This window comes from Bacillus rossius, chromosome 5 (genome assembly GCF_032445375.1).
Source record: "Bacillus rossius redtenbacheri isolate Brsri chromosome 5, Brsri_v3, whole genome shotgun sequence".
Taxonomy (NCBI): domain Eukaryota; kingdom Metazoa; phylum Arthropoda; class Insecta; order Phasmatodea; family Bacillidae; genus Bacillus; species Bacillus rossius.
This window is the reverse complement of record NC_086333.1, coordinates 64,507,611-64,562,592: the sequence shown is the minus strand read 5'-3', so window position 1 is coordinate 64,562,592 and position 54,982 is coordinate 64,507,611. Positions and strand designations below refer to the sequence as shown.

General features: G+C 36.5%; 1 protein-coding gene across 2 annotated transcripts; it reads right to left on the bottom strand.

Moving 5' to 3' along the window:
• Positions 1-10,442: 10,442 nt before the first annotated feature.
• Positions 10,443-54,403, bottom strand: LOC134531902 (cytochrome P450 6k1-like). Of its 2 annotated transcripts, none has more exons than XM_063367932.1 (6): positions 54,313-54,403; positions 25,809-26,063; positions 23,495-24,168; positions 15,520-15,741; positions 14,024-14,275; positions 10,443-12,348 (listed from the first exon to the last, which is right to left on the bottom strand). In XM_063367932.1, exons 2-6 carry the CDS (start codon positions 26,051-26,053, stop codon positions 12,170-12,172), a joined length of 1,572 nt encoding a protein of 523 aa, XP_063224002.1. In that variant the 5' UTR covers positions 26,054-26,063; positions 54,313-54,403; the 3' UTR covers positions 10,443-12,169. The 2 variants fall into 2 exon arrangements, with proteins under 2 accessions (XP_063224002.1, XP_063224001.1); XM_063367931.1 differs by lacking the exon at positions 54,313-54,403 and adding an exon at positions 28,385-28,471.
• Positions 54,404-54,982: the final 579 nt, after the last annotated feature.

Below are 54,982 nucleotides of genomic sequence, written 5' to 3'. Positions count from 1 at the left end.
CCACGTCTATCCAAAAACAGTTTCTGTCGACAATTTGCAGTATTTTCTCCTAACTCCTAACAGTTAAGGAGTGTTGTGGATTCCATTGTCACCTCAGCAGCATGAAGTGATGATTCATAGGCCAAAAAACTGAATCATTAATAGATTTAATTTGATTTAAGAGCACAGTGTACATTCCTAAAATATTTCAGGATTTCCCTCGATTTCTTTACGATCCCCGCTTCAGATTAGGACTTGGTGGCAATGGAACTACCTCGAGAGTATACCCTTTGAAACAAAAAAAAAGAATTTTGAAAATCGGTCCACAATTGACGGGGAAATCGGCAAACATACAATAAAAAAAATTACATACAGTCGAACATAGAACCTCCTCCTTTTTTTAAGTCGGTTAATAAAAACCTATTTAAAAATTATACAGATTTATGGGGGAAAATAAATCTCCAGTGCCTAATTTTTTTTAGAAGTGAATTGTTTGAAACCAGAAAATATAATATTCTAGCTGCAGTACCTGGCATTGTCCGAGCTGAACACCGGGTGATATATTGTCCGCAAGTTAAAGCAAGATGGATAACGCTATATGAAAGTGTGGTGGACATAGAGACATAGACTGTTTGTATGTCTATGACCTATGATAGTGGAGAGTTACAAAAAAATATTGGATAACATAAAAACCTTCGCCATAAAAAAAAAAAACACTTCACTGTGCCAACTTTCTTGATGATCGGTCAAACGGTGTCGTACACACTAAAATCCATTTTTATACATAGAATTAATAATATAACGATTTATGTATAAAATATTTTTGTAGTCACACCTCTTGCCTCCAGGTTATTTTTCACACTATCGCCTGTATTGTTAGTATAGAGCTGTCCGGTAATAGAACCCAGTGTATTTGCTAACATTAACGCATCTACAGGGTTATTACGGGAACCATTGAAAACCGATATCAGGATGACCGGTCCCAGGTTTACTTCTTTGAGAGTCCCATGTCTTACCTCTTGCGCCACCTCGTTGCTATTGATGGCATACGGTACTCTGACAGACTCGCGTTCTTTTCAAATTTATCATGCTAAAATTTTTATTTACAATACCATTTATCACAAAATTATCTCCACAAAATAAGAACTAAAAAAAAATATACACACAAACTAACATAGTGTTCCAAGCTCACATTGAAAATTAAACTTCAGTACTGCAATGTCTTTGAGAAAATAACGTCACATTAATTTTAATGTCCATATACATTTCCTCTCTTCAAGGTTGTTTGTCCGTTCCCTCCACAAGTCATTCTCAACGTGATTAAATATGATCACATGCCTAAAAATAAAAAAATTAAAATGCTGTGACAACTGTCACGTCATTTCCAATTTGATTATTTTAAAAAAAAAGTTACATGCTGTCATCTGTTTATAAATAAGTCTACAGCCACGCAATAAAAATGGCAAATAATTTTAAAAATTAAAAATAACCAAAGCATGTGATGGCACGAAAAAAAAAACAATTAAGGTGGACGCCTTGTAGGGCGCACTGTTCTAAAAGCGTGGGGTCGCTAAGGGCGACACTCGCTCGAGCATCAATCACATGCCTATATGCCTCTACGCGCCAGGCACCGAACTGGCGCGCAGTCTTCTCTTTGGTAACACGCCTTCATGGAACTTGTAGCGGTGACCTTACCATTTTATAATGGAATATTAAAGATAAAGGCTTCCTGCACGTTCCTATACCACTCATAATACTGTGTGTTGAATTTTTATCTCAAGAAATTTCTGTGCAAACAACCGTTTTTTAGAAATTCTGAACTAATGTACGCTCCTTAAAATTTATAACTTGGCGTAGTAAAAAAAACTAATTTTAATTTTATATACAAATGAATAATAAAAATAAAATAATAAGAGGACTGGAGTGTTATTATAAATACTGTTGGTAAAGTATAAATTAAATTTTAATCAATAAATAAATACTCAGTATTCAAAATTAATATAAACACGTGTATAAAATTAATTATTTCATTTAATAAAATAAACGAGATAAATTTTAGTTAATAATTAAAACCAATAAATATACTGAATATTTATTCTCGTATATTACTTTTGATAATTCTTTTTAAATAATATTTAGTTATAATTTATAATGGAAATAAATTATACATACGGGAACATGACAAAACAAACACTCCCATGAAAACGACCAGGCGACTAATAAACTTTCCACAGCCACTCCCTACCAGCGACAATGGAAGCTTACAAGCAACCTGACATCGTCATAACTACAAGGGAACATAACCTCACATAAATACACTTTTAAAAAAAGCTTATAAACACAATATATATCACTAATATTCAAATAAAAAAAAATTTCATTTATTCGGTCAATGAAGTACACACGATCAAAGCGTATTTATATTTTTTATTTGCATGTAACCTTTATTAAATCGTGTCTATATTTGTTGCACGCTGTGCGCGCAACGCAGAAATTAACTTTTTTGACGCGATAACGTCTAATAAATCGATGAACGCCGGCTGCACGTACAAAAAAGTGTCCCGTTACGCAAATTGTCCCATTACGCTGTGTCCCGTTACGCTCATTGTACGCTTGCGCCGCTTGTACGCTTCCACTCGATTGGAACAACCATCGATTTGACTTTTTCGAGGCACATTAAACTTGAAACACTCCCAATCGTTTCCTACTTTTCCTATCATCATCCTAGAATAACACAGATTGGAAGAAGTTAAATAGCAAACTAGTATAAAAGTTATAGTTATAGTTAAAATAATCTCTTCGTTAAAGTAATAAACATATTTAATTAATGAGAGCAAATAAAAGTAAATTTATCAATTACATTGTAGATTTATTTTCACTCCTTTGTATTCATACAAAATAGTAATAATTCAATAAAAATGATTCAATTTTATTCATAAAAGTATGCAAACATTCCATCAATGTTTTGTTATGTCGTTGCCACGTTAAACTATCGTCCGTAAACCGACTTTACAGACAACCAATTTTTTTTTTAATAACACGCCTAAGGAATTATAACTTCTTAAAATACGCGTTAAGGACGAAACCACGGAGAAAAACTCGAACAGGAGCATGCACTGGATATCTAATGCTATGAGTAATCTGACACTATTAATAAATCTGGAGGGATTTTCAAAATGGCGCCTTGACACCCGGGGGTCTGCGGGAAGCCTACGATTCACTCGTCCTTCTGGACATACCCGAATACTCACGTTGGCAAGCCTTCTTTCAACAGACGAGAGAGCCAAACGCCCGATCGTTAATCCTCGTTTTTTTTTTGTTCATTGTAAATAAATATACAACTCATGATAACTAATAGTCAATTAGGTTAAGTTAGCTACATTATAAATACTTTAAAACATTGGGACGGTTGATTTGGTTAGGATAGCTACATTAAAGATACTGTGAAATCATGTAAACGGTTTCCCCCAAATAAATACACCTGTTGTGCTACGGGGGAAAAAGAAAGCGAGCATGGACTTCGGGGAACTTCAGGTTTTGGCTCTCTCGTCTGTGAAAAGAAGGCTTGCCAACGTGATATGTATGGTATGTCCAGAAGGACGAGTGAATCGTAGGCTTCCCGGGGGTCTGCACGCCGTCTGGCGGCCATCTTGGTGAAAACCTCTCCCGACACGATTGCGAGCCGTGTCACGTCCGCCGGGGCCCAACTCGCTGTCCGCGCCGGGCTCCTAACGCGCTGAATGACTTAAGTGCAGCGCCCCTGTCCGTCCGTCCACGCACCAGCCGTGCGTGCGCGCCCTTTGCGTGGCTCTGTCGCAGCCCTGCGACCAGGCTGTCTCCCCGCGGGCGAGTCCGAATACCGCCGACGGACACACGAGTAGGAAAAAAAAAATTGGTTGTCTGTAAAGTCGGTTTACGGACGATAGTTTAACGTGACAACGTCAAAACAAAACATTGATGAAATGATTGCATACTTTTATGAATAAAATTGAATCATTTTTATTGAATTATCACTATTTTGTATGGATACAAAGAAGGAGTGAAATGAAATCTACAATTTAATTGATAAATTTACTTTTATTTGCACCCATGAATTCCAATATGTTTATTAATTTTACGAAGAGATTATTTTAACTATAACTTTTATACATGTTTGCTATTTAACGTCTTCCAATCTGTGTTATTCTGTTAAGGATAGGACGATGATAGGAAAAATAGGAAACGAATGGGAGTGTTCCATGTTTAATGTGCCTCGAAAAAGTCAAATCGATGGTTGCTCCAATCGAGTGGAAGAGAGATAGATGCGGCGCAAGCGTACAATGAGCGTAACGAAACACAGCATAACGGGACAATGTGCGCCACGGGACACTTTTACGTGCGTGCAGCCGGCGTTCATCGATTTATTAGACGTTGTCACGTCAAAAAAATGGGGTGTGGCATTGTCGTGGACACGGCCGTGTGTTGTACGTGAAAACGTGTACGTAACAGATATTATTTTCTATACAAAATATAAAGTACGCTCTTTTATGTATGTTTTAATCATGTTTGAACACTAAGAAGTCCTTCGGGTTTTCATGTTTTGTTTATGATAGCAACTATTTCCGTTCGTCTTTTACGTTCCCGGCACTGCTTCACTCGGTCATATGGTGTTTATATTGGTATCATTCGATTGCTTTTGGGAAGCCCTTTCCAAACGTATACGATCTCTGTATTTGGATTTGGCATTTAGACGCGTAAAGGTCGACATTTGTTTTATTATTTTTATTTTATCACCATATTTATTCACTGTAACTATTTTACACGACTTTTTTATGTATGGATTCGACAGATTTTGATGAGAGCTGACGATTGAAACTCAAACGAACGTCGTAGCTTCTCCGAGTCTAAAGTTATACTAAATGGTAATCTCGAAACGCAGCAAAATGACCTCAAAATGGTGGCGCTTCCCCCTCCACCGCGCGATGCGTCACAGTCCTCACTTAGCGTAACGAATTTTTGATCCTTTAGCTATCCAGTTGTGTAATTAAATTTTGGATGGAGGTGATAGATATGTAGCTGCAACACCAAACTGTATCCCCCGATTTTGTTATCATTATTTGTTTGAATTGCCTCCCAATGTGGAAGCAATTTTAAAGACGTATTCACGTCAAAAGCACATCTACGACTTATGATATAAAGAGCTGTGAAGTGTATCCAAGAAACGTTTCTGATGAACATCTTCGCTCTCGATACACGGCATTTGGTAGGAGCAATTTCGTGAATGGAGCGGAAGTCACGTGGAACGGAAATGTGTAACCAATTATTTCATGTATTTTTTGTTCGCTTTTATCGGAGCTGTTTCATTTGTACAATTTAAAATTTCTGTCTGCTAGTCAAATGATTCGATAGTCGACACAGCTGCTCCGGCAGCGATTTCTAGTGGCGGGTGCGGAAACTACGTGTGATTAGCGTCCATACATTTAGTTTGAAAACATAATTTGCGTATACTTATCACGCTTAGCGTTATTTTAAAAGAATTGTACGTTAAATTTCGTGTACCGAGCTTCGTATAGTAAGTGTATTTGCAACATGAGAACACGTGGATTTGCTCGTTACCGAGGTTGGATGTTTGCACATCACTGGCCAGTACTGAAAGACTCGTTCACATTTATTTTGGTTCCAAATGACCGAGAAATTATTTAAGATGAAACTCTAAACATCTGAATAATGTTTCCTTTTTAATTTTTAAACATGTTAACACTTATTTTTTCAATGAATAATTTTACGACAGTGACATTTTTTGCGGTGGTTCAAAAACATTGTTCGATTAAACATAATGCAGTTCCTTAGAGTTCCATCTTAGAATTTTTCTCTATTATTTTCCGTAAGCCAGTTGCTCAGCTCCAAATTAAAAAAGGTGTATGCCAACCTTGGGAAACACATAATCACCTCAAATGTTTAACCTTATTATTTTTTCGCGATAAACCACCAGCCAAAGTAGTAGGTTGAATTCAGACTCACCCTGTAGACCTATTCTGTCTCATACGTGCGAGGCAACCATTGGTTTACGATTTGCAACCGAACGATTTAATTCAGCTTCTGTAAAACTTTGAATTTAAGTTGCTGACAATTTATTTTGACGTGAATACGTCTTATAATTCAAGATGACAGTTTAAAATGTTGGGTGTATCTCAAATAAAAGAATAGATTTTGAAACGTTATAAATTGTAAACCAGGCTTAGTATATTCGAGATATGAATAAATAAAAATACTTGTAAAGTATACAGGGAAAATTATTTTGCATGTCTTACTTTTATTAAGTGTTTGTCAAATTAAAATATAAAAAGAACCTTTACACGATGGAGACTTTTATTGAAGTATACATATAGGCATACTTCCCTTCCAGTTCAGACAGCCCTTGCGATGTTACTTTGAGAACAAAAGCTACATATGTGCATGCTCCAGTTGGATTTAGACACATACTGTATGTATCTTTAGGTACAGAACTCCCGGAGGTTCTGAACCCAGGGAATGTGGAATGGTCAAGGGACAGTGTGTGATATTCGGTGCCTTGAGGTAAAACAAAATGAAGTTTCGCATTTAGGTGTAGTTTTTTTTTGCCATTTTAAATAGTTTTAAGTCAAACAGTCTACTTATTGTCATTTAAATACATTTCCCAGAGATGAATTAAAAATATTGTTTAAAAAAGTTCTGTATCTATATGAATTACAAGCACGGCGAAAGTTTGCTAAATTTCATAAAGCCATCGTACTTAAAAGATTTTAGACCGAAAGTACATATAACGTCTTATTCTTTTTTCTGGTTACTATGCCTAGTGTTGCTTTTCTACGAAAAAATTAGTTTTTATTTTTTTGCTAATGCACCTGGATTGTTCCGGCAAAGTCTTTAAAATTTTAAATGCTGTCAACCTTATCCAACCAATTGTTCAGGCGATAATTTTCAGATAAAAAACTTGAAATAATCGCAATGCCATTTTGTAGAATCGTCAATAATAATGAGGGTAACTTAAAAGTGACATGCTCATATTGGTATTATAATTTTTATTACTTTTTGCAGAAGTCGCACTTAAACAGAATTACTATTTTGCCTCTGCCAAAATTAAAATGCAGAAATATCTTTTTGCTGCATGGGTAACAGCTATAGACTCCATTATATTAACACAGTAAAATACAGTGTAACCACATATGATGAGCAGAGTGGCGCAGTGGTCCGTGGATCGAAACCACGCTCTGCTATAAATTTTATTTCATTTTAAATTTTTTTAATATACTCATGAAAAAAGCTATAGAAATAAGTATTATGATTTGTAAAACGATGCTGTAAATGTTATAATTAACTGTAAATTTATTGCTCCACGAATTACAAAAGAATGAATTCCACACTTTGTCCATAACCAGTTTCTTACAAGCAAATGTTCTAAATTGGAACACTTTTCAAATTAAAATACAATTTTGAGGATCAAAAATAAATATCGTATACTTTCTTGTGCAGTCGGTGTTCAATGAGTATTTAATTAACATTGATTTGCTCTTACATATACTCATTATATATAAAATAAAATGTGTTTAAATCACTTTCATTATCGCATGTAAAACTATCCTTTGTAACAAAACTAAAAATATAACAATATCTCGCATGAGTTTGTTAATTAACTCTACTATCAATAGCTACATTTTCAGTCTACAATCTTTTGGTTAAGTGGCAGACAAGGTGGCACACCTTAACTTCAATACACAAAATAAGTTGATAAATTTATGCACAATTTATGCACCGGTAAATTCAATAAAAGAGTAATTTCCCTACCATAATGCAATGCTATAGAGATTTAAAAAAGGCGTCACCTGGCTGGATGCATTTCGGGAAGAAAGGGTTGATATTTAGTAAATATTACACGAAAGTCACGTTTGAAAACTTGAACACTTGATTTTGACTTCCTTAACGCAGTTACATGAAGCGATAGCTTCAATGCGAAAAGTTTCGAGGGGTTTTAACTGTATGATTATATTAATTTTAGCTTGTGGGCCGCCCACTTATTATTCACAATGAGTAAACTAGGCGGGAATACCAGCCAAATAAAATAAAATAAAAAATTTCACATAATAATTTTTAACAGTTATTGGTTAGGGAATTGTTTCATCTTAGTTTTGAAGAGGGAAGGGGGGGGGGGGGGGGGAAACAATGCAAGAACAGCATGGAGCACTTGAATAATCTTTTCTTTTTAAAGTGAGCATCATAGATTTTATCTCTCAATTATTGAAATCACAACTGGTACTCTTTGTGCCAATGTTACGTGCATGCGCCGAAGGCGAAAGGCCGTCTACCTATGTTTCAGTCCATGGTCGAGACATCGCCAGCACCCAGCACTCACACACCAGCTCCGTGATTGGGAAATTGGCTGGACGACCTGCTTTATCCCGCCAGAGGCTACACGGCGTCAGTGGACTGCAGCATTCACTTGCATACGAAGCGCGACGAACGTCTCAGTGAAACCAATGCGAGGGTCGCACGGCTCTACCGTTCCGTAATTCTTATGGAATTTAAAAAAAAAATGGATAGCGGTCTCAAACAATATTGACGTGCGTTAAAAGTTCATTATGTATTTTAAACTTATATGCTACTTTAAGCTCGTTATGAAAAAAAAAATGACGAGAGTGAATTTTTACGATGCGCGTGCACCACGCAACGAAATTTTCACAGGATAAAAAAAAGTCTAGATACAAAGTAATTGATAGTGAATATTAGTCCGTATCATTAAAAACATTTTTATTGTGAATATTAGTGATCGAAATTGTGTTTATAAACTTTTTCAAGTTTATTTATATAAGTGAGGTTATTTTCCTGTATGTACAGTATAATATATTTCCATTTAAAATTAAAAATAAATATTGCATTATTATTTAATAAAAAAATAAAATTAATAAATTATAATAAACATTCAGTGTATTATTGATTTTCGTAATTAATTATTATTAAAACATATTATTTTACTAAATATAACGTGTTTATATTGATATTGAATACTGAGTATTTATTTTAAATTATTATTTTTTAAATTTATATTACACCAACCGTATTTATACTACAATCTTATTTTTATAAATTTTTTGCACGTAAAATTAAAGTTAGTTTTTTAGTGCGCTAAGTAATTACGTATAACATCTAACGCGCGTACGTAAGTACACGCACACATTTCTTTTATTTGAATCTTTCCTGACGTGATTCCGAGGCCTCTGGGCACAACCGGACCCGCTCGGGGTAAAAGGCGGGGGGGGTCACTGGCCCCCAAAATTTTCGTGACTTTTAAAATTGATCTTGTGGTACATTTCAAGTAATTTATATAGAATTTGATTTATTATAGATTTTAAAAAAAAATTATTAAAAAACTAAATACACGCATTCTATGGTGTATGAACTAAAAAGTATAAAATAATCTTTAAATTTAAGTTATTTGTTTAACAGCCTAACGTAATATTTTAATAAAATAAAAATAAGAATCAAGTAATAAAAAAACAATTAATTTAATTAAATAAAAGCGTGAAGTGCGCTCTTCCATTTTCATAATGAATCTGTTCTAAAGAATTGAAATTAGTGATAGAAAATTTAAGACATCTCATACAAAGTACACCACGCTTTTTTCATTAAATTTATTTTTTTGTTTGTTGCGTGATAATTATTTTTAAGCTTTGTAAAAAAAATATAGTATTGTATTTCATTTAGTCACTTTTGAACAAAATTACTTAAATTTAAAGATTATTTTATACTTTTTAGTTCATACAATATAGAAAGCGTGTATTTTAGTTTTTAACAAATTCATCAGAAATAATGTTTAATATGTGGTGAATTGCAGGTACGCTCCTGTCAATTTATATCGGAGGTTTTATGATTTACATGTAATATACCACTTATATAAACCTACATGCATTATTTCAACCCAGCCTAACTGGTATAATTTAAAAATAAATAACTAATTATAAGATTTCTCCGTAGTGCACTGTTACAAAATTTACTTAAATGCAAAACAAATGGAATGATAACAAAACTGGTGTTTTTTGCCTTCAACCAGTACCGATGGTAAAATTATTATTTTATGTAAAGTGATATTTTTACTTTACTTTATTTCGACCCAATAAACTATTAATTAATTATTTTAGGAAATTATATAATATATTTCAGACCAAATTATTGTTACAACCTCAGAGATTAGGCATTTAGATACATTGGGATTCAATGGCAGGGATATGGCTTTTCACTAGTAAATGAACTCAATGTTAAATATTTCACTGTTGCTTGGACAAGTCTTCTAAAACATCAAACTGAAATAACGAATTTATATCTGACGTTTAACAGGAATACATTTTAGGTACAGTTTCATCCTGGATGTTTAGCATTGTGCTTAATGTTTCAGTAAAATATGTTTCATAAATTTGAATGCATTTTTAAAAAAATAACGAAAACATGCTGTACTGTACAAAATTTTATTTATTTAAATATGTATATGCACAAAATACCAATTGTCTTGTATTACATTGTTTGTGTTTCAGTATTAAATATGACACAGTAAAAAGGATTAAAACCTGAATTCCATTGTTGGTACTTTTTGTAATCCAGCACCAATTGAGCTTTGGGTGATTTCCGGCCTTTGCCCTTGGCTTCCAGGTCACGTGACTGCGCTGCCGACGTCTGCATTTCGATCAGAGGTTATCGTCACTCTCTGTTTTCATTCCAGTGCAGTTTTGCCTGTTTTCTAGCGAGTTACATTTCAGATTTACATTTCACGAGTACATTCCCGTAGAGATATTTGGAAGAAGACCGATGCTCATCCGTATTTTTTTCTTCTAATAGAGCAAATCCCTACATACCTTGTAAAACATATTAACTTACCTTTGATTATCATGTTAAAAATATATTTACTTACGATAATCCGATACCATCGCTTATTTGACATGACCGTGGCATCGAACTTGCCGAATTAATTGTAAATTTAATCACTGGCACTAAAAGTCACCTAAAGTGAAGGATGAAGCTCTATTGATATTTTTTAAATATCAGTTTCCAAAAAAATGTATTAAAATCAATTAACTACATTCAAAAACATTTTTCAGATACTTGCCATGTTCAATTTATTTTCACAAACTTTGCGCGTAAGAAATAAAATAAAAACTACCAAACTGAAATTAATCCATAATGACTTGAAATAATGATTTAAGTCATGTGATTAGCATAGCCGAATCGCGTTCGAAAAGCTTCATTTTCTACTATGATGGCGATGGGTTCCACATGATGTGACGAATGTTTCTTGCACATTTACAAAAAAAAAAAAAATCCTCAACAGGGCGATGTTACACTTCTATGTAACATTTGGTCAGGCGAATAGTAAGACATTCGTGCGTGAAGCGTAAAGCTAAATGTTACACAGAAGAAAGGTTTTTTTTGCATACATTAAATACTTTTTTTTCTCGAAGAAATGCTGAGTATTTCTTACAAAAATTCGCGCATAATTTTATATTTTAATTGATGTTTCATTCAACAACAATTATTTCAAAACCATATTTTGTTTTATTATGCTTATTAATGAGCGTAGTTAATACTGGGAAGTTATATAGGGAACGGTTCACAAATAACTGTTGTTTTTTTTAGGTATATGTACAAATAATATTGTTCGCAGGCTTTCACGGCTATTGTCTGAAATAGCTTGCCTTCTGGGTTGTAGCCGTGTCCTTGGCGAACAATTCACCGACGCTTCGGTCAACATTGCAGTCAAGGGCTGCGCCAGGGAGGGGGGAGGTAGGGGGAGGGCAGTCGCCCCCCCCCCCTAGAGCCTTAGAGATATAAAATAATGTAGCCAAATTAAAAAAAAAAATACATACTTTTCCCACAACTTGCCCACCCCCCTCCCCCCCAGGCCATCGGCTGGCCATCGGATGGCGACGCCCTTGATTGCAGTTACCTCCTGCTCCCTGATGATGACGACTGCAATGTCGTCCGAAACGTCGGCGAATTATTCGCCAAAGGACACGGCTACAACCCAGAAGCCAAGCTACTTCATAGGTACAAATATATTTAAATTTTACATGAATATTTACTGTCCCATTTACCGGATGATTGCCGCGTGTAATTGTGGCCAAGAGAGAGAGAGAGAGAGAGAGAGAGAGAGTGTGTGAGCAGGGAGGCCCTCGCCGACAGAAGTGGACTACTGCGCTCCGTCGGCGAGCGGTCTGAAGACGAGCTTGATGTCCTCGGTCGCGGCCAGGATGATGGCCTTGGTGCTGAACTCCAAGGACGCGGGAGTCTCGCTGCAGCGACGGACCTCGTACCGCGACAGCACGTGGACCAGAGACGTCTTCACCGTCATCTGGGCGAAGCGCAGGCCTGCAACACGCCGCAGTTCACACTACACACACACCTGCCGCGCCTTCCACGAGAAACATTTTTTTTTGACGTGACAACGTCTAATAAATCGATGAACGCCGGCTGCACGCACGAATAAAGTGTCCCCTAACGCACATTGTCCCGTTACGATGTGTCCCGTTACGCTCATTGTACACTTGCGCCGCATCTATCTCTCTTCCACTCGATTGGAACAACCATCGATTTGACTTTTTCCGAGGCATATTAAACTTGAAACACTCCCATTCGTTTCCTACTTTTCCTATCATCGTCCTATCCTTAACAGAAAAACACACATTGGAAGAAGTTAAATAGCAAACATGTATAAAAGTTATAGTTAAAATAAATTGTTCGTTAAAGTAATGAACATATTTGAATTAATGAGTGCATATAAAAAGTAAATTTATCAATTAAATTGTTGATTTAATTTTACTCCTTCTTTGTATACATACAAAATATTGATAATTCAATAAAAATGATTCAATTTTATTCATAAAAGTATGCAATCATTTCATCAATGTTTTGTTATGACGTTGCCACGTTAAACTATCGTCCGTAAACCGACTTTACAGACAACCAATTTTTTTTATCGAAGTCATACTATTTTTAGGTGCGTCATCGGAAAAAAAATGACGAGAGCGAATTTTTGTTTCCGATGCGCGCGCACCATGCAACGAAATTTTCACAGGAAGATGGTGGACCCACGTGCATGAACATAAACCCATATATAGTCACTTTCGTAAAAAATTAGAGGACATACCAAACGTGTTGGTCTGCCCAATGAAGGTTTATGATATTGAATCTATCCTGGAATATAATTGGTAAACTAAAATAGGTCTTAGTAAAGAGTAATTTCAAGTTTAAAAAAACCTAATTCATACTGGAATTGCAACAATTATAATACATATTCTCCACACATTATAGCGTCAGGCTTCGTAGCGCAATAGTTAAAGTGCGCGATTTAATTAGTTAATGGAACGGGGTCCATAGCTCGGCAGTGGAGAATTTTTTTTTTTAAATCTTTGAAAAAAAAAAAGAAATGACTTAGGGCCCAATGAGAATGCTCGAAGAAGGCCCTGTAAATCTCTCCAGAATTTAATGCTGTACACTGTTATAAAGTTCATTTAATTTACGAACTTATCAGCGAAGAATTAAATTCACCTTAAAATAAACGAAGAGTTGTTCGTAATTTCACATAACTGAATATTCGTAGAAACTACGCACTCTCCTCCACCACTCACCTGACTATTACCCTCACGCTATTGCCCGCTCAGCAAAGCCTTTTGTTTCACTTAAGAAATTACTACTTAGGGGGCCGTTACCACAACGCCGAAATACCATAACGGCGAATGTCAAAATTGACCACAACGCCGACAGCTAGAAAACTGCTGTGTACCACAACGCCGAAATAACAACTGAATGAATTTGTGTGTTTTTCTTAAATGTACCTTAACGCCGAAATACCACAATCAAACCTAACCTTACCTAACCTAACCTAGTCTAACCTTACCTAGTCTAACCTAACCTAACCTTTGTGGCAGTCCTGCAATGACATTTTTCGGCGTTGTGGTATACAGCAGTTTTCTATCTGTCGGCGTTGTGGTCAATTTGGCATTTCGGCGTTGTGGTGCGTCCCCCTACTCTAAGACACGCGCACCTATGCAGTTGTGAGGTCCTTCTCCGAAAGACAGGTAGGTGTAGGGGGTCCTGGCCTGCTTGCTCTGCTCGCTGAACCGCTCCGGGTCGAAGGATTCCGGGTCCGGGTAGAACTCCGGGTCCCTGTGGATGCCGTGCACCGGCACGTACACGGGCGTGCCCTTCTGCACGTGGACCCCCGCGTCGGGCAGCACGTAGTCCTTGGTGCACACGCGGTCCAGGAACCCCACCGGCGGGTACTTCCTCAGCGTCTCTGCGGGCCAGCGTCGCAACACACGGCTCACGTCCGCATCTTCCAGTCCGGCAGGTAGACCCGTCACTGGCCGGAACCGCATGCGACGAAAACGACGTCACCTCGGTCATGACTAGAGACCGGAAAAATTCGCGGATTCATTTCGTGATAGGCTGAAATTCAAACATGTGTACAATTCTGCTGGTTCTGCTATCGGCTCGCAGTTTAACTGGAGCTCTCTGGGCCAATGAGTGACTATCGACCAAAGAAGCGTCGATAATCACAAGCTACCCAGTGGAGACGCCTCACAATTTAATACCCAATGAACACGCGTGTTTACTTGAGAAATGCAGAGGATGATGGAGGCTATCCTAGAGGTCATTGAATCCGCGAATTTTTCCGGTCCCTAGTCATGACTGCGCCCCTCAGAGCTCGGAGAGTTGGCCGCTCGGACAAGTGGTCCTTCGAACAAAAGGAGAGCTCGGACAAGTGGTCATTCGGAGAAGTGGGCACTCGGACAAATGGTATACACCCGACTGCAGCTCTGTGACTGCGTGCCGAGCGCTATTCATTTATACATAATCGTTGAGCAGAGCAAAGAAGCCATTACTCGCGGCCACTGACTCATGCACAATGCATTAGTTTTTTATTAATTTCCCAATTGAAAAAAAGAAATGGAGTGTGGTTGTGTCATGGACACGGTCGTGTGTTGTACGTGAACACGTGTACGTGACAGGTAATATTTTCAATACAATATATAAAATACGCTATTTTATGTATGCCCTTTCCAACCGTATACGATCTCTGTATTTGGATTTGGCTTTCTGACGCGTATAGGCCGACATTATATAGTTTTGATTATATATATATTTTTTATTTTAACACCATATTCACTGTAACTATTTTACACGTATGTTTTTATATGAAATCGATAGAGTTTTGACGGTAGCTGACGATCGAAACTCAAAACGAACGTCGTAGCTTCTCCGAGTCTAAAGTTATACTAAATGGAAATCTCGAGACGCAGAAAAAATGATCTCAAAATGGCGGCGCTTCCCCCTCTACCGCGCGCGATGCGTCACAGTCCTCACTTAGCGTAACGAATTAATTTTTTGATCCTTTAGCTATCCAGTGGTTTAATTAAATTTTGGATGAAGAGCTGCAACACCAAACTGTATCCCCCGATTTTTGTTATCATTCGTTTTTCTAATTGCCTCCCACTATGGAAGCTATTTTAAATACGTGTTCACGTCAAAATGACAAACCTGAGACGACCTTTTCCAAGTAGGTCATCTCTTGCATGGCTTCATAGGTGATTTCCCCTCCGTGCCTCTCCAAGGTGTCGACTATGTCGCGTCTGAGTCGCTGCTGGATGTCCGGGGCCCCTGACAGCTCGTACAGACAGAAGCACAGGGTCGACGAGTTGGTCTCGTACCCGGCGGTGAAGAATATGGCGGCCTGTGCCACCAGGTCGTCGTCGGTGAAGTCTGCAAACACACAGAGACGTCATCATCAAACTGTTATCTTTGAAAGATTTGTGCTATGGGAGTGCATGACTTGATGTAAGCTTTTGGACATACGCCATCGCTAAAGAACATGTATGTCTGTAGAAGAAAACTAAAAAAAAAAAAAACACAAAAGACAAAAACACAAATTAAGCAAAAAAATTTCTGTTGTCAAGAGGATATAAACACCACATAATATTCCATAACAGGAATATGGTCACAAATAAAGAAAAACAAAGAAAATTGACTAACAGAACGAAAAAAACCTCCACAAATGATGGCAGCACAAAAATATTGAACCCAAAAAAATTCAGCACAACAGTTGAAACGAGACAAAAACACAGCAAAACGAAAAAGACGAAACAAACACAATAGTTTTCCAAAAAAACAGAAGATAACGAAAAAAAAAAACACTAATGATATTGAACCCAAAAAAAAACTGTTCTGCAACTTAGCTTACTTCACACTCGCTGAGGGCAGGCCGCACACAAAATACGCCAATAATTCATGGACCTGTGAAACAAGGTATCTGAGATACGTGTAGTTTCATCAGTTGACGAAATAACTTCTTCGCGTGAAGATGGCATTACTTTGTTTATATGGTGCCATATAAACAACAACAAAAATTGTGAGCGAGTCTTTCAGGACTCGCCAGTGATGTGTAAACATCTAACTCGTTAACGAGTAAATTCATGTGTTCTCATGTTGTTCATGCTGCAAATGAACATATAATACGAAACTCAGACAGAAATTTAAAGTTAAAATCTTCATAATAATGATAAATAAAACGTTTGCTTGTCAAGTAACAACATTTCTGGACGCGAATCACACACGTAATTTCTGCGCCCGCAGCTAGAATTCACCGTCTGAATCGTGAAAGTTGCTCACCACGCCTGCGCAAACAGCAGCACAAAACAACCAGGAATTTTAAACTATTGCAAACGGCTCCGATAAAGAGAGAATAAAAAACAATAAAACACTGAAAACTGGCTTTGAACCCTATTTCGACAAGGAATTTTACTAAAATACTCACCAAGTTGTTAATATTCACTACACAATAAAAACTTTAAAGTTTGCTTAAACGACAGAAATTAGACTGTAAATGTTTCATTCCAAAAAAACCTTCAACTTAAACTTATTATATATAAGAAAAGTAAAAAGTAATCCAATAACCAGGTCTAAACTACATAGCTTATAGTAATCAAGCGACGCTGCATTGCTGTACTAATATATCTAATAGAAATTATTCAGGAATATAAGTATTATAATAATTGTAATGCCAGTTTTTATACGTTATTTTTAAACGTGAAATTTCTTTTACTATTAATATTTTTGTTAACCAAATATATCCCAGAGATATTTCACTATAGTAAAAATACTTTTGACACATCCATATTTTTGGTATTTACGAAGGTGACTATATGCGGGTATATGTTGTTACGCGTGTGTCCCCCTTTATTATGCCCCATTCCTGTTCATCAATTTCCGTTCCAATGTCACCTACTAAATAGCGTGTACCGAAAGCTAAGATGATTAAACCTTAAAACACGTATACAAACTCACCTAATCATGTGCGTAACATGAGAAGTAATTACGATAAAATTTCATAGTTTCTATCAAATAAATCCAGAAATATATCAAGATCTCCATTGCAAGGTTTTGCCGCCACTTAGGAAACATTATACACATAATTAAAAATACTACCGCCAACACTAGCTTAATGTTTACTACCTCGTCAGGCATTTCCATGCACCTAACCAACCACTACTTCCCTTGAACATGCCCAACCACTCCTACTCTTGCACCTACCCAACCACTCCTAACCATGCACCTGCCCAACCACTACTTCCCTTGCTCCTGCCCAACCACTCTTATCCTTGTACCTGCCAAACCACTCCTCTTGCACCTGTCCAACCAATCCTACCCTTGCACCTAACCAACCACACCTTCTGTTGCACCTGCCCAACCACTACTTCCCTTGAACATGCCCAACCACTCCTACCCTTGCACCTGCCCAATCACTCCTACCCTTACACCTGCCCAATCACTCCTACCCTTGCACCAGCTCAACCACTCCTAACCATGCACCTGCCCAACCACTCCTAACCATGCACCTGCCCAACCACTATTTCCCTTGCTCCTTCCCAAACACTCTTATCCTTGTACCTGCCAAACCACTCCTACCCTTGCACCAGCCCAACCACTCCTATCCTTGTACCTACTCAACCACTCCTAGTTTGCACCTGCACAACCACTCCTTACCTTGCACCTGCCCAACCACTACTTTTCTTGAATATGCCCAACCACTCCTTCCCTTGCATCTTAACCACCACTCCTTACTTTGCACCTGTCCAACCACTCCTATCCTTGTACCTGCCAAACCACTCCTATCTTTGCATCTGCCCAACCACTCTTACCCTTGCACCTGCCCAACCTCTCCTTCCCTTGCACTTCCAAATATCACGTAATATAAAAAAACATTTTTTAACACTTTGAAAAGCTGTAAGAAAATGTGGAAACACAAAAAGGTTTGAACTTTTATTGTTTTTGGCTAATATATCAAAACAATAGTTTCAACTGCAGACTTAATAATTTTGATGTTTTAATTTTAAGAAAAGACTGTTGTTAAAAAAATTAATGCTTCTTAGTAAATATACATAGCTTTAAATCCCAAAATAATACGAAAATGTGGGCTTGTTATACGAAAATAACGCAATGCCAATGACTTCAATCACGTTATGTTATCATAACAAGTGATATTTTTGTGGTATGAGATCTTTGACCGGGTTATGTTTACATCTGGTGCCTGACAACAAGATAAAAATCCTTGACCACATCTCAAAACATCTGGATTCTCGTGGCGGGTAAGTGACTGACACACATTCACACCGTACAGCATGTCGAGGTTATTTGAAGCAAAACTCAGTGCCTTTTCTCGAAGATGCATCAAGTGTGTGTTTTTAATTGAGAATATTTTGTAACTTACAGAAAGGTCGGATAAGGTAACATGATTTTACATTAAAGTATTTCCTGAAGTATCTGGGCACATATACGGAGGACAGAGATTCAGAAATTAACCACGTGATTTAAAAACTGCTCAAGATAGCGAAGTGGTGTCTGTTTAGGAAAAGCATTCAGGAATACGCTGAGGACGGATGGGTAGTTACGTTTCTCCGTTTCGTTTTTAAGCTGTATTTTTATTATAGCGTGAATAGCAAAAGAAAAATCATGTTTTCAAAACAAATTTTAGGCATGAAACGCCAGGTAAAGAATTTTGGAAGCACTCATGGATTACGCATTATGCCTTTATCTTCATTTCGCCGTTTATATTGTCATGGGTACCGCTCATATGTCATAGTTAGCCTATGCATGACGAGATGACTGCGCGCCAGATCACAGCCTTGCGCTTAGAGGCGATACCGCGCTAGAGGCACCAGCGAGCATCGCACTTACCATATCGCCTTAAGCCCACCCCACGTCATGATGCCCATATTCTGCTATAACCTCTGTTATACCCAAGGGTATAAAATGTGCATTGAAGTTTGCATAGCAGATGAGAAGAAAGAATTCTTAACTACATACACGCGATACCTAGAATGTTAACAGAAAACCAACGCATATCGGGGAAGGATAAACATGTTGTTAATTTAACAAAAAAACTATGGAAAAAATGAAAATTTCAGTTGTTTATGTTAAAAATTGTATGACCTGATGAATGATTTTCCCCCCTATATTTTATCTTCTCTAGTTCACTTGCAAAGTATATAACAAAGTTGGTTTAGTATTCAAAAATATAAACAGAGATATTTTGAAATTAACTATTAATTATTTTTTATTGGTAGGTTAGTTTTAAAATCTAGTAATATAAAATTTAAAGGATACAGGGGAAATTTGATTTGCTTTATTGTAGTTTATTTATGATATATTTATAATACTACATTAATCACACAGTTCATCTAGCTAATTCACAGTATTAAAGGTGCTAATATCATTGTAATAGTAAAACAAATGTTACCGATTCACCGATTTTATGTATGTTTCTTGATTACTAACTTTTTTTTTACTTACTTTGAGAAATTGTATCTAACAATTTTTGTAACCCAGTGAGACAAAGAAAACCGCATAGTTCGCATAATAAACTTAAATCTAGAGTGAAGGAAAACCATCTCGCATTTTCATTTAGTCTAACAAGGTAAGGGTTTCTATTAAGTGTTTGTTTATTTATTAAAAAATTATGGATATTCATTTCATGATAAGGGTCAAATTTTCAATTAGGTATTTTTTTTGTTTTAATTACTTGTAAACGAATAATTTTATTTTAAGTAAAAATAATCCTATCTAATTGAAATAATAAAACCAATTGACTGAACCATGTATTTAATAATATTATAGCAATAAGATAAAAAAAATGTATCAATACATTTTTGTTTGAAGCACAATATGCATAATCCAGTACTCTGTTACTTAAATCATAGTTAAAAAAAGATCTGAAATGACGGGGTTTTTGAACCATATCACATATTTCCCCTTGAACGCTACAAGCGATCGCTACACCACTTTTTTGTAAATACACTGGCAAGTCTTGACAGTCACCGGTGAGTCACTCATATCCCCCCCCCCCCCCCCAAATAATGTTATATTTTTTTATTTCACCTCGAGTCATTGTGATATTGCAGTTGTGGTTGTTCGTGTATTAAGACCACACAAATTGCATCCATGTATTAGCCGGGATACGAACCCAGAGCCCCCGCACAGTAGCCCGGTGTGTTGTATACTGCGCTACGGAGGCCGATTTCCCACTTCACCGCCGAGACTTAAATGCATTGAAATGGAGACTAATACTTATTGAAAATCTAATGCATTTTCATTACGTATTTTAACTTGCGACTACTTCATTCTATGATTAATTTTAGTTTACCAAATATATATTATAGGGCAATTTTGCTATCATTAAGTTTAATTTGTCATACCACTACGTTTCTTACGTCCCCTAATGTTTATAAAAGCGGCTTTATACGGGTTTATATTGCTACACGTGGGTCAGCCATCTTGAACACGTTCTATTACGGTTTTGGCTAAGACTTCGGGTATGGAAACTTTTATACCCAGAGCCATATCCCTTAGAAGGGCGTTGATATGTTACCTACATGACAGCAGACGCGTTAACATAAAATACGTATGAAAACTGCTAAATAATTGGGTATAGTTTGGGGCTGGCTTTACTAATGTAATGTAAACACACGGAAGGAATCAGGGGCGGCTCCTGAAGACCTTTCAGGAAGAGCTATCGTAAAAAGATAGGAAGCAGTAGCAAAATTTATTAATTTTAAGTCTTCTAAGTACTTTTATGTACAGTTCTACTCCCAGTGGAAGCAGAACATTTTCAGGATCTGCTTCTAGATTTATCTGGTTTAATTTAGGGAGTAATTTTGTAGGAAAGGAAACATTAAATACACCATCCAATAGAAAAAAAGGGTAAAATTTAATTCAGGGAGGGAGGGGAGTTGTTTATCCTCCCTACCACTCCTCCCCTGAAGCCACGTTTGAAGGCGATGTGCTGTCAGCGAAGTTATCCGGGGCAAGCTCGGTGGGCGGCCTCCCCTCTTCACCCAATTACAGGCCTAGACATTGCCACGCTTACGTTAATGTATACATGAAGGTATGAAAATCAGGCTTACAAACTACTGCAGCATTACTGTAAAAATCCTAGACTTCATACATAGCTTTAGGAACAAGAATCCATGATGACATGTACCTATTTAAGAAATGAAAGTCAGCTCTTAGATATGTCCCAAATCTGAGATGGCGAAGTGTGGAGGGTAAAGTGATCAGAATACAAATTTTTGAATACAAATTTAGATGGAACTTTTTCCAATGAAAATATATTCTATTTCGACTATCATAACGAGTTTTACACCGGCTGGTTTGTAAATATATCCTTATTCAACTATCATAACGAGTATAAACGCTAGCTTATTTGTAAATTTATCCCTATTCAACTATCATAACAGGTATAACATTGAGCTGATTTGTAAATATATCCCTATTAAACTATCATAACAAGTAGGCCTATAACATCCAGCTTATTTGTAAATATATCCCTATTCAACTATCATAACAAGTATAACATCCATCTGATTTGTAAATATATCCCTATTAAACCAACTATAACAACAAGTAACATATTCAGCTGATTTGTAAATACATCCCTATTCAACTATCATAACAAGTATAACATCCAGCTGATTTGTAAATACATCCCTATTCAACTATCATAACAAGTATAACATCCAGCTGATTTGTAAATACATCCCTATTCAACTATCATAACAAGTATAACATCCAGCTGATTTGTAAATACATCCCTATTCAACTATCATAACAAGTATAACATCCAGCTGATTTGTAAATACATCCCTATTCAACTATCATAACAAGTATAACATCCAGCTGATTTGTAAATACATCCCTATTCAACTATCATAACAAGTATAACATCCAGCTGATTTGTAAATACATCCCTATTCAACTATCATAACAAGTATAACATCCAGCTGATTTGTAAATACATCCCTATTCAACTATCATAACAAGTATAACATCCAGCTGATTTGTAAATATATCCCTATTCAACTATCATAACAAGTATAACATCCATCTGATTTGTAAATATATCCCTATTAAACCAACTATAACAACAAGTAACATATTCAGCTGATTTGTAAATACATCCCTATTCAACTATCATAACAAGTATAACATCCAGCTGATTTGTAAATACATCCCTATTCAACTATCATAACAAGTATAACATCCAGCTGATTTGTAAATACATCCCTATTCAACTATCATAACAAGTATAACATCCAGCTGATTTGTAAATACATCCCTATTCAACTATCATAACAAGTATAACATCCAGCTGATTTGTAAATACATCCCTATTCAACTATCATAACAAGTATAACATCCAGCTGATTTGTAAATACATCCCTATTCAACTATCATAACAAGTATAACATCCAGCTGATTTGTAAATACATCCCTATTCAACTATCATAACAAGTATAACATCCAGCTGATTTGTAAATACATCCCTATTCAACTATCATAACAAGTATAACATCCAGCTGATTTGTAAATACATCCCTATTCAACTATCATAACAAGTATAACATCCAGCTGATTTGTAAATATATCCCTATTCAACTATCACTACAAGTGTAACAACCAGCTGGTTTGTAAATATCTCGCGGGCGCACGCGAAAGGAGCCGAAGTGCCTAGGCACAGGGTCTCCGCCCTCGTCCTAGTGGTCACGACAGTCGGCGAGGGGGAGGGGGGGCGGCGAGGCAGGCAGCCTCCCAGGCAGATGCCACAACCCGACGTCGAACCCAGGGCGGAGACATGCCACCGTCGGTCGATGCTTATATCCTAGCTGCCGCGACGTTTCAGGCGAGTGCACCGTAAAAGTTAAGTCATGGATCACATTGGGAAATATAAAAAATAATTATAATAAATTTCGATGATGTTTCTCCGGGATTGCATTCACTGAACTAAATTTTTTTTAAAGTGTTAACTGTACTGTAAATTATGTGATCGTTAAACAGTCTCTTTTATATATAATTTAATTCAACAATTTACTGAATCTTTAATAACATTAATTAATCAAAAAGCCTTTAAATATAACATGTATTTCACAAATGTGTGAAGTTAACGAGAGAGATCACTGCTCACCTGAAGTTTTGGAGATCGGCTGATTACTTTTCTCGTTGTCGTCCACGCCCTCGTCTTCAATCCTCCCTTGGTTCTTCAGCTGGATCAGCAGGTCTATCAGGTCGTTCCTCTTGATGTTGTTCTTCTCGCGGACGGTGATGACCTCCCAGAAGACCTTGCGCAGGTACTTGGTCGTCTCCGGAGAGAAGAACTTGAAGAGCCCCAGCTTCACGAACGCCGGGACGAAGAAGATGACCATGATCTCGAGCGTGCGCCGCACATCGAACTCGAACACGATGCGGCCGAACTTGCGGAACTCGGCGTCCTTGTCCTTCATCGAGTTTGCCTCGACGCCGTAGGCGCAGGTGGATATGACGTCCGTCGCGAACCGCGCCATCGTCTCCCTGATCTCGACCGGCTTGGTCCCGCGCGCGCCGATCTCGTCCAGGTACTCCTGAAGATTCTCCCCGCACCGGGTCACCAGCGGGAACATCCTCCTCATCTTGCCCGACGTGAAGACGGGCGTGATCTTGGTGCGCATGTGGCGCCACGGCTGGCCCTTCTCCATGAAGAGGTTCCGGCTGCCGAGCGGGTCGTGCTTGAAGTCCGCCTTGGCGTAGCGGTCCACGAAGTGGCCGAAGTCCTTCACGAAGACGTGCTTGATCATCTGTGGGTCCCTCAGTAGCAGCGCTGGTCTGAAACATGGTCCTTCAATGAGATGCATTTGAAAATTTGTTCCATTCTCAGTTGGAAATACTGATTTGAAATAGGTAGAGACCGGAAATTTCGCGGATTCATTTCGTGATAGGCTAGAATGCAAATAATCATGCCTTTGTGCTGCTTTTGCTATTGGTTCACTGTTAATCTGTAGGACTGTGTGCCAATTAGAGACCCTCAATCATGGAAGTGACGAATCACAAGTTGCCCAGCTGAGACGCCTCACAAGCCAGCAGCCAATTAACAGGTGATGTTTGCCCAAGCATGAACAGTATCGTGTAGTCTATCCCGGAGGTCATCGAATCCGCGAATTTTTCCGGTCCCTAGAAATAGGCAAATTATGAAGTGGTTAGTGAAGAGATCGAAGTCCTTCAAGAATATGTACTTGACTACCTGCGGGTTTTGCAGTAGCAGTGTTGGTCTGAAAACCAAAGAACAAGTGATGATTATCCGTAAAGTGGACGAAGTCCTTTCACGATGACTTACTTGACCATATGTGGGTCCTATAGTAGCAGCGCTGGTCTGAAACCATGGACATGTGTTTAGGTGGCCCGTGAAGTGGCCAAAGTCCTTCGCGAATAAGTCTTTCATCATCTGTGGATCCCATGGCAGTTGCACTTGCCCGAAATAATGGACTTCTAATGACACAGACTGAATATCATATTCTGCGCATGACGCCATCACGGATATACGATCTGACAGTAGAACTGTAACAATCAGCTAGCGTAAACAGTTCCACGTGAGTACTGATTTGGTATTTTAAGTGATCGGACTTTTGTTGGAATTATATAACGCGTTAGTAAAAATTTGACGCATTCATTCACGTTTTGCTGAACTTCACACAAAATTTCAAAAAACGTTTGCGCATTGAAACTTAGGCATATAAAGAGCGGAATCTTCTTTTATCGTCAACAATGCGTACACCATGCCACACCTTTTTGACAATTTATTTGGCGAATAAGCCGCCCAGCGCTAGGAACATATTTTTATTTGTACGCCCAAATTGCGTTACCTTAGTATTTTCTCTACATCTGAAACAGTTAAGACACGACCATTCTGCCAGCTAATGGGATAAAACTTTGCGTTATTCTTGCTACTAATAACAAGGGACTGGCAAAGTTTTACAAGCTCATTTGGTTATAGGAAGACTGTAAAGTGTCTCACGTTAAGACACGTTTCTGCAATTATTCCAATGTTTCGTAAATAGAGTTGAAAAAAAATCTTTGTTTGTAAAAGAACAACTCGGATACAACTATCCCAACATTCCTCCTATTCCAGCCATTAAATTTCAGATTTTTTTACTACTATTTGTTATGTAATCAGATAAAATTTTTGTAGCTCTAATTCCATTCCTAAGAGGATCATCCATGCGAATAGTTAAATCTATTTGGCCGTGAGGTTAAATCCTTGCAAATCCATTTTATAATTTACGATAAAACTAAGAATTCAAATATTTTTTGAATCACATAAAAAATGTAATAAGTTTGGCGTTTTTCACACATTTAGATGTTTACTCATACAAATAATTGTACACATACATCTTTCTCGAAATATATTAGTATTATCTTTAAAAAAAATGCCAGGTTTCACTCTTTTTTTTTAATCTGAGGTACCTCACCTGCCAAAAATATAAAATCCAAAGAGAGGGTGTCCTTTTCCTTGCATATGGAGATCTTGTATAAAATGGGCGAATGATTTTCGTTGGAAGAACATTTCCTTGAAATTCCCGAAGAAAAATTCCGGTTCAGCGTAGGGAACCCCTTTGTTCCTCCAGTAACGGAACTGTTTCCAGTAGTAAAAGTAGATCAGAAGACCTGCTATCACAGCAAGGACCACAAAGTCCAAAAGACCGAAGTCAAACATGCTGAAATTCCTGAAACATACAACATACATACACAAATGACTGAGTATTTCAACCATGAACTTCGCCTATTGTCAATAATATATATTTTTGTATCATAAATTATTTTTAAAATTTAATGGTACACGCGTTAAGGTTGATAGAACGCAACCAGATAAGCACAAGTCATTAGAGCTTCACCGGTTAAATTCTGAGCACCCATAGAGTTTGGTGGCATGTGCTTCTCTACTTGCGTTCTATTCACCCCTTGACGTATACGACCACGAATTTTGAAACAACCTGTACATCGATATATATATATATATATATATATATATATATATATATATATATATATCGACGTGCATGTATATACATAAATATTAATATTTATAGGGTTGATAAAATATTTTATCAAATAACATTGTTACTTGAATCTAATGAAATTTCCACATATTTAGAATATTAACAATTCTCCGTGTTCTTCCACGAAAGCAAATTTTTGGAATTTACTGTGGATTATGACATTCTAAATAAATGTAAATGGCTAGATTTTGTTTGAAAGTTGTTAAAAAAATTCTTTTTCGATGTTTCTGCTACTGGATTTTAAATAAAATTTTAACCAAATCATTCTTAATGGTTGTGTAACTATAAACTTTTTACTGTGTAAAATCGAAAATAAAAAAACTTTATGATACAATTTTTGGTGGTGTTAATTTTGGAATATATATTGATAATGCAATTTGAAACTAAATTATTTATTAGAGTCTATCAACCAATATAGCAATATTTCTTTTATTTCATAAAAATTAGAATGATTAAATAATGGTCTTAAATTAAAATCGATTACGTAAACAATTCAAACATAATATTAAATAAAAACATATGGTAAAAAGTTAAAATTATTTTAAAAGTTCTCTGTTAAACATTTAAAAGATAAAAAAAATTACATATGCATATACATACAAATGGATTCATTTCGGAATTCGTTGTTAGAACGTAAGTTGTTTGCTCATGTTCGTCCAACAATTTTGTCAATTTAAAAAACTCAATTGTTTCATAAACTCCAAATAATTAAGCAAAAGATTTTTTTTTTGTAAAATTGACAGTGACGCACACAAAAATACATATATGAAGGTATGTTACTTTATTTTATTTTTTAAAGGAAGCTTGTCAACTCAGAACACGAAACGTTGGGGATTTTTCCTGTTTTTAAAGACAGTGAATTTTGATTAAACATCCTCAGTGAATTAAATTTAACCAAATAAGCTTATCAGAATAATTTATCACTAGGTCTCCCATGTTTCGATGGATGGAAGCTTTACGAAATCAACCAATTTTTACCCAAAAATGGTTTTGACAAAAAGTGTGGTTCAGGGTTTAAAATTTAAGATATAAATCTAAATTAAGTGCTACGTTCAGTTAAATAAGACTAGTCTCTTAGATTATTAAAAAAAATTAAATAATATTTATATAAGTTCTAAGAAGTGAATTTTAGAAACTCGAAGGTTTTTTCAACTATAGTGTAGCAAATAGTGTTTAGGCTATTAGTTGTAATACCCAATCTTTGAAAATATCTCACAACACTTATATTAATTATGTTCTGATGTATAATAATGTTGTTTAGCATAGTTTATTCATGGCATGCAGGCATCAACTTTATATGAGTTCTAACTTAATTTAATAAAACTTCTATAAACTTTGGAATTTCTAAAATCTATTTCTTATAACTATGAAAATTATTATTTTATTTATTAATAACCTATTAGTCTAGTCTTATTTAATAGACGGTACTAACTATTTTAGACTATTGTTTTAAATTTTAAAACCTGAACCACACATTTAGTCAAAGGCATTATTGGGTAAAAATTGGTTAATTTCATTAAATCTGAATCCATCGAAGCATGGAAGAACAAAAGTTAGTCAAAATTTAATCAACTGCAATGTCATTAAAAACGAACAATAACATTCCCTTAAGTTGCATGTTCTAAATTGAGTTGACTAGCTTTCTTAAAATATACAAAAAATTACAGAAAAAAAAAATTATTTTAATCGATTAGAATATTAACTTTGGTTCCAACATTCGTTCAAATAGCCTAATCACCCCCACAAACGTGAAAATGAAAAATTTGAATCTCAAATTCGTAAATAAATTCATCACCGAATAATTATGAAATATTAAAAAAAAAACTATTAAAAAAGCTATTGAAAGATTTCACTTAATGGGTCACCAAGAGAAAAAGGGTAGGTATTGTTATTTTTAAATTTATGCTCGTAAAATGTTAAATTTATTTGTTTGAATAACGGTGTGTGACTGAGATAAACATTCATTGCTCTAAAAACTAATGACCTACTTGTTTGCTTGAACAGACGCACGAGGTATCGGAACGCGTCCGCTCCGACGGCTGCGACGAAGCGAATGATGTTCGAAGGCACCTTCACTCGCGTGAAGGAGATACAGAAAGAGAGAGAGAGAGAGAGAGAGAAAGTTACTAATAACTACGACGGAAACTTTCCTTGTTCCCTTTTCTCGCAAGCTGCTAGGCAAAAACATGGTAGTAAGTTTCTATTTTTATTTTTAACGATGTGGACAAACAAGTTTTTTTTTCTTTCCAGCTCTTTGAAGACGCAATTGTGTTTGAAACATCCATATCATAAAATTTTTCTGAGAACTTGTTAATTTTTTTTAAAGACATTACATAAATTATTTTTAGTTTTGTTACTTTTTGCTAACTGTAAATTAATGTTACCGTGCAGCTTCATGACATAAGTTTTTACGGACACTGAAACCTATAATGACTTTCCTTGCTAGCAATATGAAAAGTTCTGTGTGAACTTTAGTCGCTGCCACTCGTTTTCCAATAACGACAAAATTTTAGTGTAATGAATTTTTTTTTTTACTTTTTTGACTTATAGGTTGAGACCACGAGAGAGGAAATAACTTTTTTCACTACGTTTCGGCCTACTATGTTGCAGCCATCTTCAAGGACGATGAAAAACTAAAAGCCTGGTGTGTGTTCTGGCAAAGGATTTGTATAGGATCATTTACTGCCGAGTATGAGTGACTATGATTGGATGATGGTGTGTCCAATCAGGATTATACTGAGTAGATGCTCAGTTTATCCAGTTATCTGTAATCAGCAACTATCTTCTCCACAGTAACCAACCACAGTATAAAAGTACAGAAGAAATTTTACTTAATTTTGTGACAAAATATAATTTAATATCGTATTATAACGCTTCATAGTCAAAATAATGGTTATTTCCAATGTAAATTAGTATAAAGAAAGAGTAATATATTATTTATACCTAACCAGTTTGTGTATGAAGAATTTTAAGAAAAAAAAGTACATGTATTTAGCATTTTGTAAAGACTGTAAACATTTTGGAAAATCTTTTAACTGTTTTGTTGTGAAAGTGTATATGTTATTGTGAATTCAGGACTGAAGATATATGTAATGTCATAAAAATCAACGTAAATCGTATTGATAAAAAATTTCAGTTGGAATGATGAAATTTTTCTACATTTTACCAACGTTAAAATTTGATTCAGAAAATTGGTATCTTTGTACTTCACCCAGGGGTTGAGTGTAGTGATTGTACTTGCATCTGAAAGAGCTAGGCCTGGAAAATTAAGAAAATAAAATTACAACGCCTGAAAAATTAATTGAATAAAATTACAATAGTTTGGTTTTATATATATATATATATATATATATATATATATATATATATACACATACATACATACATACTTTGCTTGAACAGAAATTCGTCAGTTAATCATCGTCCTTTAATATGGCAGCAAGATAAGGTACTCGAGGATTCCTCCAAATTTCGCAGCTTTAGGGCTACTGGTTTAGGATGTGCGTTTTCAGTCAGTGTTAGAGTTTTATTAAGTAGATATTTTTTAAAACAATTTAATTAAAATTTATGGTTGTTTTTATGTAGCGCTAATGTAATGGCAAGAAACAATTTATTCTCATAGTCGCTCGTATCAGTTTGCCACATTGTTGTTCACAATAATGCGATGTATTTGTTTTCTGTCGCATCGCGTCCTTTGCATCGGAGCGTCTGATGCGCTATTGCTATTTCAGAATTGCTGTTGCGTTCGTGAACAAACAAGTCGTCGATAAGATTTTTGAGAAATAGCGTGCTTCGGCCTAACATCAAGTGTCACTGGAGTAAGATATGATGATTCACAGCAATATATATATATATATATATATATATATATATATATATGTGTGTGTGTGTGTGTGTGTGTGTGTGTATATAATAAATAATAAAATTGTTCAGTTCAGAAATAATCTCCTGGTTGGGCAATTTTTTTTTAGAGACGTAGATATTTTAAGCCGATTCAACAGGCATTTGATGTGTTTTCTGATTGTTAAGTGAAGACGGAATATTTAACAGGTTAAGAGACAGGAAAGTCAAGTTGTAAAGCGGATAAATGTGAATTCACGCCTATCAAGCCGTCAAATTTTCCCCGCCATATTTCATCATCTTAAGCAATGGTTAAGGTGGTGTTCCACATGGCATGTTGGATTTTTTTATTTTATAATTGTACGCCACTGCAGTTTTTCACTGTTTGTCATAAGAAAAATTCATAAATGCAAAATAATGAATAAAAAAATTACTACATAAAACCCATAGAAAACAAGCCTAAATCAGCTGATGTCAAACAGATAAACCCAACGATGAACCTAAACAGGTATTCTGGACAAAACAACGACGACAGCACAGACGGTATGTCTGATATTTAGGTTTGATTGTGCTGTCGTGTGGTCCATTATACTTGTTTAGGTTCATGTTTGGGTTTTATATGTTAAACATCAGCTGATTTAGGCTTTATATCTGTGGAATTATTTTTTAATTTTTTAATTTTTTATTTTGAATTCGTGAATTTTTATCATGTCAAACAGTGCAATTCTGTAATGGCCTATGTACAATAAATTGTATTAAATCAAAATTCCACATTGCATGAATCATTTCAAGAACTGCACTCATGGATTTGGTTTTTTATCAGTCGTATTATTATTTGTCCTAGCAATTTCTTAGAAATCGCGTGACATTAATAGGTTTTCGTCCTTCACTCGGGTTTTGAATGCCACACATTAGTTAAAAGTAGTTTAGCCTTGGCACGCGAACGAGAGCGAAGAAAATTAGCCTACTTGTTTGACATCTATCAATGTTATTTGTCCTCGGAACTGTAAAAAAATCAGACATGTGCATAGTAGTTAAGCTCGTGATTTGTTTGTTTTTTCCCTTCGGGCATTTGGCAGCCATAGCAGGGCTACCGCAAAAGCTAACATGTAAATGACGTAGGCTTGTGGTACTCTTGCGATCCGACCTGCCGCACGATGGAACCACAACAGCGCGATGCAGGCGCGATGCGACTGAAAAATATCGCGTCACTGTGTTCATGAGGTTTTTTTTTTTACCCACGTAACGAACTAAGACAAACGATTTTATTAAAATATTTATTGCAATTACGTACAGACTTCACACATGACCGCCATCAATTTTTACAGGTTTTTTTATAATCGAAATGTTTGAGAGAAATACGTGTATTCCAAATTAATGATGATATATTTCACAGACAAGCAAATATAAAACCGTAAAAACATGTAACAGTGTAAGTCATATGGGAGGACCAATGGAAGCGAGACCCCTCTCTCTTCTCCCCCCATCCATAATGTAACTGGAACTAAAAATAACAAGATGAATTTCCAAGAAGTCAGTAATGCTGTAAACGAACATAGGGGTCGATTGCTTTTTAAAATGTCTGACTTCCATACCTTCCACTCGAAACCCTCCTCACAAAATCGCCCTTTTTTCTAATTTTGAAGCTTGTCCCTCCCCTGAATAATCATAGTATTTATAACTGCACCAGTTTATCCACCATCCGGGTGAAAAAAAAACGCACACCCGCATTCCAGTGACGTTGCACCCGCTCCTCAATGGAAATTAAAAAGAAAAAAAAACTTTATCGGAAAGTCCGCCGATTTTTGCCGCTCTGACGTCACAGATGTGTCGAAATTGATGAAGAAAATTATTTTACCGTCGTCACCTTGCATTGTGTGGCCCCTACCTCGCCATTGCTATCCCAGCATCACACAACACAACGTATTGTTACGGCCGTCGACCGTAAAAATGGAAATGAAGGGAATATGTACGTGAAAAGTTGATAATGAAATGAATCGTGAAGGATGACGGGGAAAGGGAATGGAAGTGAATCTACCGGGATCGTATGTGATCCTGATATCGTGACGGCCCTGTCATGAGTATCACGTTCTGGGGGCGATTCCACCACTCGTGTTTTTCCTTAAACAGTCCCTATTTGCAAATCATTTCAAATTAAGAGGTTAAGGGTGAACGTTTCCACAAGTACATGTTTATTTCAGCAGTGTAAACTAACAGTTTATTCAACACATATTCAATTATCTTCTTTCTGGGTCTTTACAAGTACAATTGATTACCTTCTATTAATAACACATAATTACTGAACCATAGTCGTTCCGATCAGGGACACTGTCGTTAGTAAATAAACCGTGCTGTCGGCCATTTCCTAGAGCTTATTCTTAACCTCATTCGTCTCGTGATTCGTATGTGCCTTTCCCTTGTTACCAACTATTGCAGACTAATTTATCCCAAGTTACGTGACGGTTTACTTTAAATTATTACTAACTAGCTGCAATACCCGGCGTTGCCCGGGCTGAACACAGGGTGAGGGGGACCTATTTCGAAATCAGATGTAGTAAGTAATTATTGTCTTCTTAATTTGAATGTCAAGTGTGGATAATAATTTATATCACTTTCAAATCTCGACAGACGTTGTTCAATTGGTGGTCTAGACTATACAAAGCACTATATAAAAAAGCTGAAAAATAAGAGATTACTAATGTTGAAAAGATTCCATCATCTAGCTAATGCTCGGCATGCATTGCAATGCCTCAATCAGTTTTGTTTTGTAATATGTTTGAAGTAGTTACACATATACAAACCATCTATCCATCTCTCTAAATATATATATTTATCTCTATCTACATATATATACATATATGCATCTCTCTATCTCTATTTATCTCTTTATATCTACATATATACTTCCCACTATTTCTATATTTTCTATATATAAGTCTCTTTATAGCTCTATATATCTATATATCTAACCCATTTCATTCTCTATACCTCGCTCTATCTCAACTTATCTCTCCGTCTCTATCTCACTATATATATATCACTCTATCTCTGTCTCTCTTTTATATTTAAATAAATTGTGTCATGCGTGCGCACTTATACAACAAAAACAGACAAAGTGCCGCTATATAAAATGAAATAAACACATTTTTTGACACGATTCGTGCTCCAACTATTGAAAAATAGTTATACCGTCTCAGTAACCTTCATGGGCATGCGCATAACAAATCACCAAAATTTCATCGCAATCGGATGAATGGTATAGGAACGCATACGGCACAAACAAACGAAAATTAAAGACATGACAAAAGCATCAAACCATGGTGCGTTTAAAATTCAAGACAACTCTATCGACGAAGTTAAGAACAAAACTGTTATTAGCGCCTTTATTTTGCTAGCCACTGCGAGCTCCACTAACCGGACTGGTCTCACCAAGGAGAAAAATTTTAACTTGCCAGACCTTACTATGTGTATGATCGTGTGTCAGACATAGAGAAATGACACTCACTCACTATTTGTATGTCTATGACCTATGATTTTTTTCTGTTATAAAATGAAATTATCACTTTTTCACTCCCTTAGGGATGGAATTTCATATTAATATGGGGTCTATGTGTTAATCCAGGTTATAAGCTAGCTGTAGGCAAAATTTCATTCAAATCCATTCAGTAGTTTTTACGTGAAAGAGTAGCAAACATCCATCCATCCATACTTACAAACTTTCGCGTTTATAATATTAGTAGGATGTCGACCGAGTGATTATTAAAGTCAGTATTATTAGTTTTTTGAAATGAGAGATATAGATACCAACTATTACAAGCTACATGGGCCTAAGGCCGTTGTGCTGCTGTCCAGTATTGAACCATCGTCGCATCGTGGCTGGTCACTCACCACTCGTCGTCTTGGCGTCTGACTCTGTGACTCTGACTTCCCGAATAAAATCTCCCGGTATGAGAAGCCCCTCCTGAACCTGTTTGCGTGTGTCGTCAATAACATAAACAGTTCCGCTTCGGCGCCGCTTCTGACGTCATTACACACTTACCCTCCTTCTCTGTGCGTATGACCGAGTTTCGGCCGTGTTATTCTATCGTTCGCAAACATTGTTTCCGCAACTATCGCTTCACCTGTCCTTCAAAATTTCCTGCTGTGTTGGTCATTTTCTCATCGTGTCCCGCTATACCTGATCGTCAGGCTAGTTATTCTTTATTATATATATTTAAAAAAAACTTTCACTGGTATCCTACAGTGTTTTAGGCCGTTACATTATTTTCCAAATGAGTACAGCCTCACAGAAACTGTGGTACTCGACTTTTCGTTTCTGACGTGAGTTCGACCATCGTCTTGTGTTTCGTACGGTCTGGGAAGGAGGGGAGGGGATAATGACAGAATCTTTTGACGACACGAAAGTAGGATACTTTGAAACGCCCACTGCGGCCAAACTATATACGCCCGAGGATAAAAACAGCTGTACCAACGTAAATCCCACTCTGACGGCAAGCTAAGCTACCCCTTACTTCCCCCACAGTGACATAACCGCTAAAATGTGTAGTAGGCGCGGCTAGCGTTCAGTCGCAAGCGAGTTAGCAACGAAAGTACTTGGCCGAATTGCTCCAAATAACTTTTATTCTTTACGTTATAGTGTTAAATAATGCTATTTTAAGAATACACTTCATTATTTCGTTTACAATAAATATATATATATACATATATATTTACGCACGCAGCTGGGATAAGCGCCCGAACCAAAAGTAAAAAAAAAAAATAATCGAAGAAGCAAAATCTCTTTTAACAACTCTTTTATTCAGGCTTTACGTTATTTGTCGACAACGAAGTCATTGGACTTTTATTCACGCAAGTAACAAGATGCAAGGAAAAAATAAATAAATACCGACTATATTTCTTGAAACCACTGAAAACCGAAAATTAGAAATGACTTTGCTGGGTGTGGAATTCGACTGTCTCCTGAAAATGCGAAACATATGTTTCACGATTGCGCTACATTGTTCGTAGATCCCTTAAATTGGTCGTAGGGGTCAATCCGTCTAATGATATCGTTATTGAGGAGATAAAATAAAAATTGGTTGTCTGTAAAGTCGGTTTACGGACGATAGTTTAACGTGACAACGTCATAACAAAACATTGATGAAATGATTGCATACTTTTATGAATAAAATTAAATCACTTTTATTGAATTATCACTATTTTGTATGGCTACAAAGAAGGAGTGAAATGAAATCTACAATTTAATTGATAAATTTACTTTTAATTGCACTCATTAATTCAAATATGTTTATTGCTTTAACGAAGAGATTATTTTAACTATAACTTTTATACATGTTTTCTATTTAACTTCTTCAAATCTGTGTTATTCTGTTAAGGATAGGACGATGATAGGAAAAGTAGGAAACTAATGGGAGTGTTTCAAGTTTAATGTGCCTCGAAAAAGTCAAATCGATGGTTGTTCCAATCGAGTGGAAGAGAGATAGATGCGGCGCAAGCGTACAATGAGCGTAACGGGACACAGATTAACGGGACAATGTGCGTAACGGGACAATGTGCGTAACGGGACACTTTTTCGTACGTGCAGCCGGCTTTCATCGATTTATTAGACGTCGTCACGTCAAAAAAAAGTGCGCGAGTCTTTCAGTACTGGCCAGCGATGTGTAAAAGCCAAACTCGGGAACGAGCAAGTTCGTGTGTTCTCATGTTGCAAATACGTAACTCAGACACGGAATTTAACGTAGAATTCTCTAAAAGAATTCTCAAAACTAATTCCGAGCGTAATAAATATACTAAACGTATTCATTTTAGGGAAAAAAAACGGTAAAAATGTTTCCCCTTTTTAAAACATAACTATAACATGTTACAAATTGGTAATAACCTAACCGAACCAAATCCAACCAAACCCAGGTAGGTTAGACTTAATATTTTCCTTACAATTTCTCTCAAAGTCGGTGCATTTGATACGCTTCTGGTAGTTTCGGAATAGTTATGATGCATTTCGAGTTATAATGTAGGCAGGGAATTTTAAAGAACAAACATGTAAATTGAGTGCACTTGATTCACTGCAGGTGGTTAAGGAACAGCTACAATGCTTTGGTGCGCATGGTGAGGGAAAGTATTGTGTTATTCCATGCCTTGCGACACTCTACTCGAACATGTCCCAATGGTCGGCAAAAAAAAAAAAAAAGATACAATATTTGTACAGTGAAAACTATGAAAGTACAGTATTTTTTTCGTGCGAAAAATTGAAAAGTAAGCAGGAAATAATAAATAAAAAACATGCATATTAATGCCAGAGTCGAAAAAAAATAAAAATAAATTTACTCACTATTCAATAATATTATAAAGTAAACATGTGTTTAAATGCAAGTTAGACCTGCCTTGTGAATCTTGGTATTCACACAAAACACACGAGTTGAAACGTCCACACGCAATATTTATAAATATATCCCATGGTAGTTTCACTTTGCACACCAAAACGTTTGGTACGTACCCTAATTTTTTTACAAAAATTGACTATATACGGGTTTATGTTGCTACACGTGGAACCGCCATCTTTGTTCCACATTTCCGTTCCATTTTCACGAAATTACTCCTTATTCCGTATACAGAGAGCTAAGATGCTTAAACATCAAAAATAATGAAAAAGAAATTTTGCTACCACCCATGAGAGCTTGGCGTGAAAAATCAACAGATTTTTTTTTTTAACATTTTAATTTCGTTCTAAACGCCCCCCGTCGGGCCGCGGCGCAAACAGCGTGTGGCGCGCGTGCCTGCCCTAAACACTCCCCCCTAAACCCCCCCCCCCCCCTGGTGGATGGACCTAGCAGGGGGGGGACAGTGTTTGGAGTGTGGGGGTGCATGGAGGCAGGGCGCGATGTTTGCGGCTGTTTCAACTGTCTTCGTGCGCGGAGCTGAAGATTCCGGACAATGGCACCGCAACCCGTGAACCATGACCCCCCTCCCTTCCCACCTTCAAAATCCTAAATTAAAGGGGGGTTAAAATAAAAAGGCAACGGGGCGGCATTTCTGCAAGGGGAACAGGAGAGAGAGGGGGGGAAACTGCAGTTGTGACGCAGCTGTATGTATCGCCGAGGGGTTAATATTCCCTCACCCCTCGACAAGAGACTATCTCCCCTACCCCTCTCTCACCCGCTGGGGTACAATATTGGCCACTTCGCGTCGCGTGATTGCCACCAATCCCACTCCTCCCACCCCCACCCCCCTTCTTTCTGCGTCCCCGCAGCAAAGCGCCCCTGCATGTTCGTACACGTACTTTTTTTTTGTGTTTCCGGGAGGAAGCTGGAAGTGGACAAAATTATTGTTATTAAATCCAGCTCGGAACCACAAGCACAGATGTTTAAATCTTGCAATAATCCCGTCGATCTCAAACCAAACTAAACACAAAGTACCTACTTTCTAAATTTTTAATTTACACACTTAAACTTGCCCTTTGTTAAATTTTATAATCTTGGAATTACTTTTATGAAGTGTTAATTAACTCTATCTTTTAATAAATATGAATATCTGACGATGAAAAAAATGCGCATAGTGCATATTTTTTGCATAATTAGTTCGCAAAGTTGTTTTTAATGTTTTCGTGCGGTATGGATAAGAAGAATGAAATGGAATATAAAACTGGAAATTTTTAGGTGTAAAGCCAATGTTACAATGTATATGGTATAATTTCTTTCAGAATTTTTTTTTTTTTAATTTTCCCCAGACTTTTAAAATCCTCAGATTGTTTTATGATTTTCAAAAGCTAAATACAATTAAATAAAATTTTCTGAAAGAATTAAAACCTTATCATGTAGTAACCAGCAAGCAGCATTGCCTTTAAACCCAAAACATTCACTTATTTATACAATTTAGTTATCATTATCCAAACTATAGAGAAATGTTAAACATTCAATTTTTTTCAGATAATTATGCAAAACGTATCCTCTCTCTCTTTCTTTCTCTCTCTCTCTCTCTCTCTATATATATATATATATATATATATATATATATACACATACATACTTAATATTATAAATGCGAAAGTATCTCTGTCTGTGTGTCTGTCGCGCTTTCACGCCAAAACTACTGAACCGATTTAAATGAAATTTGGTACACAGATAGTCTAGAGCCTGAGAAAGGACATGACTACTTTTTAATGTGAAAAAAGGGTTGTAAGGGATTGAAAGAGGGGGATGAAATGTTGTATGGAAGTATCATCAATTTTAGAGCTAGAAGCTTGAAACTTATTTTTTAGGATGTTGATTCGATATAAATAAATATGACATTCAAAGTTTATAAAAGTTTTACCCTCAAGGGTGTAAAATAACAATAGGGAATAGGGGATGAAAGTTTGTATGGAAATATGTAAGGTTTATGTTAATGTTTTATAAGTTTGCGACAAGAGACAAAATATTAGAGCTATTCTGATGTATCATTACAAAATGTGAAACTGAAGTTAACGCGAGTAAGAAACTTGCCAGGCACCGCGCCGTACACAATGAGCGCTGTGCAGCCGTGCGTGGGGGGGGGGGGGGGGGGGGGGGGGGCGTGGTACCGGTGTAGATGGGGAAATATGCTTCTTTAATACAACAAATAGTAGAAGCCCTTCCACTTTTAAATTTAGAGCAAAAAATAATTTTTGATACAATAATTCAAAAAGTTTCCACTGACCAAGGAGATTTGTTCTTTTTGGATGCTCCAGGAGGCACTGGCTAAACATATATTTTAAATTTATTATTAGCCCAGATCCGGAAAAAAAAGGAGTTGCTGTTGCAGTAGCTTCCTCTGGAATAGCTGCTACGCTACTTAGTGGTGGACAAACAGCGCACTCGGTTCTAAAACCACCATTGAACTTAGCTCATGAGGAAATGCCAGTATGTAACATTAGCAAAAGCAGTGAGCGCGGAAGAATGTTACAGCAGTGTAAGCTGTTAGTTTGGGATGAATGTACGATGTCCCACAAAAGAGCAATCGAAGCACTAGATCGCACAATGAAGGATATTAAAGGCAACCAGGATACCATGGGACGGATGGTGGTACTTTTAGCTGGTGACTTTAGACAGACCCTTCCGGTTATTACTAGAGGTACTCCGGCAGATGAAATAAATGCCTGTTTTAAAGCATCTGTATTATTGGTACACGTAAAAAGGTTTTGTCTCGCTACAAATATGCGAGTAAAACTTCATAATGATTCTCAATAAGGGCAATATGCAGCTGCTCTTCTAAAAATCGGAGAATATTGTATGCCAACTGACGGTAACGACATGAATACACTGAGATGTGAGTTCTGTAAAATTGTCGATAGCACAGATGACATAAAAAAATAATGTCTATCCTGATCTTCAAATAAATATGGGCAATCGAGAATGGCTGTGTGAAAGGGCAATTTTGGCGTCGACTAATGAGATAGTTAATCAAATAAACGAACGAATCATGTCAAACGTGGAGGGGGATGTTGTCGAATACCTCTCAGTAGATAATGTTATGGACACTGAACTAGTCACATCATACCCTATAGAGATTCTCAACTCTTTAGAATTATCAGGAGTGCCTTCCCAAAAGTTGAGGCTGAAAGTTGGTGTTCCATTCCTATAAATGAGAAATCTTGACGCGCCAAGGCTATGTAATTGTACACGGCTACAAATTACTCATCTGTGGCACAACATTATAAAAGCTACAATCATGACTGGAATGGCAAAAGGTAAAAATGTTTTGATACCCCGTATTCCTATAATTCCGACTGATTTGCCATTTCAATTAAAAAGAGTGCAGTTTCCCCTGAAAACAGCATTTGCAATAACAATTAATAAAGCTCAAGGACAGACGCTTAAAGTTGCAGGAGTTCATTCAGAAAAAAAAATGTTTTTCCTATGGGCAACTCTATTTGGCATGCTCACGTGTATCAAATCCGCAAAATCTTTATGTTTTGGCAAAATATGAGAAAACAAAAAACTTAGTTTATAAAAATGTACTTAAATAAACTCATATTAATACTTTACACCTTTATGTACTTATATGCTTAAATAATTTAATAAGCTCTTTGCAGTGAAACACTTAAAATAGCTCATTAGAGTATTTATCTGTATGTGTCTTATTTGTAAAATAATTAGCCTAAATAATAAAAAATGCTACCCAAAGACATTGTTCCACGCGGATGAAGTCGCGGGCACAGCTAGTGTGTATGTATGTATGTATGTATGTATGTATGTATATATATATATATATATGTGTGTGTGTGTGTGTGTGTGCGCGTGTGTGTGTATATATATATATATAGTTGAAGTTCGGTCTAAAAAGACTACATGTTTAACCGTGTTAAACGTAAATATGAAATAATGACCTGAAACGGGACATACACTTTCAAGGGATGTAGAAGAGCCAAAGAAAAAGTGGTCGACAAATGGCCATTAGGACAGGTTGTCCATGAAATGCTTCATACGGCAATCAGCGCATAATACGAACGTTTGGAAATGATTTTTTAAGGGGGCTTTAAGTTCAACAGTTTTTATGCCTCAATAATATTTTGTGGTTTAATATTGAAAATTTTCTTTATAAAATTGCAGAGACCACACATTAAAGATTAGCAAAGACAATAAGACTATTGTAAGTTTAGTAACAGTTAGGTCGTTTCCAGAAATTAATTCAGCACTAAACGCCAATGAACACACAGGAGATAATTTTTAGCGCCTATTTACTCCTATGCTAAGTCCGAGCATTCCACTAAATTAAACACTAAGTTTCAACGAAGCCAGATATAACACTAGAAAATTGTTTTGAAATCTGTGTGTTCCATCTCTCTCCCTCAAGACTTTGTTTTCTTTGGGATAGCAGCATCTGAAACAGCAGTGCCAGGGCGGTTTGTATTCACTAAGGATTAATGCCCTTGTTTTCTTAGTCCGGGCCTTCTTGGGGTAGAACGACTCTCTCCCCTCTAGGGTTTAAAAAAAAACATCTGCATTAAATAGACTAAAAATAATAATAATAAAATAAATACGTTCAACTTGCAATCCATACCGTCCAAGCAATATTTCTGCTTTTGTGTCTTTTCGTATTCCACCTCTCCCACCCTTTTATGATGCAGACGCATACGTCACGTCATTCAAATAGTTTCACAGTTTCAGTTGTTAGAAAATAGCCTCTCAGCGAAACCATTATCAGTAGCTAGTTTTTAGAACAGTAGTTTCAAGAAAGATTTGGAGGATGGTAACCAGCCTCTATTTTTCGTCTTATGAATGTCCTTGATTCAAACATAGCCACGATGTTTGAAAAAAAACAACTTTTTTTTAACGATTTTTATCTAACAATCTTTCATAATTTTTCTGCTTCTCTGACTTATCACCCCTGACCAGTTGCCTCGTGAAGCATTTAAGATCAAAAAATATGAATGGCTTAGTAACTTATGAAATAGTTTGTGTTAAATTTTGATATTATACGCCTGCGCTCAAACTGTAATAGAAAATAAATATGCATTAAATTTACAGATATTTGTAAATTTGTGTATTTACATAAAAACAACTTAATCACTACAAAATAGTGTTCGCAGTAATACTGGGTTTGGATTATTATCGGGGCATTATACTTTGTGCTGTCCCAGCACCTCTAATAGTTAAATTTATTAGTAAACTTTCCCTGAATAGCTTTCCAGTATCAACTACACACATTAATACGCATATCAAAACAAAATATAGTCCAATTATTTAACATTCTATTGTCTTTTCAATGGATTAAGCAATTATTATTGAATGAAAATAAATTTAAAAAAATAGTACGTGGAGTCCCTCCGCGCGGAATAAGTGAAACTTCGTAATGTGGAAATGAAAATAGGAAGGAGTAGAAATCTATTTTTAGTGAAATCATATTTTTTCTTTTAGACAAACTTTATTAACATGCTTACAATTCACAATTGATCGCATCTTTTAATTATCATTTTCGAGTGGAGAAATATCCAAATCTATAACATTTACAATGGGATTATGATAACTAAAGTAAAATACGAAATGTTTGAGTTCTATTTTTTCAATATTTCTTGCAAAAACTGCATCAATGGTAGTTCCCCCTTTGGTTTTCACGACGCTCACACTGTTTACTTCGCTGCGTAGCAAGAATACCACGCGCATGTGCTTTAGATCTACCGACTCACTCTCTTTCTCTCCTACTTTCTACCTTTGTGTATCTTTCTTTCTCTCTCCCTCTTGCGTTGGAATTATTGGACGCTACTCGTTGCTAACGCTCGCGCTGGCCTGTAACAGGTATACTACGCGCATGCGTTCGAGTGCCACGCATTCACTCTCGCTCTGTCTCTTTCTATTTCCCCTCCCCAGGAGCGTTGAACGTTTAATGCAACAGTGCTTTCTCCATGGTAGCGTTAAACGTTTAACCTTTGAATATATATACTGTATAGAAGTCGCGAGTGGATAGGATTTACTCTACGTTTTTCAAAAGCATATGATGAGCAGCTTGGGAACTTCACCGCTGCAGTGCGCTGCCGTAACGCCCTGTATCGTCTTGGTTGTTATTTACACGTTAGAGTGCAGCACTGTCGCCTGCTGTCATTCCCCGCACCCCCCATCAATCATTCACTGCAGCTCAAGTTCGTTCAACGGGAGGGGGAAGGGGTGTTTGAAGATTTCGACACTTGTCCGCCAGGTACCACCACAAGTCGATGCCCTAGAGATGGTGGCGATTGCGGCGGTGAATTAACCAACTACCTCAAACCGTATTAGAAATTTTAACCTGGGCTGGCGACTTCTATACAGTATTTATATTCAAAGGTTTAACTCAACCTTGTTGGAAGTCGCATTAGAAGTTTCACTTCAATATAAAATTATGCACCAATTTGCGGAAAAAAATACTTACACGTATTATCTCGAAGAGCGTATATGCAAAAATAGCTATGTGTTGTACAAAGTTAAACATTTTTCTTGGTAGTATTACGAACTATTTCTTTGGGTGATTGGTTTCCAAAGGAATATTTTGTAAAAGTAGAGAAAAGTTAATTTCTGTGAAGAAATACTTTGAGACGGCGGAACTAAGGTCCCTAAAATGGCCTCCAAACCACTGGGTATTCCGAATAGCTTTTTAAAAATCTTCAGGAGTCTTTGCTCAAAGATGGAGCACAAGGCTATCACAGCGCTGGCCTTTTTTGCAACGTGAATGCGACGCTCGACACACGGGCTGTTGTTACAGTTTCAGATCTAGTTGCCCGCCCAGTCAGGTGTGTGTGTAGGTGTGTGTGTGTGTGTGTGTGTGTGTGTAGGTGTGTGTGTGCGTGAGAGGCGGGATGTAAGTGCGACGCTAGCTGGTGCTTCTAGCACGGTGTCGCCTCTGAACTAGCGCGCAGACTTTCCATCTTGCATAGAGAAACTATAAGCAGTGTGACCATAACATTATATGGCAGAGAAATTAAGATAAACGTGTAACACAAGACCCTTGATACTTTTAAAAAAATCTCAACCGGATATTTCATTGTCTAAAATTTATTCAAAAATTACAATTTTAAAACGAAATAACGGAAACAGAACTACCCTTCTGCCCTCGGCGTATTCCTAAATGTTTTTCGTAAACAGGCATAATAAAACGCTGCACACCGTATGTGTGTCCAGGTGAGTGGGGTACTTAATGATGCAAGTTTAAACATGTGAAGCATATTTACGTGAGAAATGGTTTTTCTAGAACTTACCGTGGTTTTGCTGTAGCAGGGTTTGTCGGCACGTAGTCTGGCTTGGATCCTTGGCTATCGCCACGGAAATGATGATGATTCTGCTGTGGTTACCTGTCGCTTTCTGCGGCACGGAAACGAAGGGACAATACAACTAGGAGTCCTCGATCCTGCCGAGAATCGAAGCCGTTACCTTACCGCTTACCAGGCAGAAGCTATAACTACAGAGACAACAGAGGCTCGCCACAGTATGAATGTGTAAAGAAATGTGTTGCCTCTTTTTTTTACTTTAAGTTCGGTCTCACAAGCCAATTAGTTTCTTTTAAATTTCTTTATCATAACTATTAGTTTGGGCTATTTCTGTATCGCTCTCTCATGTCTTAAACTTTCACTCATATTTTCAACCGATACTCACTAAGTGTCAAATGTTGCACAAGTGTTCGCAATTATTATCACTTGTGCGACGTTTCACATCCGTTATGTTACACTCACCGCGTATCCATTGGAAATATTTGTGATGGTTAAATAAATGTTAGAGAGGTGTTGTGTTTAACTAACAAAAATAAATCTTAAATAACCATAATGAAGAAAAAAGAAAAAAAAAATGAGAGTGAGTCTTTCAGTACTTGCCAGTGATGTGTAATAAATATACGCAAATTGTGTTTTTCAACTGCATTTCTGGGCGTGAATCACGCGTAGTTTCTGGACCCGCCGCTAGATTCAGCTGCCGGAGCAGCTACGTCTGCTATTGGATCATTTGATTTGCAGAGCGAAATGTTAAACTATATAACGAAACGGTTCCGATAATAGTGAGGAAAAAACACTAAACCCCGTTTTTGGTTCCAATTTTCGTCACGGAATTTAATCTAAATACTGCCCATCTGATTAAAATTAATTTAAAGAAATTAATATTATAAAGTTCCCTTTTTGCTTTGTAAACCCGAGGCCACACAGAAAGCTACGCTATGTTCGCTATGTTCGCTGTGTCCGCTATGTTCGCTGCGCCATATGGCCAGACAGGACAGTCTAGTTCGCGATGTCGGAGAGACGCATGCCGTGGGATTCGAGAGATGATTCCAACGATGATGCTATTCTGCTGCCTCTCACAGCATGTAAACGTAAATAGAAATGGGTTCATGAATTTAAAATAAAAACAAAATATTTTTAAGAATTTCATTTGATGAAGCAGTTGCTTGTGAGGACGAAACCAAATTTGTGGATTATTTCAGGATTAATTCAACACAGTTTGATAACATCCCATTGGAATCAAATTCAAGGCATTGTACTACATATCCTTCCTTCTGTTTTCTTCCATCGATTTTTCCATAAAAGTGGATACATTTGTAATAATCTTTCAAATAACTTTTCCGTCGACTTGACTACTTACAGAGAGAAACTAAACTTCATTAAGAAGCAAAACGCAGAAGCACAGCACTATTCCGCGCGAAAACAGATTTTTTTTTGTTTGTTTATCTGCGCATGCGCGAACTCAGCGACGTTTTAGAAAAACTGCCGAGAACCAAACACCTGGCGACGTCGCCAACATAGCGAACATAGCGAACACAGCTTTGTGTGACAAGTGACACCTGAGATACAACTGGATATATTTTACTCGCGTAGCGAACATCGTGAACATAGCGCCCTGTGTGGCCGCAGCTTAATGCACATCCCTTTGAGTGCTTTTTTAAGAATCTTTACCTGGCATTTTAGCCATTTTCAATCCCCTAAAAAAAAATCAAATTCAAAACAAAATACGTAAACAACGCTACTCATCCGCTTTCAGCGTATTCCCTAAATGACTTTTTTTTTTTCCATCGTTAAACAGACTGAAGCATGTGTGCCCGGGCTACGTTATAGTTATTTATTAATTTTGTTACTTAAGGGCGCCGCCTCGTCAGGGGTGTATGTATGTTAGTGAGGCGGGATGATAAGCGCGACGCTCGCTGGTGCTTCCAGCGCGGTATCGCCTCTAAGAGCAAGGCTCTGAATTGACGCGCAGTATTCTCGTCGTCACAGGATAACTGTGAAATTTTAGCGGTGACCGCAACATTATATGGCCGATGAATGAAGATATAGGTGTAATGCAAGTCCCTTAAGTGCTTTTTTTTTAATCTGTACTGGTTGTTTCACGCCTAAAGATTCCTCTGAAAACATGCGTTTTAGCCATTTTAACTCTTCTATAAATACAGTTTAAAAACATGATCCAAAATTAAAAGTACTTTTAGCGAACTCTTAAATGCTTTTTGTAAACACACCCCACTCGGATATCTTGAGTAGTTTTGAAATCGCGTTGTTTTTCCTGAAACTCTGCGCACCGTCTGTGTGACCAGGTAGGCGGAGCCCTTAATAAACCAAATTTACTCTAAGTGTAATGTAATTAATCTTTTGTGGACCTTAAAAAATATGAAACTTTAAAACCAGATAGTGAAAAATTATCATGCTAATGATTTTGAAAACAAAAACGGCTTGTTCGTGGTACGTGTGTTTGCGAAGCGCTTGAGTAGTCCGGCCGCGAGAAGGGGTAGCGAACCAGAGGGAGGTCACGGGACAGCGGTAATAACCCCGCAGAGGGGGCGGGAGGGGGGGAGCAGGTGAGTGCCGGTCACACAGGGCTGACCCTGAGGGGTCACCTGCCGCCAGACCCTCCTCCGCGCAACAGCGACCCAGCAACCCATTTCTCTCATGCACATCGAGCACGCGGCATTGCAATGACGACGACGACGACGAAAAATTGTTACGTAGACAAAAACAGTTTCCAGACAACTTGGTCTCTCTCTTCCCGAGTGGCTGGTGCGATGTGAAGTCAGTTCGACACAGGCATGAAAACCATGGAACGACATACACACATGGGGAAAAGTAGATTTATATGAAAAAAAAACGTTTTATGATATTAACACTCTGTGAATGAATTTCAAACACTTATCGTGGACGTGGTAAATCTAATGGGTATGTCACATCTTGTGACAAGAACTTGAGAATTCTAACCGGCTCTGTCGCGCCGCCTTCGTGCACCTTAGAGACCAGCGTTTATATACACATACATACATACATACATACATACATACATACATACATACATACATACATACATACATACATACATACATACATACATACATACATACATACATACTCAGGCAAGTGGTGCGTTATTTATCAGCTCAATGTTATGAAATAACGGTTACCTAGGGGTAAAAATTATTAACAGGCAAAGAAAAAAAAAACATTTAAAATATCACGTTTGTAGTCTAAATAAAAAAAATGCAAATTAAGTCTTTCTTGAGTTTCAAACATAGTATCCCCCTGAATGATACCAAAATAACTTTGAATGTACACAATATTCGTAAAAAACACTTTGTAATGTTTGTAACAGTGATTTAATGTCACTTTAAGTATGTATGATTGTAAAAAAAGTTTAAAATTAAAAATTGCTTGCATTAAAAAATAAATCGCTACATTTCAAATAACTTAAAGTAATTATGTTAAACATATTTTACGTTAACTGTTACCACACGAATTAAGAAAATATTTATAAAAATCGTAAAAATTGCTGCAGGAGTTTTCGATATTTACGGTAACACTCACTGGCGTTAAATGTTTTCCAAAATATAATACTTTAACGTGGTGTTGAAAATATTAAATTTCCGTTACCATGATAAAAAGCTTGGCCATCGTGATATTTAAAAGTGGGACAGTATACGTATCACTGTGTGTGCATGTTTATCCTCATTTCATTACCTCCTGCCGAGTCGATTTAGAAATGTGAATTTTTCTTTAACATCACCTAAGGGTGGGATTTATGATATTGATATAAAATTGAGTTAGTAGTTTTAATATGCGAACTGTTTATACTGCGTATCTTAACATTTGCTTGACTAGCTTCGGAGATATACATTTCCATCCCCTTAATGGTGGTATTTTGTAATGATACCTACACAACTTCAATGTTAATCTGGTTTACTAACACCATTTTCTTCAGATTTCATTGAAATCGGAGTAGTAGTAAAGAGGTGATATTGTAAGAAACACCCAAATATTAAGATTTATATACGTATGGAGTAGAAAATTTATGTATTTATTTATAATGTGAGATAGAGAAAAGGGATATTTGTTTGTCTATAATAAGAATATAGAATATAATAGAATATAGAATTCTTCCTTGGATAATTTAAGTAACGGGAATTAAAAATTTGTAACACTATATTAAAAATATTATATTTTGGAAAATATTTATTTCCAATGTGTATTTCCTTAAATATCAAAAATTTCTGTAGCTATTTATTTCAGAGGTTTAAAAATTATTTTTTCATGTCGTGTGGGAATATTTAATGTAAGACATATTTAACATCAATACCTTAAGTTATCTGCAAAGTAGGAATTTATTTTGTTCTTACGCGCTGTCTTTTTATATTTAGAGAAGTTTATTATTTTTTCAGTTATACATATTTAATATGACTATAAATCACTAAAAAAAAGGGTTTATTACGAATATTGTATAAAAATACATTTTAAGTTAACTGTATTTTAAAAATAATAGTAATAAAACATTTAACGTTACATTGATATCCTTCAGTATAAGGGGAAAATTACTGTTTGTAATTCAAGAAACACTAAATTTGCTTTTTTTTTATTTTCACTACAAACGTGATATTGAAAATGTATTTTTCTTTATCTGTTAATAATTTGTAACACTGGTATCAGTTTTTTAATTATTATGAGCTAAAAATTAATGCACTACTTGCCTAAGTGTATAAAATCTCTTTGTTAAAAAACTGAAGGCAGATCAATAAGGTAAGTATTTTGTCACATCTTCCCCAGATATTTTTACAAATTCGTCCCAACTATAAAAATCAGTCTTTCTAGCACAAAGAATAAATAAGTAAGAAGTGAATAAAGCTACGATATCTCAGCTTGCATAATTTCATAACCGGTAACGTTTGCGAATCACCTTCATGACACGTGCTTATTGGATGAACCTACAAAAAAAAATTATTTGTGTAATTATAATCATGACACAATGGCACCCACAAAAATCGATTAGATATAATTACATAGGATCATCTAATTACGAAATTAAATCAGTCTAAAGGCGTTTCGGAAGTTTTGATGAACCAGAAACGCCATTTTATTCTAAAGGTGTGGAGCCAACCTACTTCATCTCAGAAGACACCTGAAACGGCCTACCTCATATATGTGACCACCATCTATAATGCACAGATAATTTAAGCTTGTGCACCATGCTACACCTTCAAGATTGTAGAAGGTTAAAAAAAATTCGATGTGATATGATGTCATGTCATATGATTATGCGCACAGGTTTAAGTCGTTGGGATTTCCAATATTATAGCTTGTTTCCAAACACTTGGACCCCAACTCAGAGCTAATCAGTTTAGGTAAGGCTAGGGTATTTGGGATCGAAACAACGAATGTCATACAGTAAACCTATAGTGTAAGTTTATAATGTACTAGCAGAACCCGCCAGACGTTGTCCTGCCATTGTTTACCTATTTATTTACCTCTAAATATCTAAAATGGATGGTTTGTATGTAATCTAGAATCTACAATGCGTTTGAAATGATATTCCATTTTAAACTCACTCACTATTATATAATCACAATCACAATCACTATTGGTTGTTATTGAGGATAAAGGACAGTAAACAATCATAATATGCCAATTTTCATGGCGATGGGTTGAACGGTGTCGAAGTTGATGCGTTTCAGCGCCATCTAGTGGCGAGTTATAGCAAAATAGATATCGCGAAAATATTCTCCATGTTCAAATATATAAGTATTCCAATTTTCATGGCAAACGCTGAAAGGTTTAAAAGTTGATGCGCTGCAGCGCTATCTAGTGTAGAGTTAAAAAAAATGGATAGCATAAAAACCTTCTCCACTGAAAAAAAAAACACTCCTATGTGCCAACTTTCATGATGATTGGTCATACCGTATAGGAGTTTATCAACGTCATATATACCAACATCCATATGTTTATATTATATATATATATATATATATATATATATATATATCACAGTCAAATTTTCTAATCTAAATGTGAATGCTATTTTTCAAATAAAACTGATGTTGGATAATAACACATTATTTTTATAGATTTATAGGTTTATGCATTATTTTTTAAATGAGTTTAGAGTTTTACGACAATAACTGATGTTCTTTGAATGATTATTAAAATGTGGAATTTTGATTTTAAATATTACTTTGTACATAGGCCATTGCTAGTTTGCACTGTATGAAATAAGAAAAGCCCGAAGAACGGAAAAGGAAAGACACAGAAAACCAGTCCAAACAGCCGATTCCAAAAGTTGAATGCAAAGACAGCACAAATAATTTCGTGAAATGAATTAGTCGGAACAATATCACAACACAGATCAATACAGTTGGCTGACAACTACGACACAGTTGCAAGAAAAAAAAGTAAATACAGACTAACAAAAATCCCGAACAACACAGCAACAGACAGAGGAACACAATGATATTACTAAACATAAAATCTGGACAACACGCCGACAATACAGCGACACACATGCGAACCCAGCGGTAAAATTAAACAAGTATTCCAGAAAAACAACGATGACAGCACAGGCGAACACAATAGGCTTCCCAAGGCAAAACACTAAATTCTTTGTGCAGTCTTTTTTAATTCCGTGGTTTTTGGTTTGTTTTCTTTGCGTTTATTCATCTTTATTTTTCCGTTCTTCGTTTTTTTTAAATGATATTCAGTGCTAACTATCAATTTGCAGGTCCAAAAGTATGATTTGAATTAATAACCAATGTATTTAAAATTTATAATTACAATACAACAATAAATTACTTTAATTATGTACATTAGCAGAGTGGCGCAGTGGAAGCGTCGCTGGGCCCATAACCCAGAGGTCCGTGGATCGAAACCACGCTCTGCTATCCTATATTTTTTTATTTATTATTTTGGCAATAATTTCGTTTGGTAATTTCACACTAACACAGAGGATAGTAATATATATATCTTATTTAATAGATCACATTATAGGTACTCTCAGAATTTTTTCTTCGAGAAGCAAAGAAAATTATAATCTGAGGAATAAATCGGACGTTACGAAGAAGAAAAGAGTTTCCAACAAATATAATCTATTAATATAATAATTAAAACATTTTTAAAATCATTATTCCAATAGTTTTACTCTTTGTATAAGAAACATTTTATTTTTATTTTAAAGCTGACTGAGTGATAAAAATCATACCAAATGAGTGCTATTTCAGAGAGTTGTTGATTTACTTTGAAGGACCCCTCAAATGTTTTGTTTATTCCTTGTTATTTTACGTATTCTTCTGCGTCGTGTTGAAAAAAAAGCATTTACATGAGGCTACTATGCAAAATTGTTTTTTTTTTTTTTTTTTAATATGTTAAGGTTTAGTCTCACACGCCGTGTTATTTATATTTTGAAGGACTTTCAATGTAGATTCATCACAATAGCACTACTGCGTCTTGTTTCTAGTATTTTCTTAACATATATACTATATATGTTTATAATTGTTATCACTTGTCACAGATTGAAAATGCAAAAAGAGCATTCGGAATATATTTACAGGAAAATCAGTTAGTTGACAGCGACGACAACAAAATGGACCGACCAGCATGGGTTGCGAGACATAGTCGGCCTGTGATACGGATCCTTAATTTCTTCGTGCGATTGTGTCGCTTTAATGCGCTCCGCCACGGAGGATTCAAGCGGAAAACAAAACTGCATAGTAGGTTCCGTGCCTGATGCGATCTAAATTCTCCACCGCCCCACCGCCCCCCCCCCCCCCCCGGGTGCTCATTTTCCCTTTCCTTCCCTCCCCCGTAACCGGAATGAGGTCGGCGCCCCCATTGTGTCCTGGAAAACTGGAGACAAAACATTCGTGACACCTTCCAACCGCTCGTTAGTATGCCGCATGGAAGGAAATGTTACAAGGGGTGGGAGGGTCAGTGCAGTTGGGGTTGGGGAACAATTTTCTCCCTCCGTTTTTTTTTTCGTCCGTCTCTCACACCGGCCGCGACGCACGACACGGAACTAATTACGCAACCAACCGGCGACATAAATCACGGACTCAACACGTCACACGTTCGCGCACTCGCGGTCGGAACCGTCGCGGAAGAAGGAATCCGTGATTTACGGCGGAGCGTTGCACTGTGTTGCAGTTGTCTATCTTTTGATCACATCGAATTTCAAATACCTACCCCCCTCCCACACCTTTTCCTTCCACCCTCTCCGTTATCAACCTTTTTCCCTGTTTGCCGTCACGAGGTTTTTTTTTTCCAGTCCGTTGCACGGGTGTGCACTGTGGTCCTAAGGTGCATTCACGTCTGCGCTGCGTCGTACGATGCGACCCAGTGCCGTCTCGCTTGCTTTTAGATACAAACATTACACAGAAACAAATAGTTTTCCTGTACTTTTACAAATGATTCCTTTGGAAACCAGTGGCCAAGAAATAGTTTGTAAATACTGCGAGGATGATATTGAAACTTATTGAACACATGCCTATGGCTATTTTTGCCTATATGAAATCCGTTTTTTTTCGAGATAGTACTCATTATTTCTTACGCAAATTGACGAATCATTTTATATTTTAATTGATGTTTCATTCAAGTATTTTTTTTCAAAACGATGGAAATAAAATCGAATACGCAACAACCTAAAATATTAATATGTGCAGATACTGGAAAGCAATTCAGGGAAAGGTTTACAACTGACTTAAACTATTGGAGGTACTAGGACAAAACAGGGCATAATTGCCCTGGTAAGAATCCGAACCCAGTATTTTGTAGTGATAAAGTTTTTTTCTGTGAATTTACAAATTTACAAATATCTTTCAAGTTTACACGAATAGTTAGTTCTGTTCCATTTATTAAAAAAAAATACAGTGTACCTACATTCAATAGCATCGTGTATTTTTAAGCATGTCAGCGTAATGAACAGGGGCCGAGACTGAATTCAACTGATACAAATTCGGCTACAGGTTCAACACGGACAAATAAGTTGAATACATATTTAAGATTTATGATATAAAGTGCTTTCCAAGGCTGATAAAAGCCTTTTAAGTTCGTGCTGAGCAATTGGTTTATTGTAAAGTTAAATTATATAAAAGTTTTTAAGATTTAACACCGTGCATATGGATTATGCTTAGCTGAACCATTTTCTATAACCGCTGCAAAACTTGTCACTGTCGTAAAATGATTTCATTGAAATAATAGGTGGTAAAAAACCACGTCACAAAATTAAGTTACAAAAATGTTAACACCAATTAGTTCATTTTAAATAAATTTTGCTCTGGTTGTACAACTAGGCTTCATCAAACATTACACAGACGCTCAGTGTTCTACCTTAAATAGTTTCTATGATATTTGGAACAAACCAGTTGTTCAACTCCAACTTCAAAGGCGAGAACCATTTTGGAATGTACTTTAGACCATAAATCGTGTATTTTTTTTCCTTCTTAATAACAATTTTAATGACGTGGCAACGTCTAATAAATCGATGTACGCCGGCTGCACACAAAAAAAGGGTCCCATTAGGCGCATTGTCCCGTTACGCGTATTGTCCCGTTACGCGTATTGTCCCGTTACGCTGTGTCCCGTTACGCTCATTGTACGCTGGCGCCGCATCTATCTCTCTTCCACTCGATTGGAACAACCATCGATTTGACTTTTTCGAGGCACATTAAACTGGAAACACTCCCATTCGTTTCCTACTTTTCCTATCATCGTCCTATCCTTAACAGAATAACACAGATTGGAAGAAGTTAAATAGCAAACATGTATAAAATTTATAGTTAATATAATCTCTTCGTTAAAGTAATAAACATGTTTGAATTAATGATTGCAAGTAAAAGTAAATTTATCAATTAAATTGTAGATTTCAATTCACTCCTTCTTTGTATCCATACAAAATAGTGATAATTCAATAAAAATGATTTAATTTTATTCATAAAAGTATGCAATAATTTCATCAATGTTTTTTTATGACGTTGTCACGTTAAACTATCGTCCGTAAACCGACTTTACAGACAACCTATTTTTTTTTCTAGTCTCTTTGGAGAAATACTTATTGATGAATGCACGGCAGAATTAGCACACAACGCGACAATCGTTTACCACCCAAACACTTTTACATATATTTCAGTCAAATGTATCCAAAAATATAACTATACGTTGTGTATTGAATCTAAATGAAACGTATACTCTGTTACATCTTCATTGATTTTCAATTACCAATAAAAAAATTAACAAGAAATGTTTTTTTTTTTTTTTTTTTAAGAATTATCGTGACAATTCAAAATTCCCGTCGTAGCTAAAATATTAAGGCAATCCCACTTATTTGAAGTAAAAAAACGATCGTTATTTTTACCCACACATTATAAAAAGAAAGTTCAGACTTACCTGATGTTCACCGTTTTAAGTCTCAACGTTGCATGGAATCGCACTCACTTCCTGAGTTGTTCGTCGGCCGCAGTTGCACGCTCTCCTGAACTCACTCGCTTATCGCCCCGCTGTTTTCTGTGTTTGGTCCGGCGACCTTCTTGCCCTTTGCACCAGGCAGAGCAGATCTGTGTTTACGATCTGCTCCTCCGATCACAAGCAGTGTTTGTCGCTCGTAAGGATCGGAGACAACTGGCAAACACCCTGTCTGGCATACCATTGACGGCGTGTATTCGACTGTCACACAGTAGTTCCCATGATTAGATACGTTTTCCTTGTAAGTACTTTTTAAATTATCACTATAAAATAAATTGTTGAAGTCTCCTAAAGGCAAGTTAATGATTCCGAGTGCTTCATAATTAACAGTAAAATTTTTCGATATCAGACAGTAATAAACTAAAACACTAGTACATGCAGAGTTATGGCATTCAAGAAATTTTTTTTTCCTAAGGGTGACCGATGAATAATTTCTACGTCTCAGAAAAACCACTAATTGAAGACAACAGAATATTTCTGTCACTGAAACAAAGACATTACTCTTTTTTTGCTGCCAAAACAACGTTTGGGGGGGGGGGGGGGGAACCTCCTCCATCCAAGAAAAGCCGACAATTCTGCGGGCTTCTCGCACCCC

What these genes read in the sequence shown, in the direction of transcription:
- LOC134531902 (XM_063367932.1), bottom strand. Translation starts at nt 26,053, where the DNA reads ATGTTTGACTTCGGTCTTTTGGACTTTGTGGTCCTTGCTGTGATAGCA. An exon ending in GGATTTTATATTTTTGGCAG is followed by an intron (nt 24,169 to 25,808) that starts GTGAGGTACCTC and finishes ACCATGTTTCAG; the next exon opens with ACCAGCGCTGCTACTGAGGG. An exon ending in AGGACCTCACAACTGCATAG is followed by an intron (nt 12,349 to 14,023) that starts GTGCGCGTGTCT and finishes GGCGTGTTGCAG; the next exon opens with GCCTGCGCTTCGCCCAGATG.